This window comes from Arachis hypogaea, chromosome 14 (genome assembly GCF_003086295.3).
Source record: "Arachis hypogaea cultivar Tifrunner chromosome 14, arahy.Tifrunner.gnm2.J5K5, whole genome shotgun sequence".
Classification (NCBI taxonomy): domain Eukaryota; kingdom Viridiplantae; phylum Streptophyta; class Magnoliopsida; order Fabales; family Fabaceae; genus Arachis; species Arachis hypogaea.
This window is the reverse complement of record NC_092049.1, coordinates 7,204,890-7,276,978: the sequence shown is the minus strand read 5'-3', so window position 1 is coordinate 7,276,978 and position 72,089 is coordinate 7,204,890. Positions and strand designations below refer to the sequence as shown.

Genomic DNA, 72,089 nt, shown 5'->3' with positions numbered 1-72,089 from the left:
AAAGAGTACATAAAGAGTACATAGTATATAGAGTGTTTGGAGGATATAAAGAATTTATTGGCTGCAAGTATAGAAAAGATATGTATAAATCATAATTTATTGAGATGACTTGATGTGAAAATGAAGTAGTTTGTCATGATCCATAGTTTTTTCATGAATTGTCGGGTTGTTAACTTCATGCTAATTTATCACGTAGAAGTTGTTATCATTTGAAATGCATTAGTAGTTTTGTCATGTAACATATATTCTATATTTCTATTCCATAAAATTAGTAAAAAAAGGTCAATCAAAGCCACGTAGAATAATTAAAGAATACATAAAGAGTACATAGTATATAGAGAGTTTAGAGGATATAAAGAATTTATTGGCTGCAAGTATAGAAAAGATATGTATAAATCAAAATTTACTGAGATGAATTGAGATGTGAAAATAAAAAGTAATGTAGTAGTTTGTCATGATCCATAGTATTTTCATGAAGGAAAAGTATGAGGAGACAATAGCTTTATTGTACAATGCATACAATGGGGTTTAATTGAATTTAAAATTAAATTATGGATACAAGTATTAATTATAAAGATGTGATAATTTTGAATTTTTTGAAAAATTAGGATTCAGTTATATGAAATCCAAAACCACGAACATCTCTTTCTGAAGGGCAAGGACAGACCAAAAACGTAGCCTCTCCTGTCGACGGTGATAACGCATCTTCTCCCTGGCTCGTATCTTGTCACCGGAAGTCCGCACCAGTGAACTCCCAGCAGCGCATTCTGGTCGTCCGGCGTGATTTGACGGCACCGCATCAAGTCCACCTGCAAGAAATCCCAGTGCAACCCAGCAGCGGCTGAGCTCTGTGCCGCTGCAACACCGCCTCTGCTACTCCTCTCTTTTCATTCTTCCCCTTTCACCAACGCAGGTTCCATGCTCCCTCCTTCCCGTGTTCTTTCGTTTATTTATGTTAACTAATTTTTAATTCTGTTTTTAGTGTTTAGATTAGGCTTAGATTAATGGATTGATACTTTTTGGATTCCAAAATGTTTGATGGCTGATTTTTCTGGATTGATTGCTGCTTAAATTAAGTGAAAAATCCCTATTTACATATTGTGCACACCATATGCTCGATGAAATGCTTGAGTGAAATTTTTTATGTAATTCCTATGTTTGGCCAATATTTGTCTTAAATTTTGTTATCTTTAGGCATTTCGTCGCAGCCGGCTTGCGTCTTCCTTGCGACGTAGGCATTCGCAAGTTAGAGGGATTACAAGTGGAGTCAGGCTTGAGACGTCCATCACGCCTCGGAAGAGCATAAATGGAGTTGAATTTCATTCAACCGCTATGTGGTGTTCTATTGGCCGTCAGTAACGGAAATTCATCAAATTCACATAACAATGATCCCAACCATTGCGTAGAAGATGGTGAGGAATCCAACAAGGTAAGTAATTTATGTGGAGGCATGCATAGCGGATGGTTATTTGTTTATGATTTTTATTCATTCCACTTAGTGAAAGTAGGGGGCTCTTTTTTATGTTAAATGCTTCAGTAGATGCAACAGAAGTACTCCACATGCAACCACTTCTATGGTTTTATTAAATTCTTTTTATGATTATATGGACGAAGAATTTGCATGTGATAATTCAATGTCATGTACATTTGATATGTGCAGAATTTGCGTGTGATAATGATTCCAAAGCTCCACTGGAACCGTATTAGTGAAGTATATAATATAAAATATAGCTAATGGAGATGTGGTTATGACTCTTTGTAAAATAATTGTTAAATATTCAGAAGATATGAATTCATGGTTGACTAAATATTTATCCTGCATATTTAGATTAACTATATTTATATGATGAATAAACTAGATAGAGAATAAATTAAATGTCGCTCCGGTACATGATTAAATTAATCCGACCTTGCACGATTATTTAGTACATTACTATGCAAGTAGTTAATTGTTGTCATCTTTTTGTGTTGTTTAGCATGTGGTTCCTCTGGATGCCTCTCAAAATATGGAATTTGGTGCTCCGATTTGCCGGCATGAGCGCCAACAAGCTGGTAGCTGCATGTCTTTGTTAAGCTCATTCGGCAGCAGTTAGAATCTGTTGGAAATGGTTTCGAGTACCTTTAATATTTTTCTTCATGGATATAGGATTTCAATAGTTATTCATTTGTCAGCAATTGTAGATGAAGATGATATTTTTCAAAGACGCAAATGCCAAGTGTGATGCTTTTGTTGTTAGCAACGGGTGGCTTTATTCTCTAAAGATATAGGTATCCGGTGTGTTCGTAATTGTTGTAAGAAACTAAACTTGATTAATTTCAATGAACCAATTTAATCTAGATAAGTTCCGATGCTTTGTTGTATAAGGAGCTTGATTAATTTCATTCGGTGTGCAGCTAGTCGCTTTAGATAGTAGTTACATGTTTATCTTTACTTAGATGTGTTGGATGTTCATTTATGTATGAAATCGGACGTTTACTGTAACTGTATACGTGGATGGTTGTTTTCGGGTATTCAACCCTTGTAAACTGTAGCAGGTACTCAAAACAAATTATAGTATATTGGTTCAAGAACAGTGATAATGAAGTCAACACTTATCAGATTCAAGTAATGTCAGCTTGAAATACAAAAAAGATATCCCTGTACTAAGAAATAGTATACTGGATGTTCAGTTCACCATGTATCTAGATGGTTACTTTCATAAGAAAAATAGATGGTCATTTTCGACTCACTCGTCAGTGTCATGCTTGAATTCTTTTACACCAACAGATTCACATAAGTTCTAAAAAAAAGGGATCCGCCACAAAAATGTCATCCCAATGTGTCATAAATAAATTCCAAAGACTCTAACTAGTAAATAAGGTAAATATTCAAATCTTAAGTATGCTAAGTTTTTCTTCCTTTGAACTTTCTCCCTTTTGGCAATCCTTCTGTACGTTATTTCAACGTCCTCGTGCTCGGAGCCGTGAATGGTGATCTCACTTCCTTTTTACCCATCTGATTTATAGCTTGGACTGTAGGAGACTGTATGATTGGATCGCCGTGAATAAATACTCACTCAATAGGTTCTCTGCAATCCAAGTGAATATTCTTTTCAGTTTATAATCAAGTAAGAAAAATTAAAACAACATGAGACATAAAAATGTATTCATTCCAGCTGCTAATAAAAAATAGCAGCCCCATGTAGAGAAAGAAAATCTTCAGCAAGAATTTAATTGGATTTAGAGACCAAATCAACCAATTATAAACACAACAATGAGCAAGGTAAATAAGAATCACACAGCACAACAACATGTTATCACCAAACAACAATGGCTACAGTAAAAAATAACCACCGCAACATGAATTAAAATAACCTGCTTTTCAGCACCATATATACACTAGTTTACGTAGAAAACAGAGACTCTTTTAGCATTACCTTTTAAAAAGGTGCTGTCACTACAATCAAATCAAAATAGCAATTCCCATTATGAAAAATGACCATCCAATTGCCTGAAAAACTAACCATCCGACATGTAATTAATCTCATCATGTGTACATCGAGTTAGTAGCAAATACAAAAAAAAAAGCATACATCTAATACCAATGCAACAACGATATATGCAAGTACTAATTAATTAAGGGAAAAGAAATAAAATAAAATCCCCTCATTTCTAACACTCGACTCTCATTCTACCCTCAATTCCAGCAACAATCCAAGATGCTCTCAAAATCAATTCCAGGAGCATTTAACAATAAAAAATGATCTCATAATATATATATATATATATATATATATATATATATATATATAGTGACATAAAAAATTCAAAGACGATCACTCATGAAGATCAAACCTCACAATTTCCCTTTTGTAACCATCTATAAATGAGATAAAAAAAACTAACTCATGAAGACATAGCAGCAAATACGAAATCCAACCATCTAATCCCCTATCAAAGTGACCATCCAAGTTCTACAAATGAAATTATTAACAACCCATGAGGAGGAGCACAGCCATCAATTACAAACACACCAAACACAACCACATATCATGCACGGTCTATCAAAACAAAGTATCCCAATTTAATAAGTAATTTAATAACCTATTTGGTAGTAGTTAATATAATAAATCATTTGTTATTTTCAATAAAAAATTGAGAGATGAAACTAGCTAGACAATAGATAGAGCAAGTAAATAGAGACAAGGCAGTGAAAAATCATAGTTTTGCAACCTAACAATTAAACAACCATAAGGCAAGTATGGAAGTTGGTGGAATGAGTTAATCCGACTTCCCTTTCAGAGTCTGAAAGAAATTTACTTTATGTAAAGCTGCAGATAAAATAAGCTACCACAGCTTGTTCACCATGGGTAATCAAGGATTTAATCAACAAAATCTATCTACATTCAAACATGTAAGAGCGATTACCAATTAAAACATGAACAACTAAACCCACTTACATTGGATGGTTAGGATTCTTCCAGAGATGATGTTTATTGTGTTTCCAGTGAACTGTTGACCATCATACGGCTGTTTTCCCGGGTCGGCTGCACCGCTGCTATGGAGAGGAAAGCGCCCGCACGAGGAGAACTCTGCTGCTGCTCGGTTCGTCGGTGAGGGCTCCTTGGTTGCGTTCCTAATCGGCGGCGTCGCGCCCGGTGGCTCGATTGCAGAGACGGCCGGATGTTCAGCAGAGAGAGGCCGCCGTCCTTGATGCCAACGATGAGGAGTATTGCGTTCAGGGGTGACCTTCCTCGGTTGTAACTTGAGAGGTTCTCAGGCTTCTGCGCCGTAACGGGTGTGTGCAAAGATTGGGAGGGTTTGGGTGTTGGGGGAGGGGGAGGGGGGACGGCAAAAAATAAGGGTTGGGTAATTTGGGGAAAAAGTGAAAATATGAAAATTTGGGTGGTGTGTTAATCTAAACAGCCATAATAGGATTAAGGTTATTAATGGGTTAATTCTCTCTGTTAATATTAATCGGGCCTAATAAACGGCCCATTGTATACATTGTATACATATTTCATTGTCTCCCTAGCGGTGCTCTTTCATGAATTGTTAGTTGTTAACTTCATGCTAATTTATCACGTAGAAGTGGTTATCATTTGAAATGCGCATTAGTAGTTTTGTCATGTAACTAACATTCTATATTTCTATTCCATGAAATTAGTAAAAAGAAGGTCAACCAAAGCTACGTAGAATAGATTAAAGAGTACATAAAAATTACATATTATATAGAGAGTTTGAAGGATATAAAGAATTTACTGGCTGCAAGTATAGAAAAGATATGTATAAATCAAAATTTATTGAGATAAATTGAGATGTGAAAATGAAAAGTAATATAGTAGTGTGTCATGATTCATAGTATTTTCATGAATTGTTAGTTGTTAACTTCATGCTAATTTATCACGTAGAAGTTGTTATCATTTGAAATGCATTAGTAGTTTTGTCATGTAACTTACATTCTATATTTTTATTCCATGAAATTAGTAAAAAGAAGGTCAACCAAAACCCCGTAGAATATATTAAAGAGTACATAGTATATAGAAGCACAATGCAAGTTTTGATATATAATTAACAGACAAGGCGAGATTTGATAATTCAACCCAAAAAATAGTTGATGGCATTTTCATTTTTCAGCATGCAAATAAAAAACAATGCAGCATTGTCATTCAATACTTAAAATCAAGTAGAGGATAAATTAAGTAAACCAAACAATTCAAGTTTCAAAAATAGCATAATCATGAAATCATAGACCACCTACCCACAAGGTCCACAGCTTGAATTCACCATCTCCGGTATTGCAGCTTGCCTCACTGTCGATGAAGGCAGGCATAAATTTTTCAAATTCTTCACAGCATCCCTGCTCAAATGCTTTTGGGGATGAATCTGACCCTCAACAAAGTCACAAAGTTCCATTGGCACATATCTTGGTCCTATTACCTCCAAAAACCAGTGCAGGGATATCCTTGTTCTTGATATCAATCTGATACTTATCGTGGAAGTAGCCAACAAGGCTAAGCTGCCCGGTGGGGTTCCCCTGTGCATCCACTGCAGGGAAAGTGATTTGTCACGTGTCTTTGCCAGTTAGACGAGCAACTGTGTACTTCTGTTTGGTCTTTCGGTGGGTGACCTGAACCTTCAAACCAATTAGCAAATTTTCAACATTTTTTCTATAGGTCCCGAATTTAAGCAAATTGAAACCGGTAATCTGTTTTTCAAGGAAATCCAGCACTGACATTTGTTTCTTGAAAGACAAAACCGAAGAATCCAAGCTGACAGTCCTTGATGGGTTAGTTTGAGACTATGCTAAAACCCTCTAATAGCAATCACACCAGGCTGAAGATTCGTCTCACTAAACTTTGGGTCCATTGGGTAAAAGAAGCGCCCAACAGGAACCGTACATTTTGTTGGATTCTCCTGGGGATTGACAATGCCCTGCCTCGGATGTAATCATCCAACCTACTCATTTCAAGGATTTTTACTAGAGTCAACATCACGGTGAATCCTGTGGGTTTCTTGTTCTCTCCCTTGGATACTTCCACCAGAAGAGCTTCCGGAAAATTAACCATGCTAAAAATGCTCTTCTAACCGTCATAGGTGGTCATCCCTGGCGGCACCTACGGATGGTTAAGGAACTTGTCACGTATCAATGACAATTTAGTCTTTGATATCCTCCTCGGTGGATGGCCCAGTTGCAGCGGCGATTAGGGACTCACCTCGACATTGTAGTGCATTATCCTGCTTTTTAGGTTGAATTTCACTAGAAAATGGTTTGCCTGAAGAGTCTTGGTCCGAACAACCACCGTGCCACCGGTGTCGGGCCTCTGAACTAGTGAGATCGTTCGGGTGTAATATAATTATTACACGTGCCACTTTTATTTATTAATCAATGACACCTAATGAAGCATTAGTCACCATAAATTATCAATTCATTCCTATCAGCCTTATCACCTTCATTTCTTTGCTTTCACTATCGAATTGAACTTGGGTAAAAGAAGAAAGAAAGGCCGAGAGAGAGAATGTGAGCTTCCATGGAAACCATGAATTTTTGGCTCCAATTTTTTGAGATTTGTAACTCTAATAAAAAATATAATCCGATAAAAGTGTTCGTATCCTCCTCCTCTACATGTTGGCGTTACTTTTACCCCGTAGAAGTTGACGGTAACTAGCTCCTCTTCTCTTTGAGTTCGGATAATTGGAGTTCTAGGAGGTACAGGCAATTTCTGACGTTTTCTTCTTCAGTGACTTAGTCAGAAAGATTTTCCGAAATTTCCGTTGCTTTTATTTCAAGCAGAGGTAGGGGGTTTCGTTTTAAATTAAAAGTTTTTAATTCAAGAATGCCAAAACGTTTATTGAGTAATTGCAAATAATTTATACGTATTTTGTATGTCTAATTGATGAGAATTGGTTATATTGTGATTGTGAATGTTGATAAATTTAGTGTTGCTTGTTAAATTGAAATATGAATTGAGTTTATGAATTGAGTTTGAATCGAGACTGTGATGCTGGAATTTATGGTTGTGGAAGTGAATGGTAATTGATTTTGGTGTTAGTATGATGGTGAGTAAGTGCTGATGAAAGGCTGGTAAAAATATGTGAAAAGGTGATTTTGGTTAGTATTAAATGCTAAACGAATATTGTCGAACAGTTTTGTAAAATTTGAATGAAGAAATGAATTTCCTTTAATTTCAAAAGCAAAAGATTTGAAATGTGGCTAGTTTTATTGGAATAGAAAGTGTCTTACCTTCAAAGAAAAAACGGTTTGACTAATGAAAAGAATTTGATATTCGAAATATTTGAGAAATGATTTGGTTGGGACTCTTAGAGGGTGGTAAAGCCCAAATTTTAGAAGAAACGTTGCAGAAATTTTTATAAAACACCAAGGCTTTGTTTAAAGCGTTATTTAAAAGAAAATTTGATTTAAAAATCGTATTAATTGATTTCGACGTATAAAGAAAAGATTCTTGTTTTCAGTTTGATTTATTAAAAAAAAGTATAATATTTTAATTTCAATCTGTCGAGAAAAGATTTTGTTTTAAGTTTTGAATTGAGTTCGGTTTATTAAGAAAATGACATTTATCTTGATTAAATATTAAAGAAGTTTGGATACTTAGGAATTAATCATTTTGACGATACGAGGGATGAGCAACTAAACGTGTACCTTTTTGGAGATGCGGAGGTGTGAATAATATATGGTGATACAGAGGTGTGAATAAATATGTGGTGATGCGGATGTGTGATTGATTATTTGGTGATGCGGAGGCATGACAAAAAGAAAAAGAATGAGAAACTAGGAATGAAAGGAAAATTGAATATTGTATGTTTGAATGGGCCTTTATGCCAAAGTGCTAATGCGGAAGTGCCCACCTGACTGATAGCCTAAGGTTGCTAATGCGGGAATATCTGCCTAACTGATAGCATATTGTATGTTGAAGGGGCCTTGTGCCAAATTGCTAATGCGGAAGTGGCCCGCCTAACTGATAGCCTAATGTTGCTAATGCGTGAATGTTCGCCTAACTGATAGTCTATTTCTTACCGTGATGCCAAGATATCCTAAATGACATGGGTTCGTCCATGATGATAATTGTGCCTGACTGACACGGTAAAGAAACCATATGCGTGGTTCACTCCGAGTAACGTCGGGTTGCGGGTAGACAACCGACGCATGAGCTCATGGCCTGCATAGAAAAGGCATTCATCATATGCATTGCGTGAATTACTTAAGTCTTCCTGTATGTTGTGCTATATTTTTTGTGAATTTCTTGTATTTGATTTATGTGTGAACTATTTGTGTGTTTGTGTGGCGTGTGTGCTCATGCTTATTGGTTCCTGTATGTGTCAAGGATTAAGATAGCCGAGAACTGATTACTGTAACTCAAAAACTGAGTGACGTAACTGGGATTTGTTTAGAATAATATAATTTGAATGGAACTAACTAAAGTCTTTAAAGTTTTCAGGAATTCTAATGGTAATTATTTTAAAGTTATAAAGTAATTATTTGCAACTTATTTCCTTAATCTCACGGCATTCACTGTCCCTACTGAGAACCTGTGAGGATGAAGTTCTCACCCCCTTACAGATTTCCTTTTCAGTAACAGGTTCAGGAATCCTTGGCGCGGAGCCGCGACTGAACTATGAAGCTTTACGCATATATGTATTCATACTTTTTTTATGTTTAGTTTAATCTTAGATTTTATTTTTCCCTCGTCATTTAATGTTTGGCTTTTTAGAGGGGTAGGACTTGTAGTTGAGGATCTTTGAATAAGTTTATGTATATATTGCTATGTGAATATATATATTTTTTTGTGATTAAGAGATTTTAAGTGAAGACTTTTCGTTTTTTTAATTAAAGTTTCGGTTCGTATTCCCAAAGGCACGATATTAAATAAAGATAGTATAAAATAAAAAGGTTTAGAGGTAAGTAACGCCTAAACTTTTAGTACGATCATGAGGTGCTAAAAGTTAGGGTGTTACACTTTTAAAGCGTGGCAATAGAGGGAGATATGGCCACATTTTAGAAGCGGGACAATAGAGAAAGATATGGCCACGTTTTAGAAACGGGGCAATAGAGAAAGATATGACCACACTTTAGAAACGTGCCAATAAATGGAAATAAGGCCACACTTTAGAAACGTGGCAATAGAGGAAGATATGGCCACGCTTGAAAAGCGTGGTAACAGAGAAAGATATGGCCATATGGCCACGCTTTAAAAGCATGGTTGTTGATAACTACTATACAATATAGCCACTCTTTCAAAGCGTGGCTATAAGTTTAGTCAGTATCCTACTTATTCTTTTTAATCTTCAATGACCAATAATTTTAAATCAACTAATCCAACCTAAACTAATCCATCCTTCATAAAGTTGTCACCAAAAAAAGTGTGTGATCACATAACATGCTCTAACAAAATACCAAAAATCAAAGTCATAACAACTACCCATGAATTCCTAATACATGAATTAGAATTCCAACAACTATTACATTATCTACTTCTTCTACTTCATTAAAAAATATAAAACTTCATGTATCATCCATTGTGAGCGAAATTATTTAGACCACTGCCTTGCAAATTATAAAACACAAATGAACACCTACAACTCTTTCAGGATGTAACTTTACATTTCAATTTTGGCAGCTCAAGATGTAAGGCAATGCATGTGAGGTAGCAACTTTGAAGGTATGTGTATTGTATCATATCAAGCACTTAGACAAAAATTAATCACAATTAATTTGACCAACTTGAGTGAATCTTGTTAGTGCTGAAGAAGTGACTCATACGGTAGATCCAGGTCCTCCATAAGTTCATGAATTTCTAATACTCACTAATTTGTTTATATTATTAAGGGATCTCATGCATCCTGGTTTAGTAAGATATAAGGAAAAAAGAAAACGTTCCTTTCAATACATAAATTCATGCAATATATATCATTTTATTGGTAATTGGTTTGCATCTAAATATGTTTAATATTGAAAAGGCAAAATTGCTATACCAATTTGATTTCACAACCCAACAATTTTATATAACATATAATTGGATGACTCTTTTCTTTTATTACCATCATTTTATACAAAATTAACGCCATGTTATTACTATAAAATACAAAGAAAAATGAGTGATATAAATAATTTTCTATGGAAAACACACATATTTCTAAATCGTTCAAAATGGTAGCAATTTAAGCAACAATAGGCCTACACTTTCTTAGATTACGAACACAAGTTGAAGCCACTTTTTATTTTACAAAAACAAATGGTATTTTAACAATGCATATTCAGCCGGCAACAGTAGCATGAACTACAAACAGAAAATTTAACATGGAAAATGAAATTCTATAATTCGGAGCAACATGATAGTGACCATTATTTTTTTCTTTTTATCAGTATCTCTATGACAATAAAATGAAAAAGATAGTTACTTACATCATCTTTGTGTGGAATGTGAGTTGATTTGGAGGAGCAAGGAGTATTTCTTGGTCTACTACTTAAGGTATCCAAAGGAGAATCTTGGGAAGCTTGCGCTAATGCTGCTACCTCTTCATCACTCATTCCAAGGTTTATTTGGTGCACTAATACCTTTAATAAACCACATACACCATCCATCTTCTTCTCTAATGATGAGTCCTTAACGTTGTATTCAAATTTTATGTGGCGAATCTCCTCATCCTTTTTAAGAGAGCTTCTTGTAATCAAAGCCCCATAACAACGAACTCAACCTGGTTGGTCCTTCCCTAGCACTCCTATAAATGCATCCTCGTCATTTTCCCCTGCCCCTAAGCGCTTCTGAAGTTCAGTCTATCAAAAAGCAACAACCAATAAAATACAAAGTCGCATTAACTCAATATAAATAGAAATCACTTTAGAATTCATATTGTACATATCCAAATACAAATAGAGATAACTCACAGTTATGGTTTGTGTTTTAGCATCAATTTCTTTTCCTTTTTTACTTGTGCGAGTTGCTATAAAAACTTCAGCCCTTGATAGTTCTTCATTGTTCTCTTTCGAATAGCACTAGAGTACATAGAGAAAAGTTTACATGAAGCATACTAACTAGACAACTACACCATGAATATATAACAGAGAAATCACAAAAAAATAAGTTATATTACCAGCTGCTTATGCACTATTTCAAAATTTGTGGATCCCATTCGGTAAGGACATATTTGCTTTGACCTATTTTTAGTATTCTTAGCAGAGATAGCCTAAGTGTAAACATGAAGAAGAGATATTATCATTCTTACAAGACATGTTTTCTTGTGCTTTCAACATCATGTCACTTTTTTTTCAAAACAACTAAGTTTAGGAACATGAAGAACCAATGATAGTATGCTTGATGGTACATAGGAAGAAATAAAAGGCAATATTACCTTGATAGCCGGAAGGCTCTAATACCATATTAATTTGCGAAATTGAACCTCAGAGATCTCTAATGGTCGATTCTTTATCATTTCTTTCTTTGTGTTGTACTTCAAGAAATATTCCTTTTTTATTTTGCCCTTGTATTTTTTTCATGCACAACAAAATCTCCACATTACCCACGGCTTTGAACTTATGGAAAGAACAAACTTTTGCTATGCAACACAACACATTAGAATGTCAACGGTTAGCACAAATAATGTGACAAATAAATTAACAAAAAATTATCCATAATATCATATTTACATACATTGACATACCCCCCACATGTCCTCTTTGAGTTTCTTAGGCATACTATGCCAACTAGTATCTAGCAAAGTCACAAAACGAGGGTTTCTAACTATTGTGCCCAATAGTTGGTTGAGGTCAGATATGACCTCCTTGGTTGGACCTATAGGCTGTCTTTTAAAAAATTCTACCTCCTGTCGATCATTAAAATCTGTGGATGGAACTTTTTGCACATAGTCTTTCCATGGGTTTTCTTCTTTATTGTGCCTAAGTCCGATTAAAATAACATAATTCAATTGAGAAGTAATATAAGCTATAATTAGACAATAAGATAAATAAGAAAAGTACCTTCATTACTAGCTTGTCCTCCACTACCCGCATCATTTGCATCATCATCAAGCTCATTTTCCTCATCTTTCTCATCTTCTTCATCTTCCAAATTTATCCCATGTACCTTAAAATACATGTCAAGACTCATTCCTTTTTTATTTGAACTTGCACTCATCTCACTTGTATCTTCTCCTCATCATCAGAATTTATGTCATTTTGTTCCATTGTATCAGGTTCAGCAGTCCTTTGATTCCCAGTTTTAGAGTTCTTTTCAGCTTCAAACATTGTCTCATTTCCATTATACTCGCATTCTTGAAAAAGTGATGTTGGTTGGACCTTCCTTTTCTTCTTCGGAGTCCTAGCTTGCTCTTCAAATACATCTTCCACTATTGTGATGTGTTATTTTCTTGTTGGATCCTTTGGGTCTTGAGCTTGCAAGCTAACATTCTTATTTTCAGCCATGATATTTTCTCTCTTAATCTTGTATTGTTGTAGCAATTCAGCACTTGACTTTACTTGTGTAACCTCAAAGGAAATTTTTTTTTAGACTTTTTCCTTTCATTTTTTGGCCTAAGGTAAGTATTCGTTTTCTTTTAGTGATCCTCTCTTTCTCCATTCTGCATACACACAATAATTCCAATGAATAAAATGTAATTTAAATAATAATTAAATGAACATAATCAACTGAAGCAAGTAATTAAATAAGCAAAACAACTAAGAAAAATGAGTCATTTAGGATCTACCAAAAAAACACTACATGAAACTTTTTAAGATGTTTCAGAATCAAGGTCCTCCATGTACTCATATTCGCTTTCAAAGTCTTCCTTACAATGTTGTTTGGCAAACATGTTTGGATCCATATCTATAATGGTTGCTCGTAGATCATTCCTCACTATATTAATTTCTCCATTATTATTTGGAAGACTTGGAATTACTTCAGGTTCACATGGCTCCCTTGCATATATTATAGGAGAATCAGACTCAAGGTCATTACTTACTCTAAATAAATCTCTTGGAATTGTTTTCATAACATAGTGTTTGCACTCACATATAGGTCTTGCACATAAAAACATTTGTTTACCTGAGATGCTAGCACAAATAGTTCTTGTTGTTAGTATTTTTTATTGAAATACACATATAAAATACCAAAGTTGTCTTTTGCAACTGTATACCACTCACACCTAAACAAGATTACCTTAAATTGGTCATAATAATCTAACTCAAACATATCAACAATTCTACCACAGTAGGCTACTTTTGTTTCAATTGGATTCTTATCTTTCACACTAGAAAAACTAGGAGTCAATGCCTCTAATGTGACACCACTATTTTAAATTTTACGTCTCTTATCACGTGCCTTGTATGGAACCTATACCCATTAATAATATAACTTAAAAATCTTTTTGCAACTCTATTTGGACCCCTAGCCAACTCTTTTGCCCAACCAGGCACATCTTTTTTCATGGCGTGAATTTTAAACCATTTTGAGAATTGTTGACTATGGTATTTGGCTTTCTCCCACTTTGTTCTTCATGGATTGTTATCATTAACTGCCTCCTCATGCTCTCTGAAGAGATCAAATATTCATAGTCTTATTTGTTAGTAAGGTTAAATATTATGATTGAGATCTAACAAATGATAATGAATCAAACAAAATACCTCATGTAGACTTTGATCTTATCACAATTATTTAGGATGTATGCATGACCTTGTATTTCTGATTTTTCATCTAAAATAAATAAATCTCCCATTTTTTCACCAAGAGGACATCCTTTGCTTGGAAACAAACTAGGAGTTCGCAGCTCATCTGAAACACACTCATCATTGTTTCGAGGGATTCTATTGAATCTTGTCTGAACATCTTCATGCAAATATCTTGAGCAAAAGTTTATACACTCATTCGCCAAATATCCTTTGGCAATAGATCCTTCTGGACGACTTCTATTACGAACATACGATATTAGTGTGCACATATACCGTTCAACAGGGTACATCCAACGATATTAAACTGGACCACCTAACCTCACTTCATTTGCCAAATGAATAGGCAAGTGCACCATTATGTCAAAAAATCTAGGAGGGAAAATCCTATCCAATTAGTATAATGTCTCATCAATCTCTACTTCTAAGTTAACTACCTCATCTAGGCTAATTATCTTCTGATATATCTGGCAAAAAAAAATGAACAGAACTAGAGCGATGGCAACATGGTCAGGAAGTTGCTCTTGATTGGTACTTACAACAAATAATGCAACATGAAATGAGCATCATGGGTCTTGTAACCAGAAATTTTCTTTTCTGTTTTATGTACACATTGAGCAATATTGGAAGCGCTACTGTCTAGTAATTTTATTTTCTCTGCTGGAGTCATTGAGAAGCATTCCTTTACTTAGTTTTTTTTTTTACCATCCTTCGTATCTTTTGGTTGAAGGTTTTTCCTGATACCCATGTCTTTAAGGTCAAAACAAGCAGCTGCATGATATTTTGCCTTTCTAGGAATATCTAAAAGAGATCCAATTATGCTATCAACTATATTCTTCTCTATGTGCATGATATCAAGGTTGTGTCTAAACATGTTGTACTTCCAATATGGTAAATAAAAAAAGATTGACCATTTTTTCCAATTTGATATGCCAATCTTTGATCTCTTTTGCTTCTTCTCAAAAGAATTATCTACATCTTGCAATATATCAAATATAGTTGAACCTCTAATAACTGCGGTGGAGACCTAAGTTCAGTTTTTCCATTGAAAGATATTTTGTTATGCCTCCATGGATGATTCATGGGTAAAAACCTTCAGTGATCCATATAAACAGTCATATGACTATGTTTCAGATAGATAGAAAAAGTTTCATCATTACAACATGGACAAGCCAATTTTCCCTTTGTACTCTACCCAGATAACATATCATATGCAGGAAAGTCATTAATTATCCACAAAAGACATGCTCTCATGTTGAATGTTTTGTTTTCTTTGGAATCATATGTTTTGACACCTGACTCCCACAATCCTTTTAATTCTTCAATCAACGGTTGAAGAAAGACATCAATGTCATTTTCTGGTGATTGTGGTCCAGGAATGAGTAAAGATAGCATAAAATAATCAGGCTTCATGCTCATCCAAGGGGGTAGATTATACACCATCAGAACAACAGGCCATGTACTGTACGTACTGCTTAAAGTTCGAAATGGATTGAATTCGTCGCTTGCTAACCCAAGTCTCACATTACGAGGCTCCTTTGCAAAATCTTCATGTCGATTGTCAAATTCTTTCTAAGATTCACCATCGGCAAGATGCCTTAACGACTCGTCTTTAACATGCTCATTATGATTCCAAGACATAGCTTCGACAGTTCTTGTGCACATAAAAAGCATTTGAAGTTTGGGAATTAAAGGAAAATGCCTTAGAGTTTTTGCAGCAACTTTGCGGAGCTTTCTAGATGAGGTAGCATCATCCTCTTCTACATGATGCTCAATATAATGGGATGTTCCACAGAGATGGCAAGATGAGTCATTCTCATACCCGTGCCGATACAACATGCAGTCATTGCAACATACATCGATCTTTTGGTAGTCAAGACACAAATTCTTTACTATATTCTTGGTTTTATCAAAATAAATAGGAATATTCAAATATGGCATTCCTTCTTTCAATAATTCTAAGAGAGAAGTGAACGACTCATTACTCCAACCATGTAAAGTGCAAACATTTTAACAAGTAAAGACGGATGGTAAAGGATAATCTTGTGAATCCTTTACACCCGGGTATAGTTCTTGGCTTGCCTCATCTACCAATTTATAAAATTCCTTTGCGCATTCTTTAGGCCCCATGTTTTGTCCATCAACTTGTGTAATATCTCTAAATCTATCACATAACATCTCATCAATGTTATCATTCCATTTATATTCACCATCTATATCACTGTCAACATACATAGCAACAAGTGATTCCCTATGATTAAACCACCGCCTATAACCTTCTACAAAATCGTGGCATATTAGATGACCATATACATCATTTCTCTTTAACCAAAGTCTATTACAACACTTTGCATATGGGCATTGAATTTCTTCCCCTTGAGGAACTCCCGTTGATGAGAAAGCAAAATACAAAAATCTTTCTACACCAACTTGATATTCTTTCTCATGACGTGGAGTATCCATTCAGTCCTTGGACACATCCATCGAAAACCTATATATTTCAAATAGATAGCTAAGTTTCTAGATTGAAGTCCTTACTGTTAGTCTCACTAACTGTGAATCTAGCTTCCTAATTAACTAAGAGACAATGCTGTGCAAGCCTCCAAAATACTTTGAAGGCATTAGACATAAAATAACAAAGAAAATTAAATTTCAACAATACTTAAATAAGGTCCTAAAGTGATGAGTACCTCAGGAAAGCACTTAAGTTTCATGCATAAATAACAAATTAATATATGTATTCAAATTCGAATAAACCAATCTTAATTATTGTGTAAATCCATACCACAACAGCAGCAAAGTGGTAGCACAGTAGAAGCAGAATTAGAGAGGTGGCGGCGGCAGCGAATAGCTATTCGACAGCAGATAATTATAGTACCACAAGAGTAGCAGAATAAAAGAAGTGGCAGCAGTAGTGGATAGATAACTATCAAAAGCCTAAAAAAATAGACTTATATAGACTTAAGTAAATACTAAAATAGAGGAAATGTGCATTGATTGGGCATGCAGTGAATACCACCTTCATTCCTGGGGAGAAGTCTTCAGTGGGAATCTTCTTATTTCTCCATCCCCTGGGAACTTTCTTCTTTTTAAGAACCTCCTCCTTGGTGGATGATGCATTCCCGACACCAAACTTAGGTTTGATGTCAGGGAGAATTTTGTTGATTGTCACCAAAGGAGGTTTGAGCTGCAGATCCTGTGATGCATCATCAGAGGGTTCTTGAAGGTTTGGATCAATAAGCTCAGTCTGCATGCACCTCTCCTCTTTACTTGCTGAATACATATCTTTGAAGACATGGAAGACCAATTGCTCATCATACACTCTAAGCACTAATTCACCTACTTCTACATCAATTAGAGCTCTCCCAGTGGCTAGGAATGGCCTTCCTAGAATTATAGAGGCATTCTCATCCTCCCCCGTGTCAAGAATCACAAAATCTGCTAGAAGGAAGAACTTATCCACTTTGACTAAGATATTCTCCATTAATCCATATGCAGGCTTTAGAGATTTGTTTGTCATCTGTAATGCTATCCTTGTGGGTTGTGCCTCTTGGATTTGCAACTTCTTCATCACAGACAAAGGCATTAGATTTATGCTTGCACCCAAATCACATAAGGCTTTCTCAAGGGTGGTGCTCCCAATGGTACATGGAATTTGGAAGCTCCCTGGATCTGGCATCTTCCTTAGCAAGTTATTCTGAATTATGGCACTATATTCCTTAGCCAAGACCACTGGCTCATCCCCCTTTAAAGGCTTCTTCTTTGACAACAACTCCTTCATGAACTTGATATAGAGAGGCATTTGCTCCAAAACCTCAGCAAAAAGAATATTATTTGCAACTTTCTGAAGACTTCTAAGAACTTTGAAAACTGCTTGTCCTTGGTCTCCTTTTGAAGTCTCTGAGGATATGGCATCTTAGGCTTGTATTCATGAGCTTTAGGTGGAGCGTGTTCAACTTCCTCCTTTTTCTCCTCCGAAACTTCTTTTTCAACTGGCTCCTTAGTAACTTGTGCTTCCATACTTGCCACTTGTCCACTTATCACTTGTCCACTTGGTGTTATCGCTTCAAGCGTTTTCTTCATGTGCAATGAACCACCTATAGAATTATCTAAACACATTTTAGACATTTCACAGAGGCCTTCATAAAAGATCTCCAACTGTGTCCATTTAGAAAACATGTCAGGGGTGCATTGCCTGGTCATCAGCTTGAACCTCTCCTAGGCTTCATAGAGGGTCTCACTATCTCTCTGCATGAAGGTTTGAACATCCACCCTTAGCTTAGTCAGCTTCTGTGGTAGGAAGAATTTGGACAAAAATCCAGTGACTACCTTATCCCAAGTGTTCAGGCTCTCCTTGGGCTGAGAATCTAGCCACAACTTTGCTCTATTCCTCACAGTAAACGGAAAGAGCATGAGCTTGTAAACCTCAAGATTCACTCCATTTGTTTTCACAGTGTCACAAATCTGTAGGAAGTTAGAGATAAATTGGTTTGGATCTTCCTACAGGAGTCTATGATACTGACAATTTTGCTGCACCAGAGTGACTAACTGAGACTTCAGCTCAAAGTTGTTTGCAGCTATAGGAGGCACCACAATACTGTTCCGATAGAAATCTGGATTGGGGGCAGTGTATGAGCCAAGCACTCTTCTAGGTTGTTCATTCTCATTCAGATTTACCACATTGGCATTAACAGCACGATTAGGATCCATAGTGGACTCTGCAGCTTCCTTTTCAAAAGTCTCACTTAAATTTTCATTAGCCTTGTAAAATCTAGCTTGTTGTAAGCGTCACCACGGAGTCCTTTCAGGTTCAGGATTAAAATCTGTAAGAGGTCCATTGTCCCTGTTCCTGCTCATAAACAAACATAAAATAAGAAAGTGGAATTCTTTACATCAGAGTGCAGAGAATTTCCAATGAGGTAACCTGTGTAAAAGAAATAAAATAAAACAACCAAATAATTAAAGCAAAAGAAATTTTCAAAAATTGTAATTAAAATTAAGCTAGAAATTTTGAAATTTAAAAAAAATTAACAAGAAAATTAAAATAAAATTAACTAGGTAACACCAAACTTAATTCCAGAAATTAAGAAAAAATACTAGTTATAATTTTCGAAAATTAAGGAGCAACAATTAAATAAAATCAAAGCTAAAACGCCTAATCTAAGCAATCAAACAACTAATAGTTGTCAATCACAGTCAATCCCTAGCAACGGCGCCAAAAACTTGGTGCGAGGATTTATAACCCACAAACTAACCGGCAAGTGCACCGAGTCGTACCAAGTAGTACCTCAAGTGAATGAGGGTCGATCCCACGAGGATTGATAGATCAAGCAACAATGATTGAGTGATTGGCTTAGTCAGACAAGCTAAAAAGAGTGTTTGGTTCTCAATTGCATCAAACAGTAAATTCAGAAAATCAGAAAGCAAGCAATAAACGGGTTGTGAAATATATGGAGAAAACAGTTAAGGTTTCAGATATATTTATTTTTCGGATTAACTTTTCTTACCAACTATTTTAATCATGCAAGATTCAATTCATGACAAACTATATGTGACTAAACCCTAATTCCTTAGACCTTTTTAGTCTCCTTTAACCTTTATCAACCGCCAATTCCTTGGTCACTTGATTTCGATTAGAGGGCTAAGTTCAATTCTAGTTTATGTGCCACAGAAACCCTAATTACCCAAATATAAGAGGATTATATGTCATGTATCCCGTTAAGTCCAGATAATTGGTGATTTAGGAGAAATTATTTTCAAGTTGTTATTCAGGTAAATTGTTTTTCCAAAGTTTACAAGAACTCAATTAGAACAAGGGTCATACTTTCATTCCACCCAAATTCATAAGATAAAGAACGAAAACAATTCTTGAATTTGAAATCAATACATGAATTAAAATAGAAGAGTAATAGTATTAATCCATAGAATAAACAGAGCTCCTGACCTTAATAGTGGGGGTTTAGTTGCTCACGGTTCAGAGAAAAAATAAGGATTCTCAAAAACTGTAAAATGCAGAATGAGGTATGAGAGAGGAGAAGAGCCCGAAGAGATTATTCTTTTTCCTTTTATATCTAATCCTAATTAATGTAAAATATATTTTCTAAAACTAATTAATATCTTTTTCTAATTATAAAATAAAATAAAGTTTAATCAAAAATTAATAAATATCTTCATTACTTGCTTCATCATGCGCTGGGACCACTTGATTAATTTGGGCTGGCGCCTAACTTGGAAAATTCCAAGTTAGGCGCCACTATGGCAGCCTTGGATTGACTTGTTTTGCTTCAACTGGTGCCTAACTTGGAGAATCCCAAGTTAGACACCACCGAGACCGTACAGTCTGAGAGCAAAGTGTATACTATTATACATCGTTGGAAAGTTTTGAAAGTTAGCTTTCCAATGCCGCTAGAATCACATTGATTGGATCTCTGTAGCTCAAGTTATGTTCGTTAGAATGCAAGGAAGTCATGGTTGACAGCATCATTCACTTTCTGCTCTTTTTCTACAAAATTCCGTCAAATCCATCTGAATGCACCGAAATAAACAGAATTGCACACAACTCAAAGTAGTATTCATAGTGGCTAAAAGATATTTAAATCTTGATTAAATTTAACAATTCAAATGTAAATTCACTAGGAAAAGATAAAAAAGATGCTCACACATCAGTGACCGATAAGAGAAGGCAACGCTATGAAAGAAAAGAGGGCGATGGAGTTTGTGGCGTGTGAGGCAAAGAATAGAGAAGGGACTGCGGGTGTGTTGAGGAGACATTAGGTTAGGATTTGGAGTAAATACCCATAGTCGTCCTTGAGATTCACGCAATTACTCATAGTAATCCCTAAGATCCCGATTTTCCTATTGTAGTCCTCCAGATAGAGCTCCGAGCACTCAAACTGGTCCCTGGCCATATTTCAGGTGATGACTCATCACCGGAGCGCTGACGTGGCTGCGGATTGCCACGCTGGAGGGCTCCCAACGGCTAGCTGAGCTGGCTAATTTACAATTTGTACCCATATTGGTCCCTCGTACTATATGTAACCCTAAATCCCCAAATTATCAAATACTTCATCCCTTCATCTTGTTCATCTCTTCTTCTTCTTCTTTCATACACTTCTTCCCGTTCTCACACAGTTCCAGCTGGGGCTGCTACTCATGTCGATGATGGGTGGTGGTAGCACTGCAGGTGGAAGCTCTGTTCGTTCCCCATCTAGCTGGAACCGGAGTAGAACGCAAACAAAGAGCAGTAGATCGGTCCCGCCAGAATGGTGTGGCTATGGCTGCAGGCTGGTCCTCAAATGGTCTGGAACAGATTCGAATCCAAACAAACTGTTTTATGGCTTCCCCAACTATAATGTGGGTTAGAATAATTACTTGTGTTGTTATGATTCTCCTCCTTTGACTGTTCTTGTGTTGTTCCTCTCTGAACTTTGATCCTTTCTTGGTTACAGACAAGTGGGAAGAGATGGTGCGGGCTTTTTGTGTGGGCAGATTCTGTGAATGAGGAACAGGATGAGAAGTCAGAATCGTGTGGTGATGAAGTGAAGATGAACTTTGATTGGAGGCTTCGAAGGTTGGTAGAGGATGTCCAAATGCAAAAAGTGATTATCCAATTATTAGTGTTAGCTGTGTTTGTATTGATAGTGTTGTTGGTGATCCTGTATTGTAAATGATGAATGAGTTGGTGGTTTAGGAATTTCTGTTAGCAACAGATGTAAAAAACTGCTTCTTGATTGAATGAAAAATGATGTTAACTATGAAATTATTGTTAAGATAAATTTCATTGTTTATAAAAAAAAAAACTGCTTGTTGATGGAATGAAAAATGCTGTTAACTATGAAACTGTTGTTAAGATAAATTCCATTGTTTATCAAAAAAAATAAAAAAAACTGCTTCCACCTGAATGGTAAACCACAAAGCATAGTATATTAAGATAAATTCCATTGTTTATCAAAAAACAACAAAAGATGAAGGTACAAAGGCAGCCTAGAAACCATTATGCTGCTATCTGTAGTTTCATCAAAAGCATGGCATATCAAAAAGACCTTTGGATCATAATTCACCATCTAGTCATTGTACGATGAAAAAGATTAATTACACAAAACAGAAATTCCTAAATATGGCTGAATAAGCTTCTAGTCCAACATCCATCAGCCACTTCTGTAAATATGCCCAAGCATCCTCATTTAACTTTTTGATCTTGTCCATTCCATCTCTAAATTCTTGGTATGTTGTTGCTCTTACACATTCTCACAAAAGTTCCCGTAATTGTAAGTCCTTCCAATTCTTGTTGAAATTTTTTCATAAATGCTAGACGCAGAATATATGATGCACATCAGGTATCACCTCTTTCACTGCTGATATCAGTCCCTGCCAGATTCAGAAAACATTATACATATATAGCTTCAACAAAATGTAAACATATATAACCCTGACTTTATATTCGTGACCCATAATAGTCCCTAACGTTTATGCTTATCCCCATAAAGGTCCTTAAAATTTACAATCGATCCCTATAAAAGTCCCTAACAGATATGCAGATAATCTGACAATGATTCAGGAGCTAAACTATAAACAATGCAATTGGAGTGACAAATTTCTTCTAAAAAAGATGGTATCAAATGAATAAACTTGGTTTACCACAGGCACCATGTAAAAAGTTGGTAAGAACGTGGAGTATGTTACTATTGAAAAGCTATCATTAATTAAGTATTGAAGCCAAAAAAGAACAGAACATATAAGAAGAAACCTATACCTCAATTTGCTTTGGTCAACTAATGCAATAGCAATCTATTTCCCTGACAATATGAGAATAGAAATCTCTCTTCCACTTGATCTACATCTTGCTGTCAAACTTAACTATATAGCAATCAATGGTGTACTTCAAGACAATGTAAGCTTTGATAAATTTATTGTAGTACTAGTATATTTTAACTCATATCCAAATCACTATCAAATAAAAACTCATCTCTTAAATTCATCTTACTACAAAAACTTAAGTGCACAAAGATAAAATTAAGATAAAAGCTCATTATTTGTTCCTGAAATTTTTTGAACATCAACATTCTCTTGGAAAGATTATAACAAGTGGTCCTCAAATAGAAGTAATTAGTCTAAGAATTACTGCAGGACGGCCAAAAAAAAAATCACTCCAGGATCAAGTGAATCCCTAAAAAATTAAACTGATATTTGGAAAACTATTCATAAGCTGGGATTTTTTTGTTGGCACCTTGGGCTGGGTAGGAGTCTTTGACATTGATGGTGGCTGTGTGACTTTAGATGTAGTATGAGCTTTTGTATTGGAGTGTGACATGAACACCTCAAGAACACATTTTTGAACTATATCCCTATTTCATTTCGGTTAAATATAGCAACCCCACAAACTCCAGCCAACCTTCAAACCCTAGACACTACAATGACACCAAAACTCCCGAACCTCAGACACACAAACAACTTGATATATCAACAACCAACACTGAATCGAAAATGCAAAGTAAAAAAAAAAAAGGAGGGAGATTACCTTGAATACGATCACAAAGTCCGAATCTCTTGCTTCTGGTGATGGAGGGGAAGAACGAAAACCTCTTGCTTCTTCTTCTCTCAACTTTTTCAACCCAGGGATTAGAACCCTACGGTTACGCCATTGATGAGTATACGAAGATGGAGTCAGAGGGTGGAAGAAGAAGAGACGAGTGAAGTTTGTATTGGCGAGAAAACTGATATTCATGCTAAATAACGTCAAAACGGCGATGTTTTTGGCTATCAAGGGCACCAAACCAAAACGACGCCGTTTCGGAGCCTTCCAGCGTGGCAATCCGCGGCCACGTCAGCGCTCCGGTGATGAGTCATCACCTGAAATATGGTCAGGGACCAGTTTGAGTACTCGGAGCTCTATCTGGAGGACTGCAATAGGAAAATCGGGATCTTAGGGATTAGTATGAGTAATTGCGTGAATCTCAGGGACGACTATGGGTATTTACTCTAGGATTTGGGATGAAGTTTGGGGTTGGCACAGTTAGAGAATTTCTTCTTCTACTTTACCGGGAAAAGGAGAACACATATGAAGAATAGTGAACCTTATGGAAGAAATGATGAACAATTTTTTTTATTTTTTATTATTTTTTAGATGTGTTTTTGTTTTATTTTTTAAATTATTTAAAATTTTGGCTAATTTAAAAAAATAGTTTTTATTCAATATAAAAAAAACAGTGAAACTTTTTTATAAAATTAAATAAAAATATATTTTTTATTTTTATCACACTATAAAAATATTTTAGTAAAAATAACGATATGATATATATTTTAAAAAAAAATTAAATGCTAATATAAAAAATATAATTTACGTCGAAATTTTGTTTGTTTATATTTTTAACGTATTAATACATATAAATTTATTATCTTACCCAAATAGACACCTTTAAAAGAGTGATAGGACAAATATACCTTTGTGATCAATTAAAAACTTTATCCCGTAAACGGATTGAAGAGCCAGCAACCAACAAAATTTCCTTTTATATATACATGCAGCAGCACAAATAGATGATGGTATCATTAATTAAAAGAAGGTATAACATGAGAACTTATTGCCTTATTACGTTGTTCCTTTTCCACTTCGCCACCGTTACAACCGCCACATCGCTTATGAGTGTAATGCTTCCTTTAAATTTGAACGTGAATGATGGTTTGGTGATTGAGATGGCAAATTTCGCGGTAACAGAGCATAACAAGAGAACCAACGCGAACCTGAAGCTCGCACAAATCTTAAGTTGCAAAGCATTTCTATCCGCGATTAGCAACACCTACACCATTGAACTGTTGGCCAATGATATAGCTGAGACTAAGAAGTACACGGCTCGATTAATTGAGATCTTTACAGATTCCACCTACAAGCTACAAAGCTTTCAACTTGCACCATGAGTGTCATGCATCCATGGCATTTATCTTGGACGTCCTAATAGCTATGTCGCTGTTCTTTTTAAAATAATGACTATGGCTATTGAAGAAGGAATATTTACGTGTCATCTTGTAAGATCAAAATAAAATTGAAATTAGATCTAGTATTAAAGATGTTTTTATAATTATATTTTATAAGAATTATAATAAAGTACCATAAAAAATGAAAACATAAATATACTTTATTGGAATATACGCGATATGCAATTAACTTATATTGGTCGAGTAGTTAATTCATTTGTTTACTTAAATAAGTATTAAAAGTTAAAATTTTATTTTATGTATACAATAATTTTTAATTTTATTATTTTTTATCAACACAAATATTAAATTATCTTTAACAAATAACTTTTATTAATTTATGTATGTAAATTCTAAAAAATGTGAGTACAAATCGTATTAATTTATGTGTTTAAATTCTGATAAATATAGATATAAACTATATGATTTTTGTATACAAAACTTTTATAAATATAGGTGCTGACTAATATTATTGGCCAAAAATAATAATATTTGTTGAGGAATATATAGCATTACCCTATATATACATGATACACCTTTAAGTAATTCTAAAAAATAGGAGAAATTTTATCGCAATCAAAAAAAATCTAGCATTACCTAATTAAAAGTTAATTTATATATTTTCTTATATTTTAACTTTGTAAACGTCACTACTACTACATTTGAATCATCACATAACATGTCTATGGATATCATGTGATAGATTATCGTAGTTTGTTTACATAATTATGACTCTTAAGTAAAGTGTTTGGGCATAAATGTATGTTTTATTTTCATAATTAAGTAATGTCTAAATCCCGTAGGTTAATTGAAGAGGCAACCTTCCCTTACTATAAGTTGCAACCAGCAGCGCCACCGCACAAAACACCCCCATCACCATGAAAACTAACCGCCTAATTACTAGTATTATCCTCTCCCTCTTTTTGGTTGGTGCAGTGTCTGTCTCTGCAGCCACCGGGCGGCGGATGACTCTAATTCTTCCATTGAACTTGGATGTGGACGACCCGGCGGTGATTGAGATGGCCAAATTTGCAATCGCGGAGCATAACAAGAGATCTAATGGGAAGAACTTGAAGCTCGCTTACATCCTCAGTTGCATGGGATTCGCATACGCAATCTACTCTCTGGAGTTGTTGGCCAACGATGGAGCCATCACTAACAAGTACTTGGCTCAATTGCTTCAGACCACGCCTATGTACGAGCTACAAAGCTTTGAACTTGCACCATTTCTTTCTTGATAGTAAATTCATCTATGTAGATCTTCATCAATGAACCAATGCGCGCATGTTTATTATTGCTCATAAACATCCACAAACTCAATCCATTTTATTGATTATTAGTAAGGATTGTTATAAGAAATTTCTGCCTTTTATTTCATAAAATTTTTACTTTTTGTTATTTACTCATGTTTATTATTGCTTCTTCACTTAACATTTTGCTTTTTGGACACAATGAATGTTGCAATGAAATTAAAACAGAAAATAATAAAAAAACATTATGATTATTATAGACAAACACCTAACAATATATACTAAGTAGCTAGCTAGAATATTCTAACCAACTGAATGAAATGGGGTAGTAAAACCCACTTATTTATCGAATATATATTTGCATTGATTTTCACATATCATGCATTTAAGAATATATAGAAATAAATATGATTCTACTGGAGAAGAGCTCTGAAGGAAGTGAGGTTCCTGGAACGCCTATGGATGTCTTCCCACACAACAGCCTCATAATCCATCTTCTTGCTTTTCTCGTCCTCCACGGCCAACACAAGGCGGAAGTTGGTGCCGTCAACAACCTGCGTGTCACCCTTCACAACCTGTACAAACGTCAGGTTCGTCCCGGATTGCTTGTTGTACTCTTTAACGGCGAATTCCCCCGTCGCCACGGCACGGAGGTTTTTATGGGCGTCCTTGATGTGGGTCCAGCGCCCACCCAGGGCTACCGGCGGCCGAGAAGTGGCCAAGGCAGAGAAACAAGCCGAGAGGAAGAGGAGAGAGAGCAGGGAGAGGAGGAGGAGGTAGTTTTGTTTCATGCTAACCATTTTGTTTATTATTCTTTTTCTTAAGAATTTTGAATTTCTTTTTTTTTTTGTTTTTTGTTTTTGTTTTTTTTTTTTTATTTTGTTGGATGGTGATAATAATGGTGAGGATTTATAGTAGAATGAAGAAGGTAAGTAATGGTTAAACGTGATGTTAGTTCCTGCTTTCAATATGTGCCTACTGTTTCTGGAAAATTGAATTTTAGTGTACTAATTTACTATGTTTGGGACGGACTCAAAATTTAGTTCAACAAATCTATTTGTTGATGAATATGTCTAAATTAAATCGAGTGATCAGTTAATTAGTTAGTTTAAGTAAATGGTGACAATTAATTTATTTACTAGCTAATTAATAGACTCTTAAAAGGAGGTTAGAAAATCGCAATTGATTAATTAGCTACTGACCTGTTGAATAAAAACATACAATGGAAGACAAAAAATACATACGATTAAAATTTAATACATGCATATATTGTAAGGTATTTGTTATCCTAAAATATTATGTTTGGTTTTATGGCAAATTGTAGATATAAATTAATATAAAAATGACAAATAGAGTGTTATTTTTAAATTGGTCAAATTTATTCAAATATTAACCAAATCATATTATTTTACCGCAACATATATAACTTGATTTTATCTATTTGACAACCCAACTCATTGTAATGGGTATCTATTAAGTTTTATTGTTACGAAAGTTTCTAATCTCGATCTCTGATTTCTAGTCTCAGTTTCAGAGAAATTTTCTAATTAATTCAGGATGTGTACGTGGTTCTCAAATGACAATAATATATAAAGAAAGTAACACTAGTTAATCTTCTACCATGCAATTTAATTGGTGATTAATTCATTTACTTATCCGGTTAGTTCAAATTTTATTTTATATATTAAGCGATGAACTGATTAATGACAAATGTTACTATTTATACAAGGTGAAAACTTAGGTGAAGTTCACTTTACGTGAAATTGATATCTAAGAGTTGTTAGATGAAAATTTAGTCAAATCAGTTAAATTATCTAACAGCTCTCAGGTATCAACTTCACGTGAAGTTGACTATACCTGAGTTTCACCTTTATACAATTTTAAATAGAAAAGACAGAGAAAATTCATTAATGGTGCAACCAACTGCAATTAATTAAGGAACAAAAAGTCTAATGAGAAAAACAACAATAAAAAAGAATTAATCTAATTTCACCCAGTACTCCAACTCTATTCACAGGGGAAAAAAACACATAAATTCTTATATCTCTCTCTCATAATCGCATGCCACGTCTCTCTTTGTCAATCGCATGCCCAACTCTATTCACAGGGAAAAAAACACATAAATTCTTATATCTCTCTCTCTCGTAATCGCATGCCACGTCTCTCTTTGTCAATCGCATGCCGCACCTCTCTTTTATTGTCTTACTTTGCGTCTCTCTTTTCACCACCGCATGCTACACCCTCTCCGATAGCCGCACGCTACACCCTTCTCTCCCAAAGTCAACCACCGAGGGTCGTGCATGTCATTGTTGTTGTTGCACGCCACCGCGAATTGCAACGGAATGGTCAACGAGAAAGAAGAATGTTGTGCGCTGCCACATCCAAAAAATGCCGTGCTCTGGCCACATTATTTTTTTTGTTTTGGATAATTCTTTTTACTACTTTTAGATGTTTCTTTTTCATAAGTTTCGAATATTTTTTTTTTATATTTTGGATGTTTCTTCTTTTTAGATTTTGGATATTTTTAATAGTTTTAGATGTTTTTTCCTTAGTTTTTGGAGGTTCTTTTTTCAATATTTTTTTAATATTTCGTTTTATTATGTTTTAAAATTTTTTAAATGATTTTGGATATCTCTTTTTTGTTAGGTTTTAGATTTTTTTTTGTTGTATTTTGGATGTTTCTTTTATTAGAAATTTTTATAATGATTTTGGATGAGTTTTGGAAATTTTAAAATTGTTTGAATTTTTTAGATTTTGGATTTTTTTTTTATTAGGTTTTGGACGTTTCTCATGAATGAAAGTTTGAATTCATGTTTCCTTATTACGCCATTAGATGCGGGAGTTTGCGGCGGTTATATAGCAGCGGTTCAAAACCGTCGCTAAATGACAAGGTTGCGGCGGTTGTGCATCTGTTTGGGATGCGTGCGTAGTGACATCACTAGAATTAGCGGCTGTTTGGAGTCAAACTGCTGCTAAATGAAATACCTTTATCAATTAAAACCCACCCCTAGTGTTTTCTCTATATGTTTTCTCTGAATTGAAAATCTATATATTGGCGTGGCTCTCTTCTCTGAATCCCTTTTACTTGCACTGCAAGCTCATTCGCCGCAGTCTCATTGTGCCCTTCCTGATCATCTATCACCCTTCATTCCTCCACTGATCCACATCCATACCATTGTGTCCCAGTTCATCTCTACCTCTCCATTCTCTTGCATTCGGTGCCTCCTTAATTTTCTCTGTCCTATTATGCATTGTGAGCTCTTCAGCCCCTGACCCTCTGCCCTGTTTTCCTCTCTCTCTTGCCCTCCCTCGCAGACACCAATCCATCGTCGTCCTGTGTGATGCAGATCTCTCACTTAGCGTAGTCATGGTCTTTTGCGCAGTCACAATTGCAATCACCCTCCAATCAGTTTGCAGCTGCCATCATCCTCTTCGCAGTTCCCACCCGCTGACGATGTCATCCTTGACTTCATTTTTTGTTCCCAGAATCTTAGATATAACATTAACTCATTATCTTGTGCATTTTTGTGTTTTATGGAATATGCACACAAATTGTTTGTTAGTTTTTTTCGGTGAAAGAAGGAGGAGCTCAACTTTTTATTTTCATGGATTTTAAAAAACAGTTGTATGATTCTTCCTCTTTTAAAGTTTTAGTTCGATTATTCTGTTTTGTTATAAAACTAGTGTATGTTTAATGGTACCAATTATGCTGTGATTATGAGTTTATCAAAAGATTGATTATGCTTGATTCATCCACTATTGTGTTTGATTTGTTCTAAAAAAATTTATTAACTATGAAACTAGTTTTACTTTTGCTTTTTTTATCTATTTAATTGCTTTTTCTTTTTGGTAACTATTATCGTAATAATGTCTATTACTGTGAGCTGCGATTTACTAATTTAATGGGTTGTTATCTTATACTTAGAGTTTAATGTGAGTCTGTTATTGAAATTTATGTATAAGGAACTGGAATCATTTTATCATTCTTTGGTTGGTTTATGTTTAATTAATGCTATTTTCAATTCATAACTGCTATCTTATCTGATTAAAGGTATTTGTCTTTAGTTTGCTAATTTTGTACATCAATGTGTTTTTCTTGATTATATCCATAGGTATAGAGAACGAAATTTGTGCATTGCAATTGGAAGTTATGTTTCTAATCATAATATATTTGCTTTACTAACTGATTTGTTTTGGATGAAAATATTATGAAGGCAAAGGGCTCTTGATTTGAGAGTTTTTTCAATATAAGTTTTAAAGTATGTTAGCCCGTAACATTTAGTCATCAATTATGTATGATTGTTTATCATTTTTGTGTGCATAGACTTATTTTATTTTGAGATGCAGAGGAACATAATTCAATGATGTAAAAGAAAATAGTTTACTGCAACAGTAGAATAATAGCACTTCTTGTCAGTGAGTGAGCTGTTCTTGCATAATAAACTTGGCTATTTATAATAATTTTTTTAATAATTGACTTACGGGGAACAATTAAAATTTTTCACAAAGCTTAAATGGCTTTTTTGTCTTACAAGAGCATTCAGTAGGTATTGCACACTCCTTTGTGCAATTTATAAGAAAAAATAAACAAACATTAATTTCCTTTTATCTTTATAATTTCATTCAAAGGCTAGTTTGGCTTTTCCACATTCTCTCTTTCATTGATAAATCAATATTAGTATGGAATATCTTCTTAGACCTTCACTTTTACATGAGTCTTTGCTGTCTATCCACCTATTCACCAGGGAAGACCATTATTAGAATGATGGATTGAAGATGGATTAAAGTGGCACAATGAACTCCGTGCTATGGAAGCAGAGGTAAATAACATATGACTCAATAAAAATAGTGTTATTGTAATAGAATTCCATGCATAGCTATAATTTGAATTGTTAATAGTATAAATGTATCAGATTTAATCTCTTGTTAAAAATTTAGCACCTTTATATTATGTTTTTTATTTTATTTTTTTTTTTGAAAATTGTAGTTGAGGCTATGTCATGCTAAAGGTAACTACTTTTGTTTGCTTTATACTTTATTGATATTTTTAGTAAGGAGCTTGCTTGCTAATTTATCATGACATAAATATTTATGTGGGTGCATGAGCAAAGAGAAAACATAAAGTTTACATTCTTGTGATTTTATCATTTTTTATGGATATTTTGTTAATAATTCATGTGATGAGGAAATAGAAGTAATAATTTTTATTTTGCATTCTTTCTTCTTTTTTTTTTTTCTCATTTATGTTTGTGACTTGCTTTCCAATATATCTCTATCTATCCATCTGAGTTATGTGTGAGATATGAATGGTTGTCTATACAGGTTCTTTCAAATAAAGTTAATCAATACTTGAAAGTTTTTAATATTGCACAATAATTTCCTTTTTTTTTGGATTATATATTTCTTTGTAATTGATGTCCACTGTCCTTTTTTAGAATCATCATATTGGGTTCATACTTTCATGTTATGATACTCTTCTGTGCTATGGCCCTAGAACTGACGTCTTTCAAGTAAGGTATGTTAAAAGATGTTATTCATTATTGTTGAACTTAGTCTAATCTAATCTGGTAAATTATTCAACAGATTACTAATTGGCATTGTTTATTCAATAGATTACTACTACATGTACATTAACTATGGCAGAATGGAAGCAAATGTTAACAGCATTGTTTATTCAAATTTTACTTTTTTTTTCACTTTCCTTCCAAAATAAGGTTTAGATCTGTAGACAGGATTATTTACTTTAAAATTTGATCAAAGCATCAACTAAAAGCTTTGATGTAGCTAATAGAATTCTTTTAGCATAATAATTTTGCATTGTTCAATATTTTTTGAGTAAATAATTTTTAAATAAGTGTTTTTTTAGTTAATATTGTAGAATTATATATCTACAAGTTTAATATTATTTATTTAATATTTTTTATATTAATATCTCAAGTTTAATAAATATGATATAAAAAAAATAAATTATAGTAAAAAAAATGGTATAAACTATTGAAGTTGGTCATTTTTTAAGCTCGGATATAAAATTGCAACGGTTCAAAACCGTTGCAATTTTTTAAAAAACACACAAATTTACGGCAATTGTGTAACCGTCGTAAATTATTTTTTAAATCCGCTTACTAAAATAGCGGCAATAAACAACCGCAAAATCATCAACCTAATCAGTGAGGGTTATATCAGCGGTTCTTAAAAATCGACGCAAAATCAAATTTCCATACCCTAAACAGCAACGATTGCCAAACCGCTGGTATGTTATTTTGCAGTCGTTGCAATTCCCTAAAAAAAATCACCGCTATTCAGCGTGTCCTTTATAGTGTCTCAAAAAAAATTAAAAAATAATTGCTAGTTGACTGCAATCCTTGTTGGTTACCTAGCAAATGTTTCTAATAACATAGTAAATGTTGGTTGATTTATTCAAAAATACCAAAAAATGTTTAGTTTCACTTATTAGATAGAGGGTATAAGTATTCTCAAAGTTTAGTGCATTACATGTAGGGGTGAAAATGTGATAAGTTTTTGTTCTACCCGATCCTGCTCTACCCTACAATAATTCTATAGAATTCGTCCTGCTCTTATTTGCGGGTAATAAAAAGTTAAACCCTAATCTGTCTTTGCGGGTACCCGCCTCGCTCCTACTCGTCCATATAATGATTAAAATTTAATAAATAAAATTAAATTTCAAAATTTATACAACTATGATTATATACATAACATAAATTAAAGTAAAAATTTAAGAGATCCGCTAGAGAACTAATAGGGGTATAACCAACAACAAGCCAACAAGCATGTAATGGTCATTAATTATTAATTATTTAAATTTTTCTTTTTAAAAAAAAACTTTCAAACTAAAAAAAAACACTAAAACATAAGATAATGAATCATCCAAATTCTAAGAAAAAAATATACATAGGAAAAAGAATCATCCAAATCCTAAGAAAAAAACATACAAAACATTAAAAAAAATATCCAAAACTAATAAAAAGAATCATCCGAAATTTAGGAAAAAGAAGCATAAACAACTAATTAAAAGAATCATTCAAAACCAAATAGGAGGAGGAGAAGAAGAAGAAGAAGAGCCGTAGAGTGACCGGCGACGACATCTTAGATGGCGTTGCTTGCGCGGTGGGGACTCGCAGTGTCGCGAATGGGGGCTCGGCAGTACAGATGCGTCGGGACGGTGGGCAGCGGCGTTGACGAAAGAAGGACGGCGACGGAACGAGAAGAAGAGGCGACGGACGGAATAAACCTTCAACAAGCAAGAATGGGGGACCAACAGGCAAGACTGAGGCAGACCAAGGAGGAAACGACGTCATTGTTAGAGAGGCTTGACTGGCGGTGCACTGGAGCAGCGGCAATAAGGGCTTTGAGTGAGAGCGATACACACGTTGAATTACATTTAATGATAATGACAGTGATAAAAGGGGTAATTGCACTGAATCCTACAATTTCAAATTACGTAATTAATGCAGCAAATTCTGAATTAATGAAATAAATTAAAAATTAATAATTATTAAAATTAATAATTAAATAAAATTGTTTAAAAAGTTGGCTTATTTATGTTATCTACCTATATTTTTTCAAAACTTAAATATGATATAATATTATTAATCATTTTACTAATTATATATATATATATATATATATATATATATATATATATATATATATATATATATATATATATATATTGGGGGGTGAATAGGACGTGGGTATTACCTAAACCCAACCCGTTAAAAGCACGCTCTGAGCGGGTAAGGACGGGATGAGTACCAGATAGTGTTGTCATGTATCTAGTTGTAAAATTATCTCAAAACCTCTCTACTTTACCTATGAAGTTCCATTATGTGCGTTCTACATACCTGTATACTTTCTTCTTGTCTTTCGCATTTCTCTTGTCAAAATGACTACCTTTGCCCTGTAATATATAGTTTTATAGCGATGGAGGATAATAATAATTGAAAGAAGATTCATCCAAATTTAAAAATTAATATATAGTAATTTTCCCCTTAATTAGTCTAAAAGACAATAAAAGTGCAATACAATATATACAAATACCATTTGATGCTAAGAAAGAGGAGTGAAGGAAGTGAGACTCTTGAAATGATCCCATGTCTTCTCCCACACAACAGCCTCATAATTACTGGATCTAGATTCATCTTTGGCCTCCAACACGAAGCGGTAGTTGAATCCGGCAACAACCTGCATATCGCCCTTCACAAGTTTAACCAGCTTGAGGTTCTTCCCAGATTGCTTGTTGTACTCTGTCACCGCAAATTCTGCAAGCTCAGTTACATGTGGATAGTTATCAACGTCCTTCAAGGCCGTCCAGTGGCCGCCAAGAGAAGCAGCCATGCCGGAGAGACAAGTAGAGAGGAGGGCAACGAGGACGAAAACGAGGTAGTAGCCATTATTTCTCATGGCTGGTAACCGTTTTTGGTAGCCAAGAGATTTGAATTTGTGTTGTGTTTTGTGGTTTTTGGTAGGGCTATGCATGATGGTTGGAAATTTATTTATTGGAGAGGAAAGAGAGTAGGTAACGGTGAATGGTGAATCTTGATCTTAGTTTCTGAATTCGCTACCCTGTGATATTTAATTATTTATAGCCATTATTCATGTCTCTGTTATACATTTACCCTCCAACAATGTGGTCAATGGGAGACAAACAAAAAACATCCTCCTAAATCTACACACATCAAAATAAAAGTAGTTTGAGATTTTATTATTTTGGTAACTCATATTTAAGTACAAGTAGTAATAGTAATAATGTGACAGTTCTATATAAGAGTTTGTTATTAATCAAATAAGTTATTGTTATACAAGAAAAAATTTAAAATTCTAATATTTATTTAAATGAATCAGTGAGATAATTAACTTACTCTCTCTTTTTTTTTTTTTTGGGACTTGAAAAGTTAGTTTTTTTTTTGGCCATACATAAGTTAGTTTAAAACTCACAAATTAAATTAATTAAAAGGTGAAATCTCATATCAAATTTTTTTGGGCCGGATACAAAATTGACTGTTATCTCAAAGCATTCAGGGAGAGGGACAGTGAGGCCCAAGGAAATAAGAATAGTATTACCCACCAACAGAAAACTGTGTTAACCCAAAAGTAAAGCCGGTAAGAACTTTGCCTTTAAGGTGTAAAATTTTTTGTTTTTGGACAGAGAAGGTGTAAGATTCAAAATGTCAAAATTTTAATGACAAAAAAAAAAGTCAAAATTTTATTCTGCCAACAATTTGATTAAACCAATCACATCTCTAATAATATAATAATAATGCCTATGTAAGACTTTTAAGTCTTAACCCAACTTTTTGAAAGGGACTCCGAGCCTAAACTTCGGCCTTTTAAGAGGATCCAAAAATTGAGAACAAATCATTTTAAGAAGATTTTGAGCTCGTGACAAAAATAAAAGCATTTAGGCTCATATGCTTCTAGTACTTAAGATAATTTTTATTTGTACTTTTTCACAATAAAATTACAAACATTTGGAAAAATCCATCGAAGTATACATCGGTTCTTCGTAGTACTCCAGTACTCCAAACGTTTATGATATCTAGAGTGAATAGTGTACTTTGTCTCACTTAGATCGTGCATTATTGTGTATTTATAAAATTATTGTGTTTATAAACAGTTGTTGACAAGTTAATCTTAATACCCATTAAGTTTGTTAGAGAAATTGACGGAAAGAACTTCTCTTATTCATTTTATTTAGATTCCAAGTATATAGGTTCCAATTGAACGGATTATAACTAATCACAATCCAATCTAATATGTTAAGAATAAGCAAAACAAACCAACTTTTAATTAGTTAAATTTTTATTCTTAAATTATTTTTTAATTCTTATATTTTAAAAATAATAAATACGTCATTATCCCTTACTGTAGAGGACAACGAAATTCAGTTGGGAAAAGAACAAATGGAATCGAACCGTTCAGCAACCTAAACTAGGCAACGCCAATCTCGCTTTCTATTTTCTATTTTCTATAATTTTCCCTAAAACAAAGCAATGAATATAATTCTGATACCTCGAAATAACAATATAATACACTATTATAACATAATACTCAATAATAATAACACGAAGCTCATAAGAGTTTTTATTAATTAAAATACTAACAAAGATGACTATATGATTAATGAAGAGGAGTGAAGGAAGTGAGATTCTTGAAATGTTCCCATGGCTTCTCCCACACGACAGCCTGATAGTCCTGAGTCTTGGATCCGTCAGTTGCTTTGAGGTCAAGACGGTAATTTGTTCCAGCAACAACCTGACTCTCTCCCTTAACAACCTTCACCAGCTTCAGTTTCGCACCGGAACGCCTGTTGTACTCCGAGACTGCATAATCTGCGATCTCAGCCACGTGGTGGTTGTTCTGGAGGTCCTTGATTGGCGTCCAGCCTCCGACTAGAGCGGCGAAGGCTGAGATCGAAGCGAAGAGCAGTACGGAGAGGATGATGACGTGGTGAGGCCTCGTGATCGCCATTCTTACTTGAAGACTAAGTGTTTGTGTTATTGTGTGAACGAAGAGTGCGGTTCGGGGTGGTTGCAATTTATAGAGAGAGAGAGAGAGGATAATAAGGTAACGGTAAAGCGTGTGCCTATGCTTTAATAATTTGCCCACAAACTTCATTCATATTACGAGTCCATCATTAAGTAAATGCTTCAACTTTTTTTTGGTGACTAAGTAAATGCTTCAATTTATTATTCTTCGGAAGTACATCAGTAATAAACACAGTTTTCATATTTTCTTACTTCTTACTTATTGCTTAAGACTTCCCTTTTTTTTTTTTTTTGTCGTTTTACCAAGCTAAGTTTTGTTACGGTAATATAACTGATTCTCTGATATTTAAAGAGTTCTTATCAATTAATAATTATATTATAAAAGGAATGATAGTGACTAATAAAAGATCATTTATGCCCTGACCTTAGCTATCAAATAATCCCTAAGCATGTTATAAAATTTCTAACCTTTCGAAATATTTTCTCATTGTACTATGTATGTAATATTATAAATTAACCTCGTTAATTATATAAAAATATCAAAAAATAAAGAATACAAATAATTGTGTAATGTAACAAGGTGAAGTAACCTGAAGAATTGAAGATATGAGTAACCTACCGACATACGCATGTTTCTTAGCTGGTGTCCACTTGGCACTGGTTAAAGGCTACTGTTTGCCACTAGATTTGATGAATCGGATAAAGTACGAAACTATGTGATTTGGATAGACACGGACAACAAAACTTTTTTAATTATTTAATTAATTAATTAATTAATAATCAATGAATATTTATATTCAAAATGTTTAATGTTTATATATTATTTTGGTGTAAATAAAATGATATTAAGTTACAAAATGTAATGTCAGTCATTTTCGATTATAATTAAAATATGAAAGGACATTGGTCACAAGAGGAAGGGGACACCTGCATGGGGCCAATTCAACACGCTAAGTAAGGAATTAGGATATCATAATTTATTTCGAAATGATGGGATATGGAAGAAATAATATTGGAAATTTTGAACACTCAACAAAAAAGACACGGCGCAAATTAGGGAACCATGTGCTGGTAGCCCACAGTAACTACAGTCACAGATGAAGACACTCAGCTTCACCTACCAAACTCAACTCACAAGTTACGACTTACTAGCTCACAACCTTTCTGGAATCCACTAATGTCACCCACAATAATTATTCATTGCAATTAGCCTCGCCCGTATGCATTTAAGCTAGTCGTTTCATTTCAATTAATGCATGCCTTGTTAATATTTTTAATTTTTTATCACATGCTTTGCCTTTGTTTGAAATTTAAGAAAAATAAAAAACTTTTTCTTGTATTTTGATTTTTGGTCATATATGTATAATTATTTATCTGTCTTTTTTATTAATTTAAATATTTTTAGAGAAATATTTTGTAATATGACATTAAAATTTTATATAAAAAATTTAGTTAAATTAAAACAACAAAGTTTTCTTATGCAAAAAAGCATGTTATTAGAAATATAATTACTTGTATATACTTCGTTTTATCTGTTTAAGTTCTTAATAAAAGTATTTCTAACATGTTTTTTTGTTTTTGTATATTAATTTAAGAAAAAGTTTGAGGCTTCGATTGTTGGACTAATATTTTTTAAAAATAAAAATTTTCATTCTTTAATTGATATCATTTTTTAATTTTTTTATTGTCAAATTAGTTTTGCATAGAAAATTTTCTCTCATCATCATAAAAAATCAAATCAAATAATGATTTAATGGATATGGATAATATTTTTTAAAAGGAAAAAAAGAAGACACAAAAGGATAGTGTACTCAGTCACAAAAAAAAAGGATAGTGTACTCAGTAATGTATTGGTGGTACTCAAGCAATTTGAAGCCCAAAATAGCATGGGTTTGGGTTGTCCTTGTTACCAAATGCTAATAGGTAACTGTGGACTTTGTTGGAAAAAAAAATAGAGGACAAAAATCCCTCATACCTGAAGAGCCAAGACCAGAAAAAAAAATTGTCAACACCTTTGACCACTAAACATTTGCTTATTATGATTTAGTTCAACTGTAATTCAAAATTTAAAATCATATTTTGAATAGTAATTTATAAGCTCCATCCTTAGTCATAATAGCTCTCTGTGATCTTTATTGATGGTGAATAAGTTGTGGTTCCATTTGTTTTTATTCTTGTTTGTTGTGCTCTTTTGTAAAGATCTTAGTAGAATGATAATTTTATGTATTATTAATTAGTTGTAGTTTAATAATGATCTCTTTAATTGTGGATCGATTATTTGATCATTTTTATCAACAAACTTAGTTAGTACTTTGTGATAATATGGCTTAAAATTTTGAGTCAGTCACTTTTTTTTTATCAAAAATATTGGATATTTTATTGTAAAAAAAAAAGTAAATAATACATTTGTCTATGAGACCAGAATACAAACATAGTAGAAAAGTAAGATATTTCCAATTGAAAGTAGAATCAGACAAAAAAAACTTAGAAAGAAAAAACATAAAATAGAAAAGTGAATTAAGAAAATTGGTGGTGGTGTCTCTGGTCCTTAAAGAATTCATTAGCAAAGTATAAGATTTGGGATAGAATTTTTCTAATCGGCTTACGTTGGCCTTCAAACACCTAAAGATTTTGGTCGATCCATACTCTCCAAAGAATATTAGCTACTCTGGCTAAGTTATTCTTGAAGTCTGGTTGTTTCACTAATGTTTCCACAAGTTTTATCTACCATTGCCAAGGTTGAAACTGTGGGTTTTGGGGATCAAGCTGCTCAAAGGTGAGTAGTCCCAGGCACTTACTATTTGAGAGCAAAAAACTATTGTATTGAGTGCTGATTTCGGAGTAGTAATACAACGGAGGCACTGTTCACCAGCATGAAGAAGGTGTTCATGGAGTTTCTCTTTCATTGCCAGTCCGTTATGAAGTTGTTTCCAAACAAAAGTACGAATTTTAGGTTGGCACTTTAAACTCCAAACAGATTTTCAAATTCCTTTTTCTTTAAATCTTTTTAGAAGAAGGTCAATTGGGGGTGGAAGAAATGATATACTTTGGAGTATCCCAATTTGATAGTATATTGTTCTAAATTATTTAGAGTTCGGGTGAGGGAGTTTTCTACTTCATCTATTGAAGTTTAACCGATTTGAATTGTAATTTCTGAGTTGAAATGTTCTTGAATCAATTGTAGATTCTAATTTTCAAATGCATCTAGAAGTTGTTTCACTCAGAAGAGATCAAGATTTCTAGCTTCATTGGGAGGGAGTCTGAAAAGGGGGTTCAAACCCAACTATGGATCATCTATGAACTTTACAATCCCTGTTTTGACACTTGCTATTCAACATCTTTTTCAAGCACCTTCCTTCCTTCCAGGAGGTTTCTCCAGGTTCAGGATGGTCTATTTCCTGCTTGAGCTTTTAAGAACGAGGTAAGCATGAAGTATTTATTTTTGTATATCTTATAGAAGAGTGAATGTGATTTTGTTAGTAGTTATCAGCCTTGTTTAACTAACATTGCTAGTGTAACGACCCAATTTTCAATATGTCTAGATCATACCAAAAATTGAGCGCTACCAATTTGTCTTTCTAATTATTATCTATTATTTATCATATGAGCCTGATTCGTTGTTAAAAACGTAGTTAATTTTTGAGGTTTTTTTTTCGATAACGTTTGTCTAACGCTCGGAATCATTCACCAATCAACTCGCAAATAATAACAGATACAACAGTTATAAGCAACCACACATAAATACATCACAAGCAGTTAACAACATTCAGTGATCCAGCCTTTATTAGAGTATAGACTTTTAGTTAGAACACCTCTAGATATAGCTAGATAATAACAATATACATATATATACATACAACATCACGGGCCCTGACCTATTCAAGAAGTCCCTAAGCTGGCACCCAGGCTAGTCTAGACTCTATACTCGCCTAGTCCCTCTAGACTACTAAAGCGAGGAAAAGTACGTTCTAATTCTTCAAAACACGAGTCAGGTCGAATGTCATCAAAAGGTGGTAGGTCGTCTACTACTCCTCTGCACGATCATACGTCGTCAAAGAGCGTCTCTCTAGTATTTCATCAAGTAGCCACATAACAGGAGTCTCGTACACAGGATTTAGGTCAGAGTTCGCATACAAACGGGGTGCAGACGATGGCTGGTCTCACAGTATATACATATAAACATATAATGGAGTTCACTCTAGACTCAGAAGACTACCTAGAGCGGAATCCTTTTCGCGAACAATCGTCAGCGAACTACGGAGGGGTACTCATGCTTCCATCTGAAGGGGGAAGGGAGAGAGAAGGGGTAAGAACTGGGGAGTTCTTAGTAGGGTCGGGGTTATTAGTTAAGTTCATTAATTCTGTGTTGTTTAGCAGATAAATAGAGAAGATAGAGAAAACAGATAGCAGAACACAAACAGAAGAATACAAAAAAATAACACAAACACAAACACAAAGAATAAAATACAAACAAAGAAAGCATACATTCATGCAACAATCATAATAGAGAAAATGCACAACCAAGTATGATGCATGTCTAGCTCTAGTGCAGGTAATGAGCTCATTTGTCGGTTACATACCCGCTCCCGACATTACCCGGAGTCTTCTGACCAAGTAGGGCTTCCCTGTTGGTAATGCCCTTTACAAGAGTCCTTTGACTTGTGAGGCATACCCCTGCAAGAGTCCTTTGACTTGCATGGCAGAGCTAGTTAACTTATATCTGCTCAACACACTCACTGTAAGAGTCCTTTGACTTACATGAATATATGCTAGTTGTGTTTTCTCGATACCTCTGTAAGAGTCCTCTGACTTACAGAATAGCATTATAGCTAAGTATCCCAAGAAAGCACTCTCAGTGGTCGTACTACCATCTATCTGACTGCCTCTCTGCAGCAGATTATTACATAATCATTCTCATTATTCATCATCACTTTCACATTCTTATGCAATACCTCTTTCTTTCTCTGTTCAATCATACTATACAAATTTTACAGACTTTTCTTTGGTGTTTATCTTTTCTTTAAATTTTTATCTTTTATTTATCTTTGCCTCATTAACATGTTATTACCACTCCCTAGGTGTTTTATGAAGGTAATTATGAGATTCTGCGCTTAAAGTTGTCTTTCTAAAACTTTTACAGAAAATTGCCTTTTTCGTATTATTTTATTCTTTTTATTAAAATATTATTTTTAATTAAATATTATTATTTAATATTTTATTATTATTTATTATTTTATTATTAAATTTTCGAAAATTACCCCAATTTAACTTTTAACCTTTAAAATTTACTTTTTACCACCCGTAACTTTTAATATTTCTACTTTAACCACCCTAACTTTTAGAAATTACCAAATAACCCCCCAAACACCAAAATATTTGCTTCCTTGCCCTTTAATGGATCAAAAAGGTGTTCTTAATTGTTCTTCACCACACTCAAAGTGTTCTTCGTGTTCTTCATAAATTGTTCAGATTCTTTCTTTGTTTTCACCCGTTTTTCAATCTTTTCAGCGATGGATCTTTACCATAATTCAAAATAAAATTGTATCCACTAAAGCCCCATATTTTGCCTTGATTACAACACAAATTGAATCCCAATTTAAGGGTTAGGGTTCGTTTTTCCAGCAGCTCCAAGAACACAAACTCATAACTTGAATTTCATCAAATTTAATCAAATTTTCACCAAAATTTCAACAAGAATTACTCATATAAACAATCCATTTCAAGCATAACCAAATCATATCATAATCACACATCTCAAACACAATTAATCGAGATTATTTTCGTCAAACCCCACCTAGTTTTGCTGCTCCTAATTCGCTTATACTTTCAGGTGGTCCTTAAGCACTTTTTCCTCCTAAATCACATCAAGAACAACTTTAAATCCAAAAACCCCCCAACTAACCAAATCTCACTCAGCATGTTAGGAAGGGATTTCTCACCTTAGAGTTGCTGGAAATTAACATTTCTTGGCCCTCAAGTCAAGTTAAGCATGATTCCTAAGGAAGAACATCAAGAAAACACATGTTTAAGCATGTTTCTTTGAAAACCGAATTGAAGAGGGAGGAAGACAGCCATCTCACCTTATTTCCAGCCTTGATATGTTATATGGTTATGTAGAGGAAGAAGAGAGGATCATTTTGGTGAAATCGGAGTTTTGATTTGAGTTTTAGTTCAGAAGAAATCAAGCTTTGAAGATTAAATGTTCATGAAAGTTTCTCTCTTTTCTCTCTTATTATTTTCGGCCAAAATGAAGAAATGAGATAGCCTTGGAGGTCTTGGGGGTGTAAGGTAAGTTGTGATTGGTTGGCTTGGGGGTGGATTAAAATAATATTAAAATATCTCTGGTATATAACTACTAAAACTAGGTGTATCGGAACACTTGTAAAAATATCTCTAAAAATTATTTTCTGAGCTACTAGCATAAATGACACTAGTAACATATTTAATATGAGAATAGAACATGTATGATGAGGCCTTAGCATTGCTAAAGTCATCAGAGAGTGCTGGTGCTAAGCTGCACCAGTAAACTGTGAACCCGGTTAAACCGATTTCCTGTTTTTAACTAAAACAGACCAGGTAACCTTATAATATCATTCTAGCAGCTTCTAATACTCATATAATGATAATATTATACTATTATCTCTCTTCTCTCATGAATCAAGTCCAGTTCGTCAAACTGAGACTATTTACGAAAATCAGAATCAAAACTCCTAACCGATACGGTTCAAAAACTAGGTTCTTCACGATTGCGTTATCGAGCTTGCCTCAGAAGAGGTTCTAGCTTAAGGATGACATAATGACAATGAGGATTGAAATAATTTATGATATATAAGAGGTGTTCCCTTTACTGATCTTCAGGAGAAATCCGTGCCTTCAGAAAAGATCTTGCGTACTCGAAAATCGAGGTTATCACAGCTAGGTTGAAGGCCTTTAGATCTTTGAAATCCATGTCTCCTTCATCTTTTGGTCTACTCAAAGTATCCCAACCAATTCAATGTAATTTTAGTTTATTTTATCTCTGACCCCATAAAAAAATTATTATTATTTTCTACAATTCATCAATTAGAGATTCTAGAAGCTTAAAGCAACTTAGTGTGTAGATTGGAATGATTGTCCTTACAGATTTTATCAGTATTTCTCTCCCACTAGCCGACAAAAAAAGAACGTTTCCAGTGATTAAGCTTTTTTGCAACTTTGTCTTTGACATAAGCAAAGGTCTCTGCCTTTGATCTCATGATGGTAGAAGATAATCCTAGATATTTGTCTTGTGCACCCACATTAGAGATACCTAAATGTTGGTCAGGTCTTGTTTACTCTACTGAGGAGTGTTTTTACTGAAGAAAATTACAGATTTATTAAGGTTTATCCTCTGGCCACTGAGATCACCATAAACTCATAAAGTATTCATTAAGTTTGTACAGTTGAATTGGTTTGCTTAACAAAAAAGAAGCGAGTCATCTGCAAATAGTAAATGATTAATAGAGGGGAATCTATTGTTCAACTAAAGTCCCTGAAATAGGTTATTCTGTTCTTCTTTGTGGAACAGAAAAAAAAAAAAGACTTTCTGCATATAGTATAAATAGATAAGGGGAGAGGGGATCTCCTTGACAAAGCCCTCTAGATAGTTTAAAAAAAAACAATAGGAGAACCATCCACAACAACAGGATAAGAGATGGTAGACACACATTCTTTCATCCAATTAATCCATTTATCAGAAAAACTCAACTTTTTCATAACAAACCACACAAGGTTCCATTTCACCTTATCATAGGCTTTACTTATCTCAACCTTTAAAGCTAAATCATAATCACCATAGCTTTTAGATTTAAGAAAGTGCATGGATTCATGAGCTACCATAATGTTATCACTAATAAGCGTCCTCAGATAAAAGTGCTCTAATTGTCACTAATGATTCTATTCATGAGAGGCTGGAGTCTATGTACTAAGATTTTAGAGATAATTTTATAGAAAATCGTACTCAAGCTGATGGGTCTAATATGATTCATAAACATAGCATTTGGGATCTTAAGAATGAGACAAATTTGAGTATGATTGAAACCTTTGATAATATTGTTACATTTAAAGAAGTTTTTCACCGTTTTGCACATTTCTGACTTGATAACAACCCAATAAAATTGAAAAAATTTAGTTGTAAAGCCATCATCTCCCAGGGCAGCATCTGGATTAATGGAGAAAATAGCTTTTCTGATCTCTTCATCTGTTACTGGCTTAGTCAGATTGTGGTTAGTCTCAGCTGACACTTTTCTCCTTAAATCACCTAGCACATCGGAGGGGTCTTGAATATCCCCTGCTAAAAACAACTCCTGAAGGTATCTCTGAGCCCTCGCCCCTATGGATTCTGGTGTGGTACACCATAACCCATTCTCGTCTTCTAGCCTCCATATCTTATTTTTTCTGTTTCTGGCCTGATTCTAGGAATGAAAAATTATAGTGTTTTGATCCCTACACTGCAATTACTTCACTCTAGATTTTTTTCCAGAACCTCTCTTCTTTAAGATAGGCTTCAAATAACTCATCCCCAATCTGTAAAATTTTAGACTTCTCAACTAGCTCCGGATGCTCCTTCAAAACCGTGAGCCTGTCCTCCAATCTCATAATCAATTTCTTACTATTATTCATACCAGAAGATTACCACTTCACCAGTTTTTATCTGCATAATTTTAGTTTTTGAAACAGCTGGTACATAGGAGATCCTTCTATATAAATTGGCCAAGTCTCTCTAATTATTTTATCAACCATCTCTTTCTCACACCGTCTTTCTTGGAATTTGAACCTCCTCTTACTTTTCATTATTTCTGAATTAGTGATCAGCACGAGAGGCCTATGATCTGATCCCGAGTCCTCTAAATGAGCAACAATGGCCATTGGATATTCTTCTCTTAGTTTTTTAGAAATTAAAGTATGGTCTAACCGTTTTCTGATTGCCCTTTTTTGACAGCTGTGATTCCACCAAGTAAACTTTTCACTTGTGAAACCCATATCCATCAGATCACTCCTATTAATAAATCTCCGAAAACTCTTAATAGATTATAGAGATTTTTTTCTGCCGCCCTCCTTTTCGTTGTTTGTCAATATTGCATTGAAATCCCCCATAACTACAAATCTATCTCCTGTTTGATTGAGTATGTTGAGCAGTTTATCATATGGATTCTCTCAGATTTGATTTATACTGCTTAGGTGAACTCCCAAGACTTTTCAAGTGATCTATCTTTCTTGGTCATCTACTGAAACCCATATAAAGAAATCCTTCGTCATCTGGATCTCCAATTTCACTCTATCCATCCATCCAACAACCAACCCTCCTGCCATTCCATGCGGATGAACATGGTAACTCTTTTTGAATCCACACGTTCTCATCTGCATCTCTACGAACGAGAATATGATGTTTTGTCTCACATAGATACATCACCTCGGGAAAATTGAATCTTTGGATCCCTTGAATGTTGTGAATTGCCAGGGGTTTTTCCAAATTCCAGCAATTCCACATCATTATCTTCATATCGATGTGGGTGTCTGATTTTGGTAGCACCCTCCTCTCTTTCATCAACAGCTTCAATTTTACTACTCATCATCTTACCGTCCTGCCATTCCTCCATCTCCTCTTGTCTTCTTTTAGTACCAGCAACATTTTTATTATTCTCCTCAATAGTGTTCTTCCTTGTCAGGTATTTCAGTTTAGGTCTCTTGTTGCAACCTCTGTTTTTTTGTTGAATGCTGCCAATTTGAAAACTTCCTATTTTCTCCCGTTCTCCAGTTGCACCATGAGCAGCAGAAAATGCTTGTGTTCTATATTCTACCTATTACTGATTTTCAGCAACGGGGACTTATCTTGCTAAGGACTCACTTCTTTCTATTTCTGAGTAGGAGAGGTATGACTCCCATGATTCTCTATTACAACTAGTTGAGAGAAGCTTTTAATGAGGCTAGTTGGTGTGGGCTTTCTGATACGTGGTCAAGGGGCATTTTTGTCATCTTAGAACTAAGGGACGGAATGATAATCTTGTCATATTCAAGGATTTGAATTCTAGAAGAATTGTGCCATGTCAGTCTTGGACATCTAGAAGACCAAGAGTCCGTCTCAAAAACAGTGGTGTTGAAAGGGCAACAATTCATAAAGCCCATTAGGTTAAGGCAACACAACAAGAAGCCCAATAAAGCTTTTCAAATTCAATGGGAGGCATATTTTATTATTTAATTTTGAATTTTTAGGCCTTTATTTTAAGTTTATTTTGTTGTTAGAGTTTGTTGGAAGGTTTGATTTACTTTTGATTTGTTTAGTAGTATTTTTTAAGAATTTTAAATTTAAATCAATCTGATCTAATCTAATAAGATCAAATTTGATTTGAATTAGTTATCATATCTTTAGGATTTTAAAATTTAAATCAAATCTGATCTAATCCAATAAGATCAAATCTGATTTAAATTAGTTATTTTATCTTATCTTTTAGCTAGTTTGTTAGGAGTCTATTTAAATACCTTTGATGAGACAATTTACATAACTTTGATGAATAATATTTTCTTAGTGCTTTATGCACTTTTTTTAGTGTGATTAAGTGAGGTGAGTGATTTGCTTCGCTTGTTGCATGGAGAAGATTGAGTGATTCAATTTTCATCCCTCTGATCTACGTTGTCAAGGACAAGTTCTTTGAAGGTCTAATAGGGAATCCTTTCCAGTCACCTAGGTTGCTAAGAACAGGTATCTTAGAGGTCTAGTTGAAAAATCTTTATCTATCTTTTATGTTTTCGCTGTCTCTTTATGCCAATAAATTCCTCTTCTTGATGCCTTTTTTTCTTGTCCCCCTTCCATTAGGATTTTAATACTTCGAATGTATTAAACCCCAACATAATTCTTATCATCTGGTATGTTACAGTTGTAGGTAAATTTTTATTTATCTGCACGTTCTAGAATTTTGTTTAGTCTCATTAGTTTTCTTTTTCCTAAAGAGTTAAAAAAAACAAAAAGAGTCTTAAAAAAATGTTTGCGTACTACGATAGTGATGATGAAGGAAGTTCATATGCTAAAAAGGGTTCTCAGTTGCAAATTCCTGCCTTCAAAGGGAGGAATGATCCTGAAGCGTATTTTAAATGGGAAAGGAAGGTATAATCAATTTTTGCAAATTGCATCTTTCAGAGGAAAAATTGGCTTATAGAACCTTTTTTCCCTCTGAAATGATGCAATTTGCAAAAATTGATTCTACCTTCCTTTCCCATTTAAAATATGCTTCAAGATCATTCCTTCCTTTAAATGCAGGGATTTGCAACTGATATAAGCTTCCTTCATCATCACTATCACTATCTTAATACGCAAACATTTTTTTTGCGACTCTTTTTGTTTTGTTTTTTTTTTCGTTTTTTTTTAACTCTGTAGGCAGATAAATAAAAATTTACCTACAAGTAACTGATACCAGATGATAAGAATTATGTTTGGGGTTTAATACATTCGAAGTATTAAAATCCTAATGGAAGGGGGAAAAGAACGGCATCAAGAAGAGGAATTTATTGGCATAAAGAGACACAACGGAAATATAAAAGATAGATAAAAGTTTTTCTACTAGACCTCTAAGATACTTGTTCTTAGCAAACTAAGTCACCGGAAAGAATTTCCTACTAGACCTTCAAAGAACTTGTCCTTGACAACCTAGGGTGAAAATTGAATCCCTCAATCTTCTCCATTCAACAAGCGAAGCAAATTACTCACCTCACTTAATCACACTAAAAAAACGTGCATAAAGCACTAAGAAAATTTTATTCATCAAAGTGATGTAAATTGTCTCACCAAAGGTATTCAAATAGACCCTAACAAACTAGCTAAAAGATAAGATAGGATAACTAATTTAAATCAGATTTGATTTTATTGGATTAGATCAGATTTGATTTAAATTTTAAAATCCTAAAGATATGATAACTAATTCAAATCAAATTTGATTTTATTATATTAGATCAGATTTGATTTAAATTTAAAATCCCTAAAAATACTACTAAACAAATCAAAAGTAAATCAAACTTTTCAACAAACTCTAACAAAACAAACTTAAAATAAAGGCCTAAAAATTCGAAAATAAATAATAAAATATGCCTCCCATTGAATTTGAAAAGTTTTATTGGGTTTTTTTTGTTGTGTTGCCTTATCCCAATGGGCCTTATCCCTTTCAGCACTACTGTTTTTGAGACGAACTTTTAGGCTTAGTTTGGTAAAGCTTTTACTTTTTAAAAGTAGTTTATAAAAGCTAACTTTTAAAATATGGTTTTTTAAAAGTTATAGCATTTATGTTTGGTAAATCAAATTAAAAATTGCTTTTAATAATCACAAGCAACAACAATTACATTTGGTAAAATAGCTTTTAAAATTTAAAAATACTATAATAGACATAAATGCAAGCATTAAATTTGAAAATTAGTTAACATATGAGGTTATATTAGACTTTTAAATTTTGAAAAACACAAGCCAACTTTAAAAAGCTCTATCTTAGGTGCTTTCAAAAGTACGCCGATCTTTTAAAAGCTGCAAGCACAAGCACATGATCTTTTTTATTTACCAAATACAAAATGAGGAGTTTGAGCTTTTAAAAAGCACAAGCACCTCTTCGAAAAGCTTTACCAAACCAAGCATTAGTCTTCTAGATGTCCAAAACTGCCATGACACAATTCTTCTAAAATTCATATTCTTGAATACGACAAGATTATCATTCCGTTTCTTAGCTCTAAGATGACGAAAATGCCCGCTCACCACCACGTATTACTTTTGATTCGCTTGCTCTGTTTCAGACTCCCATCTACCCTTGGTAGGGTTGAGGTTTTCCTTTAGCTCCTCTAATTTCCTCCTTATTAAATCAGCCTTCAGATCCGGTTTTCACCTTTCCTTTTTATTTTCCTGATCCTCCAAAAGTTATAGTATTTTACTACAGTTTCTTGTTTCGTGGCACAAAAAACCACAGAAGCAACAATAAATTCCTAATCTTTCATATTTTAGAAGGATTATCGAAACTGTTCCATCAGGACTAGCTATTTTAATTGATTGTTTCAGGGTATTTGTTACATTCACGTTAACTCAAACCTTCAACAAGTCACCAAAAAAAACCTTCAACAAACGATCCTCTCTAGGTTTCATTAAAAACAAATCCGCCTCCAGCACTTTCCCTAACCGTGAACCCACCTTCTTTGTCGCTTCCTTTGTTTTACAGAATTTAAGGAACCCTATAACTGAATCTACATTGGGATATTTGAGTAATTCTGTTCAGCAATATTCATGTTCGAATTCCATCTCCTTAGATAAATGATGAACTGTTTAATTTAAATAGCTAAGAAGATCCTCATTTCACTCTAACTACATCTGATTCCTGTAAAAAGAAGAATTGAAAAATATTATCTCCATAGAATTTAATCCTAAGTCCCTCTCGGTGATTCTAGATAGCCTCGAAGACTGCCTCTATCGTCCCTGAACTAAAATTTCTGTCTACCATGATCCTCCCCATTGTGCTACGGTGACATTCTTCCATACCAAATTTGATATCTTCATCCTCCAGGAAAATTATTTTTTCTCCTAGGTCTTCAGTATGATTCTGATCTCTCATTCTCATCCTTTCAATTCTTAACATTGTAAAGACACTCAATTGAAAAACACTCGGACTATTATTATTAATTTTCATTCGTTGATTATTACCAAAAGACACTCAACTCTCACTTTATTTTGACTTTTACGCACACAAACTCTAGCAGTCACACATTATTTTGAAGTTAGCCAGTCACTTTCTATTGATTGTATTATAGATCTATTTTGTATGTTATTAAACTTTGGTGTGCCATTTGGATATAATTTATTCACTGCATTTGAATATTTGATTACAAATCAATGACAAGTATCTATCATCGTTGACTGGAAAATATAAATCGCTAATTAGACCATGTCATGGTACAAGAGAGAAAGAAACCAAATCAAACTAACACACTATACTAAGTTTTAATGAAATCATTACAATTAAAATATAACCACAGCTGCAAATATACACAATATATTATAGGAAATTGAAGATTCTTTGAACTAATTGGATTGCAATTTAACATACGGATTATTGACCTGTAAAACAAATCTTCAATTTCTTTTTTTATTGGTGAAAGAAAACAAATTACAACATAAATTGATAAAATCTTCTCTTCCAGAGAACAAAGATATAAATTAAAATCAAGAAACAAATAGAGACGGAGATCTTTCTCTCCCTTCTTTCTTTTTTCTTTTTCCTATTGATATACTACTATGTACAGGACAACAGGGAGGGTATTTCTTTTTTTTTTTTATCTTCTTTTTTTTTTTTTCCAATACTTACCTATATATATATATGATAGACACACCAAAAACTTTACAAACCAAGTTGGAATTTGGTGAAGGAATCAATCAAGTCCGTATAGGAGCTTTTACCTGTGTCACCCATTGAGTTCCATCATTTGTTCCAAAAACAACACTCCCTGCGATCGAGAGCAAGACTTACAACATGAGTATCATTTTTAACCAAATTACTAAACTTATAAATATTTAAAAAAATGAATTATTTTAAATGTAACGCACCTAGTGTGGGCATGAGAATGGACAGGACGACAATCCCGGCAACCTTAAGAGGGACACCGAGCTTAAGCATGTCCTTAATTTCAATGTGACCAGTGGCAAATCCAACAACATTTGAAGGTGTGGAAGTTGGAAGCCAGAAGGCAAATTCGGTTGCAATTGCTCCCGGAACCATAAGAAGAAGAGGGTGCACATGCATAGTCCTAGCAATGTGGTACAATAGTGGCACAATAAGTGTGGCAGTGGCATCATTGGAAGTTATGAACTCGGTGATTATGCTACTAATTAGACTGACGGCAGGTGCAATTGCCCAGAATGGTGCATCTTCCAAGAAATCTATGGCTCTTGAAAACACATCTGCTAGCCCACTAGATTGCACTCCATCTGCTAAGGCAAAACCAGCTCCTAGCAGTAATATTAGGTTCCATGGTAACTTCTTGCATTCATTCCAGCTCATTAGCTTCTCCCCTTCTTGCTTCATGTTTGGGATTATGAACAATAACACAGCTACCAAAACCTACATCCAATGCAATGTTGTATAAAATCCTTCTCATGATATATATTTTCGCATGATATTCTCGTACTCGACAATTAATTATGCATACGAGTGAACTGGTTACTCGACCAATTCAAATTGATTCTCATTTTATCTTTATTTTCTAATAAATTTTGTTATAAATATTTTGATTGGGAGAAAGTTACTAAACCGAATTTAAAGATATATGCATAAGAGATCAAAAATCAAGAAACACATACACCAAGTCCTATCTCTAGATTGATAACTTTGTTGAGCTAAAAAGAAAGTGGACAAGGTACTTACACTAACACTTCCGTCACCAACAAGGTTATTGAATAAAGATCCCCATCCAGGAATATCATCCGTGATATTTCTAGTCATCCATAGTAAGATCAGCAGCTACATTATTATATTCATCATAGATAACTCCTTGTTATTAATTATATTAATGCCTTTGTAAACAAAATTAAGGAATTGGAATTTGAATTTAGTCTCACACTCACCCCAAAAACAGACAAGACCATCTTCTCAGCAAAAGACATTGGACCTGTAATCACCCCATTACATAATCCAAATTAAAATTGCATAAGCTTCTACTTCTGTAGCTAATATTGTTATGTGTTGATTAAAAATGCAGTTAGCAGTTTCAATGGGATAGGCAGTTACCGATTTGTCCTTTACTATTCTTTCCAATCAATCGTTATTTCATGTTTAGTTTTCCAAGTAATAAACCTCGGAATTCCTTGTTCAATTGTATCACTATAGCTTGGCTAGAGTTTTGCAATATGTAAATAGGTGCGTGGAATGATGATAAATGCATCTTATAGTGACAGTGTGACACTTAAGTCTGCTAAGAAATAATTGAGGGCATATTATTGAATATGTTAAGCTGTATTAAGAGTTTAATTAATTTCAGTAGTTGAAAACATATCTAACTGTCAGATATTGAATGCGTATTTAAAAAAAGATGAAGTTTTACATCCTTGAACTCCCCCGTGGACAAAACCAAGTTAAACACAAACACGTGATCCACCTATTTTTCAACATCATTTTATTTAATTATTGATAATTGATTGATATATACACAAAAAAAAATGGGAAATGGATGTTCTCCATTTTTTTAACAATAGAGGAAGTAAAGTGTGATCTCTCACCATCAATTTTAAAAGTGAGACCAATAATAAATATAAAAGAAGGAACAATGAAAGATTAGAGATCACACTTTACATTGTCAATTTTTTTTAACAATTGAGAACATCTATTCTCGGTAACCACTTCAAAAACATGGAATGAAAATTGGGGTGCATGTACCATAAAAGGAAGAAAAAAAATAAGATGGAAAATTGTGGTCCACTAATTATTATTTGGTAAATGGCACCATCGAGGGGTGAGGCTTTAGCTTTAGGCCATAAAAAAAAAATAAAGAAAAGAAAAAACAGCAACTAAGGGTGACGCTTTTGGTCCCTATACGTGCCACATAGTTAGACACACATAATTCATGAGGATGAGAGGTAGAGTAGAAAATATTAAAAAGAAAGCGACAAATAAAAGAGTTACCTAGAGCTTCAAGGTCCCTCCTCAAGTGGGCTTTTTCCAAGTAAGCAGACAAGGCCCGGGCCGAGCCCTTTTGAACATAGAGGGAGCACATGATGCACCAGAAGGCAATGAGCAAGAGAGCGGCGACAGGGAAGCCATAGAAGAACCAGGTGCTGAAGCTAATGGGCTTGGCACCAGGCACAAGGCTCTTCCACATCCCAATCAGAATAAGGTTGACTCCCGTGCCCGTTAGCGTGCTTATCCCTCCGATGGGTGTAGCGTACACCACAGTCAACACAACTGCCCTGCTGAACTTGTTGACCGCCTCCGACTGCTCGCTGGGCGGTGGTAGCCGCTGCAGGATACCCGTGGCCACCGGCATCATCATGACCGCCGCCGCCACGTTGTGGAGCCACATGCTTACAAAGAATGTGGTGGCGCACAGACCCATGAGTAGCATTGCTGGGTTTAGCGGGTCGCCACAAAACAACAGCGTTACCTGTGGGTCCCATGTCATGTTCCCAAATCCCAATAAAAATTAATTTTTTTGATAATAAAGATGATGATCCTAATGAAAAGAAGAGAGTGATGACTCACATTCAAAGCCAATCTTCTATGAACGTTGTATCGTTCAACAGCGAGAGCAAGAATGAAACTACCCAAAACAAGGGTGATTACATCGTCCATGTAAGAGTGAGCAACACTATCCGCAGAACCGATTCCAAAGAGAGGGAACAGGAACAGCGGGCACAACGAAGTCACCGGCAGCGGCACCGCCTCCGTCACCCACCACGCGAATACCCATGCAATCACCGCCAGCATCTTCACACTACTTGCCGGAGCATCCTTCAGCTTTACCAGCAAGCATATCAGCAGGGATAGCAAGGGTCCTAGGATTATGTACAAGTTCTTCAGTGTTAGAAATGATTTCAGGGTCATCACTTGCTGGTTGCTGTTGTGTGATGCTGAATCTTGGACTGGCAGCAGTGGTGCTTTCATGCCCTTCTGCTGCTCCTCCACCGACCCCGTGTCTTCTCCGCTCATCTTGGAATATGCTGGTTTGGGATTTTCGGTTGTATGTTGTAACGGGAAAGAATCATTATAGGAGATAGGTTGTTATATACATATATAATAATTGAGTGCGTGTGGGGCTTTATTTCTTCAATTTTCACAAATCACAAGGTACCATGAAGTAGGCAAATTGGTTTTTTTCTTTCTTTTTTTTTTATATAAAATACACCTTACATGATAATTTTACAACGATTACAATATATTTAAAATTAACAAATTTAAATTGGTCTAGTAATAGTTAATTTATTAATTTGTTTAAGTAATGTTAAAAATTTAAATTCTCTCTTAAATATGCAGTCATCTATTTGATAAAAAATAAAATTTTAATTTACGAAATTGTTAATTTGTCGGATATATATATATTGGGACCTTCAAACGTTTACACAAACAAATTATATACCATCCAGTGACAATTATAACAGCTGAAATTGAATTGGATTCTTATTAATAATAGTTTAGATTGTTTTTTGTCAGTCCTGCATATGATTAGTTTCTGGGATGAGATTATAGTTACAATTTAGTTAGAATTTCTAACTTGAATTACTTGAGTGCATTGTGCGTGGATCATTTTAATTGAAGAACGCTGTAAACTGTAGCATTGAATAGTAATTTGGAGCGACTTATAATAATGTATATGTCCACCATGTGGAAGTGGTGGCAATATGATAATGAGTGGGGACAAGGGGTCCTTGATTCCAACCAATGGGGTCCAGTTATGACCGAATTATTATTGAACTTGGCACATTTATGTATTTGTACCTTTGGAAATTATTGAATGTGTTACGAGTTACGACGTAATAAAAAGAATGCTTGAAGAAATTTATGTAGGCAAACGCGCTGAGTGCAGCTGTGCTTTAAGAAGTTAAACTGTATCATGAATTTTAATTTGTGAATAATGACATTTATTTTATGAGACGAATAACAAGGACTAATACTTTTATTAAAAAATAAGTAATTAATTAGTATTGATTTAAATATAAGATGAATATAAAAAATGTATCAGCTAACATTTTTTTATTTTAATTTATTAGTTGGAAATAACAAAATGCATTAAGGTGAAACGATGTTCCTTTCCAACTACTACATGCTATTTTTGTTTTCCTACCGTCTACCGAGACAGGATAAATAATATATAAAAATAAGGATCCGGCTATATATAGTTACGAAAAGACGACCCATGAGAAGGGTAAGATAGAGTGTATCAATAGTCCTGTTTGGGGTAGAGATATTTGCGGTGCGATTTTAATCTGTTTTGAGTTAAAAATTAATTCGATTCGAATATTAATTTTATTTGTGATGTGACTTGATTTTAAAAAAAAAAAATTATCCGATCCGATCTAATTTTAAGTGATTTATATTAAATTGGATTTGTGATTTTATAAATTAAATAAATTAAATATATATAACAAGTTTTAATAATATCTTAAAAACTAATAATAATATAACAATAAAAATAAAATTATAGGTTAGTTAAAATAAATAAATAAATCACTTTTTGAATATAAAATATTTATTAAATAATAATAATACATGAATAATATAAAAATATATAACAAATTATACATGTTATAAGTATAATTATAAATATAATAATAAAATAATAATATTATAGCACATTGTGCGATTTGGATTAGATTTGATCAATTATAAAAGATAAATCCAAAATTTAATTCGATCCAACAGTTTGCAATTTGATTTGGATAGCGGTTTAATTTAAATTGGTTTGGATTTGAATCCCCTATTTGAAGGGGGTTTTTGGTTTTGGATATTTTTTTTAATGGGTATCCATTACGACCATTCTAAATGTTGATAGAAAATATTATTTTGATTCCTAATTCTAAACGTGTATATATCTACACTGTTTTAAACGTGTTGACACTATAGGATGATAAATTTGGAGAATGAATTTGTTAGTTAATTCAGGCATATTACTCTGAAGTACATATACAACGAATTTTTTAACAAAATAGTAACAATACATTGCCAACTTCTTAGCTGAACCACCTAACTTCAACAAACTCTTTTTATATGCTAACTGTGAGTTATGTTTTCTCACTAAATTTTTTTATATTAATTAACTGCCGTTTCAGTATATGAACATTATAAACTAGCAATATTATTTGTAACTCGGTGTTTGTTCTTTTAATTATTTACAAGACTTGAATATGGCTTGTGATTTAGAGTACAATATATAATATATAATTTTGAGATCTAATTCTACTGTTTGATAAGTCATATAAAAGTATTAGTAAATTGAACTATTTAACAACATAGTAAACACTAAACAGTACACTACTTATAAAATATGACTGAATTTTTTTGTTATTATATTTTTTAACAAAGTACATTTTAAATATTACTGAAACCAATTATATAATAACACTGATTAAATATGATTAGTTTATTTGTTTCCCAAAATTTGAATAATTGTTTAAAAATAAAATAATCCCTTTTATATTTAAGATGAAAACCAACTTCAAAGTGATTCACCTTACTAAAGTGAAAAGCATTCATTTGATTTTTATTTTTAGAGCATGCAATAAATTCTACACAAATAATGCACACATTGGTCCACCTTGGAGACAAAAAGATTGTGAAATTGAGTAATTGACCAAATCCATGGCTACGTACGTGGCAGTGACAGATGATGAATGTGGAATCATCATCGTTTATTCGTTTATGGTTGGAGATATCAGTTCTCTGTTTTCTTTTTTTAATGATAAACAAAGAAGGATTTCAATATCTTATTTAATCACAATTCACTTCTTTCTATTTTTTACGAGAATTATAGTATTTTAAAAATATGGATAAGTAGTATTTTCAAAATATTAAATAAATTAATCAATAAATAGATTAATGACAATTTGACTATTGACCACTTCAATTCCATATGCATTCGTTTCTCTGGGTCAATTGATCTTTTCTCCATAATCATGTCCTATATCAAATCAAGAGAAATAAATAATGGCTCGGGATAGATCCCCGGCGTTTTAGAAATAAAATGTTGCTCACATTAAAATAACATATGTAGTATACAATTCATATTTTAAAAGATATTTTAATGGTGATTGTTACACAAATGAAGATGATTATAACGATATTCTTTTTGTAAAAATGATAGTTGCATATTAATATGTACTAGTGTTTTTGTGAGTGATAATATTAAGGGAATATAATTTTTTTAAAATTACGTTAATTTTTTTTTATATTATAGATTATGATGAAAAAAATTATTTTTATAAAAAGGTTTAAGCGACAAAAATTTTTTGTCAGCTAAAAAGATTAGGATTTTTATAGGTTAAAAAATTAAATAATAAATTTTTTAGTTATTATTTTCATGTGAAAGAATTTAATTTTTTATTAATAATTAATTTTAATATTTATTATTTAAAATTTAAAAGAATATAATGTATATACTTTTATATTTGATTAGATATTAAGTTTATTATATAAATAAAAATAATTAATTTCATACTTATTATTTAAAAATAATAATATTTTTTTTATCTATATAAAAATATAATTAGATATTAGTAAAAAAAAGTATATTAATAGTTATAAAATTAATTTAAAATCAATTTTTTTAAACAATTGAATCTTGATTTTAATTATTGATGACAACATTAATATTTTTTCTAAATTATATGAAATAAATATTTTAAGAAAGAGAAATAAAAATGTATATTATAATTTTTTTATGTAAATAATATTATGGAAATATTTTTTAATGATATTTAATTATAAATTTAATATATTTTTTATAATTTTATGAATTTATTTAAATTATATTATTTTATTAATTTTATTTATTTTTAGAACAAAATAGTAGTGAGAGAAATAAAGATTAAAAGAGAAAAGAGTGAGAAAGATAAAGAAGGAGAGAGAAAATTTGTTAATTTTAGAGAAAAAAATTTATTTTAATTGTAATTAATGAATATCTCGTGACATATTTTGTTTTGTTAAATTAGTAATATAAAATATAAATTATAAGTTATATATAGAATGAGAAGGGTAGAGATCGAAATACTGAAATAGAGAAGGAGAGAGAGGTAGTTAAGAGGATGTAGGAAGAAAATTTATTAATTTTTGAGAAAAATATTTTCTCTTAATTTTAATGAGAAAGTTTCATGTGACACATTTTGATTGTTATATTAGTAATATTATATAATTGAGTTTCAATTTCAATTTTAGGTGCAATTAGAGAATGTCATGATGCGTGAGCATCTTTTTTACCTTTTCTTAATGAATTTGCATGTAAAATTATTAAATTAAATCAATATTTAGATGTTTTAAATAATCATGAATGCTACTTTAAGTTATTTTGTAATTTGATTTATTACAAATGGCATTCGAGCGAGTTTCACAGAGTTCGTTTAAAAGAAAAAGAAGAAAGTGGATGATGCTGTCAACCCTGACCACCTCACACTCCAACGAGCATAACTTGAGTTACAGAGATCCAATTGACGCGGTTCCAGTGGCATTGGAAAGCCAACCTTTAGAGCTTTCCAACAATATATAATAGTCTATAGTTTTCTTCTGGAATCACGGCACCAAACGCTACCAAGGTGGCGCCAAACTTCATCAAACCCAAGTTTGGCGCCAGGACTCATAATACGTCACATTTGATGCGGCTTTGGTGGCGCCAAACTTGATCCAACTCAAGTTTGGTGCCAGGAACTCATAAAGCTCTTATTGGATGCGGTCATAGTGGCGCCAAACTTGAAATTCTCATGTTTGACGTCAGACTCTTAACCCAGAAGAACCTCCACATGATTTTTTATGATTTTGTTGATTTTATTTGGTTTTGAGAATTTATATTTAAATGAAGAAAATATATTTTAGGTTTTAGAAAATATATTTTACATTAATTAGAATTAGATATAAAAGGAAAAGAGATATTGGCCTAGGGTTTCTTCTTCTCCTCTTTCGCACTGTTTAGAATTATACACTTTTTTTTTTGTTAGGGTTTACTTTCTCCATGAGCAACTAAACCTCCCCTGTTACGGTTAGGAGTTCTATTTATTCTATGAATTAATACTATTGTTTTCTACTTCTGATTAATGCATTGATTTACATTCAAAATTTAGTTTTGTTCTTCATCCCATGGATTAGAGTATATTGAAAAATAACTCATTTTTAACTTGAATTCTTGTTGATTCTTAGAAAAGTTACATCACTTGAATTATAAGCTTGAAACTAAATTCTCATGAACCTCTGATTATCTGAATTTAACGTGATGCGTGATATTTAATCATATTATCTTTGGGTTTTTAGGATTTTGTGTGACTTGAAACTATGTTTTGAACTTAAACCCTCTAATGAGATTAAGTGACAAAAAAATTAGCGGTTAATTGAGTTAGAGGAGAATTAAATTACCAAAAAATGGAGTCTAATAACTTAAAGTTGCTGTGAATAGAATCTTTGCAAAATCAAGGTGGTTAATGAGAATTTTTAATCCGGAAGTCTAAACATCTCTGAAACCTTAACTGTTTTCTCACATATATTTTACACCAATTATACTGTTTACTTTGTTACTTTCTAAAGTATTGTTTAATGCTTTTGGACCTCAAAACACCATTTTTTACTTGCATGACTAAATGATTCATTTTACTATTGTTGTTCAGTCCATCAATTCTCGTGAGATCGACCCTCACTCACCTGAGGTATTACTTGGTACGACTCGGTGCACTTGCCGGTTCAGTTGTGGGCATTCTAATTCCGCACCATGTCACGTACATTTTAATCGTTAAATTTGTAATTAACTATTGATAATAATATATAAGAGAGATAAAGTGAGTGAAAAAATGAGAGAGTAGATAGAGATAGTGAAATAAAAAAAAATGAGATAACTCTTTAATTTTAGAAAAAAAAATTTGATTTTTATATATACAGTAGTAACTGACTGCTAAATAATCAAGGGATAAATGTATTAAAACAATAAAAAATATTCGACATGTATACTATTTAAACTTTTACGTGTAAATTTATTTTTGAATATTCTTTAACCATAAGGATTAATCATAAGTTTATTTATTGGGACATTATACAAAGTTTTCAACTATCGAAAAGATTTTGAGATGAAATCAAATGAAAAAATATAAAATGAGAGAATACTACATCTAACTTAAAATTTTAAAATATTAAATTAATAAATTTTTTATCTTATAAATTTTTTAATATAAAACTAATTTTATACATTCTTTGTACTTATAACATTAACATTTTAAAAGAAAAAAAATTCATTTTTTAGTTTTTTCAATAGGTAAAAAATTAGTCTACCACGATATTAAATTCTATTTAAGAATTTATTATAATAAATTACACTAAATGCACAAGACAAAATTCATTCCCAAAACCAATCCAACTTGGTTAAAGGAAAAACATTCGTGCATTGAGTTGAATTGAGATATTCTAATGATAATTATTAATTAATAATTCAATTTTATGCGGCAGTGCGTATATAGGAACAAAAAAGTCTGATGAATTCTTAAATCGACCAGCAATACCAATGTTTGGTTTCATGTAGTTACAGATCAGCATGAAGAAACGTCATCGTTCGACAAATATTTGGTGCGTGGGTTAATTTGATCCCATGCATAGATAGAGTAGGATAAGGTTGTCTTCTCTTACGTGATTACTCAGCATATATATCCTTGTCTCATAAATTTGATTCCCTTCTACTTGTTTTCTTTTTGTGTATAATAAATTGGCTATAATAATGCTATATATCAATCAACCAACTGAACCAAGGTCACGATCCCTCAAGTCAAGTGGCTCAAAATAACGTATAAATGTATTTTTTATATATTATTTATATTAAAAGTAGAAAATATTAATAATAGGATATATTAAAAGTAGAAAATATTTATAAAATTTGTGCAAATAATATTTTTAATAAAATAAAAGAAAAAAAAATCGCATGCATGCTCTGTGAACAAAACATAGATTTTGGATTGAGTGGCCATGAATTATATCCAAAATACTCTTAGTCACTCACTACTCACTATTTAGTATGTACCACGGTGATACTTATCTATGACAATTAGATTTATTACTTTCCGAGTATATAATGAATTTCGTATATTGGACATTTTGGTGTATTAGACTAGATAAACTCTATAAATCCTGCTCTTTTATTTTTTTAATAATTAAATCCTACTTCGAGATGTATAAATAAAGAACGATGGTATTTGTAAATCTAGTTTTCTAAATTAGTTCCTATTTAAGAGATCTACTAGCTAGCCTATATTAATTTGAATACCTAATTAACATAAAAAATGGAACTAAAAGAAAAAGATCCACGGATCTACAATTTTACTTTATATTGACTCAACACTTTTAAATATTTTTAAATAATTGCCAATATTTTTAAATATTATTAAATAATCACTAATAAAAAAGTAATAAATTATACTAATTTTGTAGAATTATCCAAATTAAAATTTATAATGTAAATCAAAGAAATTTTATTAAAATTTGTTTTCTCATCAAGGATATCCATCATAAATGAAATGATTAATTTATTTGCTGCAGTAGATGTGACAAAATATTTTCATATCTAAGGTGGAATTTTCTTTCATTATTAAATTTTCAAAACTTTTTTTTTTTGTTGGAGAGGTGGGCTATGCCATTTTTTTGGGTCTGAAATTTGTACACAATGACGATAGGTAGTGCGGTTTGTTGGGCCTTAGAAAATGAAGCTACTTTTATTGGGTCAACACGGTAAACAAATGCGTGATGCAATATTTTTTTTTTGTTTTCGACGGTATCTCCAAACCCGATAGGTCAAGTACTAATTCGTCGCGGATTTGACTTCCATTTAAGGGTCTGTTGCTACCAATGAGTTGCTACATGTACAAGGCGGGATTTGAACCCCCACACTTACTTAAGCGGACGAGTGAACTGACCACTCGACCAACCCAAGTTGGTTAATTAATCAGTTAGTTAATCAATCAAAATTGGTTAACCTAAAATAAATTTATTACGTAGAGGGTCCAATTCAATTGGGCTTCATAGGCCCTAGAAAAAAGATGCTTTGGGGTTTCGTTGAATAAAAGCTTCAATTTTTTTAACCCAAACATGATCAGCCAAGTTTTGACGATACAATTAATTAAAACGTTGAAAGTTTTCACTTAGATATGCTATTATTTCTACTTATTAATAAAAGAAATTAGCTTTGTATCTTTCAAAGATAGTCTTCACATCATCACATGTGAAAAAGATTCAAATGCTAGTTTCATTCATGGATAGTGGTATTCTAAATTTTCATGAATAGAAATGTAGTTTACTCATTTTTCAGTCATAAGTCTATGCCTATGGAAGTAAACGCAGAGCTTTGAAATGTACATTTAATGGTTGACCAAAATGGGAAAAAGCTAATATGGAATTAGAAACTAGAGATACAAAGAGTATTTTTAACTTGTTACAGCATGGATAGATAAGGATGAATGCTTATTTAAGGGTGGATCTAATTTCCTATGTAAGGAACAAATTCTCATGGAAAAGTACAATTAATAAAGTTTGAAAAGTTGAATTTATTTGCCTATAAAAACATGAACGAGGCAAATGGATTTTACACAGTTACAAATACTTTTCTTTCTCTTTCTCTTTACAACAATAAAATTATCTTCTCTCTTTATACACTATTAATAATTTTTCTTTATCTATCTTTATGTTACTGCATATAAATATATAAAGTATTTTATCAAGTTACTTATATTAATATTAGAGTCTTCTATTTATATTTTATTTTATATTACCTCTTCCTTATTTATTTATTTAGTTATTTTATAACACGTTATCAGCACGAGACTCTGATCAAATTTTTAGGAAGACTCAGGTAACAAATTTTTCATTATGTCGAAACTCTCTCATCTTGAATTCAATGCTCTTGATATATCTGGAAACAATTATTTATCATGGATATTAGATGCTGAAATCCATCTTGATTCAATGGATCTTGGAGATACCATTAAGGCTGAAAATAATGCATTCCAGAAGGATAAAGCTAAAGCCATGATTTTTCTTCGTCGTCATCTTGACGAAAGATTGAAAAATGAATATCTTACATTAAAAGATCCTGCAGATCTTTGGAAAGACCTTGAAGAAAGGTATAATCATCAGAAAACGGTGATACTTCCTCAAGCCCGATATGAATGGACGCATTTGCGTTGACAAGATTTTAAATCTATAAATGAATATAATTCTGCAATGTTTCGAATCACCTCACGAATGAAATTGTGTGGGGAGAAAATAACTGATCATGATATGTTGGAGAAAACTTTCTCAACCTTCCATGCCTCGAATGTGCTCCTACAGCAGCAGTATCGAGAGAAAGGGTTTAAAAAATATTCTGAGTTAATTTCTTGCCTTCTTGTTGCTGAACGCAACAATGAGTTGTTATTGAAAAATCATGAAGCGCGCCCAGCTGGCGCTGCCCCATTTCCTGAAGTAAATGTGGCAAATTACCCCAGAAGAGGTAAATGGCAAGGTTTTAATAATAAGAAAAATTATGGAAGGAAAAAGAATTATGTTCAAAAGAGAGGATCTCACCAGAAGTGGGATAGAGAAAGGAATATCGGGCAGAATAAATCAACAGAGGATAAGTGTTTCCGTTGTGGTGGAAAGGGCCATTGGTCACGTACCTGTCGTACCCCAAGGCACCTAGTCGATCTTTACCAGGCATCTTTGAAAAAGGACGACAAAGGAAAGGAAACAAATTTTGTCTCAAATGATGCTGAGAACTCCACCACTCATTATGATGTATCTGATTTCTTTGAGGATCCTGAAGGAAATATTGGTCATTTGATCAATGATGGAATAGTTTAATATGTGGGACTGTGAAGTATATATGTAAATAAATAATGTAAAGAACTAATTGTTAAGTTTTATTTTCTATGTATTTAAGTTTCAAATGTGATGTACATAAATAATGAAATATTAATGTTTATGAATTTTGAAATTATTAAATGTGTCAAATTTTAAAATAAAATTTTAGTATATGACATTATTTTATGTACAGTGTTTCTTAGAAAAATAATTCTGATCAAGTATTCAATTTAACTGTGCATACTACTCATTTTATTATTATTTGCTTTTGAAGAGAATGGCAAGGATATGTAATGAAGATGTATGCCTTGCGGATAGTGCAAGTTCGCACACTATTCTCAAAAGTGATATATATTTTACCCATCTTGTGCCAAAAGAAGAATATATTAATACTATTATTGGCTCAGGCAATGTGATAAAAGGCTCCGGAAGAGCTATAATTTTGTTTCCTGGAGGAACAAAATTAATAATAAATAATGCACTGTTGTCTACCAAGTCTCGTAGAAATTTGTTGAGTTTTAAAGATATTCGCCGAAATAGATATCATGTTGAGACAATGAATGAGAAAAATCATGAGTATTTATGTATCACAACTCATGATTCAAATAAGAAAGTTATATTAGAAAAATTACCCTCACTTTCATCTGGGTTGTATTATACGAAGATTAGTGCAATTGAATCACATGCCATTGTAAACCAGAAGTTTACTAGCCCAAATGAGTTCATAACTTGGCACGACCGATTGGGTCATCCGGGAACAACCATGATGAGGAAAATTATTGAAAACTCTCATGGACATTCACTAAAGAACCAGAAGATTCTTAAAACTAGTGAATTTTGTTGTGCTGCGTGTTCTCAGGGAAAATTAATTTTAAGGCCATCACCAGTAAAGATTGGATTTGAGTCCCTTGAATTCCTAGAAAGGATTCAAGGTGATATATGTGGACCTATTCATCCACCATGTGGATCTTTTAGATATTTTATGGTCCTAATAGAAGCATCTTTGAGATGGTCACATGTGTGCTTATTATCTTCTCGCAACCTGGCGTTTGCGAGATTACTGGCTCAAATTATTCGATTAAAAGCACAATTTCCAGAAAATCCAATCAAAGTAATTCGTCTTGATAATGCTAGTGAATTTACTTCCCAAGCTTTTGATGCTTATTGTATGGCTAATGGAATAAGTGTTGAACATCCAGTAGCTTATGTTCACACACAAAATGGGTTAGCAGAATCACTTATTAAGCGCCTCCAATTAATTGCTAGACCCTTGCTTATGAGAACAAATCTCCCAACCTCGGTTTGGGGGCATGCGATTTTACATGCCGCAGCACTTATTCGTTTGAGGTCAACGAGTTATCATCAATTATCTCCTATGCAATTAGCTTTTGGCCAGCAGCCAAATATTTTCCATTTAAGAATATTTGGGTGTGCAATATATGTTCCTATTGCACCACCTAATCGCACCAAAATGGGACCCCAAAGAAAATTGGGGATATATGTTGGATATGATTCTCCCTCTATAGTTAGGTATCTTGAGATACAAACTGGTGATGTGTTTAAAGCCCGGTTTGCGGATTGTCATTTTGATGAATCAAAATTTCCAACATTAGGGGGAGAGAATAAGCTTCCTGAAAAGGAACTTAATTGGAATGCATCATCATTGATGCATTTAGATCCTCGATCAGGGCAATGTGAACTAGAAGTTCAAAAGATTATACATTTGCAAAGAATAGCAAATGAATTGCCTGATGCATTTTCCGATACAAAGAGAATTACCAAGTCGTATATACCAGCGGAAAATGCTCCAATTCGAATTGATGTCCCAGTAGGACAAGTAGCCACTGAAGCAAATTCACGCCAGAAGCGTGACAGGGCGAAAAATGCCCCAATTCGAATTGATGTCCCAGTTGGACAAATTGCCACTGAAGCAAATACACGCCAGAAGCGCGGCAGGCCTATCGGTTCCAAAGATAAAAATCCTCGAAAGAGAAAAGAGGTAAATATTTCTGTGGAAAAAGACATAGTAAAGACACCTGCAGTTGTCCAAAATTCTGATATAACTCCAGAAGACGTTCAGGTACCTGAAAATTGTAAAAATGACGAGATCTCGATAAATTATGTCTTTACAGGAGAGAAATGGGACCGAAATAAGACAATTGTCAATGAAATATTTGCATATAACGTGGCATTAGATATCATGCATGAAAGTAAGGATCTTGAGCCAAGATCAGTCGAAGAATGTCGACAAAGGAATGATTGGCCAAAATGGAAAGAAGCCATGAATGCTGAATTAGACTCACTTGCAAAACGTGAAGTCTTTGGACCTGTAGTCCGTACACCTGAAGATGTAAAACCTGTTGGATATAAGTGGGTATTTGTGAGAAAACGAAATGAGAAAAATGAAGTTGTGCGCTATAAAGCCCGACTTGTGGCACAAGGTTTTTCACAAAGGCCCGGTATAGATTATGAAGAAACGTATTCCCTTGTAGTGGATGCGATAACATTGCGTTATTTGGTCAGTTTATCTGCATATCATAAACTGTATATGCATTTAATGGATGTGGTAACAGCCTATTTATACGGCTCATTAGATCGGGATATCTATATGAAAGTCCCTGAAGGACTAAAGATATCTAAACCATCTAGTGAATATTCGCAAGGGTTATACTCAGTTAAATTGCAAAGATCTTTATATGGTCTAAAGCAATCTGGAAGAATGTGGTATAATCGTCTTACTGAGTATCTGGCCAAAAACGGATTCAAGAATGATGATATCTGCCCATGTGTTTTCATAAAGAAAACTACATCTGGGTTCATTATAATTGCTGTGTACGTTGATGATTTAAATATCATTGGGACTCCTGAAGAGATTCCAACAATTATAAAAACTTTAAAAGAAGAGTTTGAGATGAAAGATCTTGGAAGAACTAAATTTTGTCTCGGCCTGCAGATCGAGCATATAAAAAGTGGGATCTTTATTCATCAAACAACATACACAGAAAAGATCTTGAAGAGATTTTATATAGATAAGTCACATCCATTAAGTACACCAATGATCGTAAGATCTTTGGATGTGGAAAATGATCAATTCCGTCCCAAAGAAGAGAATGAAGATATCATTGGTCCTGAAGTACCATATCTTAGTGCCATTAGAGCACTAATGTATCTTGCTAATAATACACGACCCGATATATCATTTGCTGTGAATTTACTAGCAAGATATAGTTCCTCTCCAACCAGAAGACATTGGAGTGGAATCAAACAAATCTTTCGATATCTTCATGGAACGGTTGATATGGGATTGTTTTATCCCTATGGATCCAAGTCACAACTAGTTGGCTATGCAGATGTCGGATACTTGTCTGATCCACATAAAGGGAGATCTCAAACATGATACCTGTTTACATATGGTGGAACAGCTATATCATGGAGGTCCACGAAACAGACGATTGCTGCAACATCCTCTAATCATGCCAAAATACTGGCGATTCATGAAGCTAGTCGCGAGTGCTTTTGGCTGAGGAGTCTGATCCAATACATTCTGTCATCATGTGGACTGATTGATCATAAGATAGCTCCAACTATCCTGTTTGAAGATAATGCAGCATGTATTGCTCAACTTAAAGGCGGATACATCAAAGGCGATAGAACAAAGCATATTTCTCCCAAATTCTTCTTCACTCATGACCTTCAAAATCAAGGGACAATTGATGTCCAACAGATCCGTTCAAGTGACAATCTGGCAGATTTATTCACAAAGTCACTCCCGAAATCCTCCTTTGAAAGACTGGTACATGAGATTGGGATGCGCCGATTTCGAGACATTAAATAATGTCAGTAAGAGGGGGAGACTGTACTCTTTTTTCCTTGGTCAAGTTTTTTTTCCCATTGGGTTTTTCTTGACAAGGTTTTTATTGAGGCAGTCCCTATCACAAAGGATATTGTACTCTTTTTCCTTCATTAAGGTTTTTCCCACAGGGTTTTCCTTTAGTAAGGTTTTAATGAGGCAATAATCCTAAATGAGTATCCAAGGGGAGTGTTACAGCATGGATAGATAAGGATGAATGCTCATTTAAAGGTGGATCTAATTTCCTATGTAAGGAGCAAATTCTCATGGAAAAGTACAAGTAATAAAGTTTGAAAAGTTGAATTTATTTGCCTATAAAAGCATGAACGAGGCAAATGGATTTTACACCGTTACAAATACTTATCTTTCTCTTTCTCTTTACAACAATAAAATTATCTTCTCTCTTTATACACTATTAATAATTTCTCTTTATCTATCTTTATGTTACTGCATATAAATATATAAATTATTTTATCAAGTTACTTATATTAATATTAGTGTCTTCTATTTACATTTTATTTTATATTACCTCTTCCTTATTTATTTATTTAGTTATTTTATAACATAACTAAGATTAAAGTATTGTTTTTGTCTTTCCAACGTTTGTGATAAGTTTTAAAGTTGTCCCTAACGTTTTAAAATTAGCTCAATATTGTCCTGCTGTTAGGGTTCCATTAACGCCAGACAAAATTGAGACGATTTTGAAACGTTAGAGACTTAAATAAGATGAAAACGTTGGGAACAAAAACGATACATAGAAATAAATTTTAATTTTATTTTTCAATAAGATCAATTTTTTACTATACGTAATATTCAATTATTTTTTAATTACATCTAAGTAAATTATATTTAATCATATTATTTTTATTTTAATTTTTTTATAAATATCATTTAAAATTAAATATATTATATACAACATATTTTTTAAAAACTTTTATTTCAATTTTTATTTTTCATCCAACTTTATTATTATTAAATTTTTTTTTTAAATATCGAGAGATTGAAGCAATGGAAGGAAAAAGAGGGTAAACCAAGTAGCTAGCACCTAGCAGAGATAAAGCCTAGGTATGGGGTGTGGGGTTGATGCAATTAGTAATAAAAAACAAAAAAGATGAGTTGAAAAAGAAACAGTAAATGGAAAGTACCAAGAATCTGCGCAATGCATTCCACAACCTCACTCCCAAAGTGAAATGAGAGAAACACACTCAACCAATCCATGCCATTCACAGTTTCACACACAAAGTTGTAGAATATAGAATTATAGACAACTTTATAGATATAAAAATCTAAAAACACATATGAGAAATGTTGTTTGTTGTATTTATTTTGTGAGATTTTCCTTTGGTATAATTTTTTTTTTTCACAAAGTTATCTATACATTTTGTGTGTTTAATTTTTACAATTTAATTGCAAGTTTTATATACAGCAAAATATTTTTCAACATGTAAATTAATAAACCATTAAACCATGTAATTATTTAATAATTCCTCGATGAATTTTTTAGTCACTTTTACGATAAAGATTTTAATATAAATATTTAATTATATAATATTATGTTTGTAAAATTAATTATTATATTCATTTTAAATATTTAAAAAACTAAGGGATAACTATATACACATTAAATTTAAAATATATTATAATAGTAAATACAGTATGAATTGATTTACATAGAATATTTTGTTTGAATTTATCTAGTAGTAAATATAGTATGAATTGATTTACATTATAATATATTTGCCTTGTAGATAAAAGAACAAAATATTTTTCCATCAGAAATTTGCAATATGTGATATGTCTATTAAAATAAAATAATTTGAAACTAATGGGTAGATATGTATCCTTTGTTGAATGAATCACACTCGCTTTATATGTAAAGAAACCAAATTAATGCTTGCAAATTGTAGAAAAATTCCTTTTTATCTTCCGTTTTTCTTTTCTACATCTTTACAAAAAGTACTTTGAATATTTAATCTCTTTTTATTCTATGCGGCCACTATTCCCAAAACTGGAATTATAAAAACAAGAAAAATAACTTTAGTAAAACAAAAACAGAAAGAAAAGAAAAGACAAAAAAAGAATAAAAGGTGGGTAAAAGTATGGCAGCAGTCTTCTCCAGCGTTTCTTCAATTCATAGACCATCATAATTCACCACTTTTCTCTCTTTTCCGGCTAAAATTTTGCATCTATTACAAACATGAAAAAGAGAAGAAGAAATATATTGATGGAAAGAAAAAGGGGAAGAAAATAATGAAGAAGAAGTAAAAAAATTAAAAGAAGAAGAATTAGGTTAAAAAAAAAAAAACACTAGAGTAAATAATAACAAAAAGGAGAAGCAACAGCATAAATAAATAGAAGAAAAAAGTACGTGATTTCATACTCATGTTTCCATAAATAATTTTTATTTTGTTAACAAATTATTAGACTAATTTAATTAGATATGATCACTAAAAAAACTATTCATATGACAGAAATATTAAAAAATAAACTACTATTTGTATTCATAAATTTTATAACATTGATAAAAGTATTTATCAAAAACGAAAATTAACATTATACCATAAAAAATAAATTCTATGCGACAAAAGTAATCAAATCCTAATATTTTATTGATTTTTAAATAAAATTCTTAAACTATCCGTCTTTATTTTCTTTTCCAAATTTACACAACTCTCACTGCTGCCACCAACACTTATCTTATTACCACTACCTCTTCTCCCCTCTTTCTTGCCTCCACTCATTGTCACTGCCACCAGAGTACTTGCAGGAGCTAGAAGCTCGACACGTTCTACTACGTGAAGTTCGCCAAAGTCAGTGTCAGCGGATACATGATCTTCGTTCTACCAGCGACGTTTGCACTAGATTAGTCTAGCAGTAGAAGGATCATTGTGCACTACGGAACGCTGTGACTCGGCTTTAAACTCAGGCCTATAAATCGATTCGCGACGCTTTCAGAAGCATGACTTGAAACCTGTGTACCACGATCGGGTTTACGCTCTTTGACACGTTTCCACCACCACCACCACCATGATCACCAGGAATGGTAGGCTAGCTTCACGCTTTCGACGACCAAAGGTCGAGTTCTTCAAGGATAGGGAAGCAGCTCGCGATGAGTTCCGAGTCCGTGAGTGTAACTTTAAAGATTCGGTAACATGTCAATAATTTTAAATTTAAAAATTTTAGGGTAAAATTTCGCAATCCAATGGAAGAAAAAAGGGGTATGTAAGAAAGACTCAGGAAGTGGAGGAATCGCAAGTCGAAAGAATCGATTTGGACGAGAGAAACGTTAAGATCGTCGATGAAGAAGTTTCGAGAAAGGTAGATGGTTGTGAGGTTGGTGGATGTGAGGCTGGGGAAGCGGCGGAGGAGAGGGATGAAGGATCGGTGATGGTAATGGTGACAGTGACGACGAGGGTGAGGGAGGCGAGGTGTGGAGGCGGTCGGTTAGGGAGAGAAAATTTCGGAAAATAAGGGATAAGGTTTCGTAATAGAAAAGGTGACTAAAGTTTTTGGACACTAATTTTCAACATTCAAGAGTAGCACGATCCGTATAACAATAAGACTCATAATGACGGTGAGTTGTGATGGTGAAAAAAAAGGAGAGGCAGTGATAATCAAATGGTGAGAATTGTGAAAATTTGTGAAAGAAAATAAATAAAGAGATGATTTAAAAATTTTATTAAAAATTAACAAAAATTTAGAATTTAGTTATTTTTATCACACAAAACTTATCTTTTATGAGAATAACGTTAATTTTTTTTATGTGTATTTTTGTCGGCGTTAGTAAAATTCATAGATAATAATGGTAGTTTATTCAATATTAAATAT

General features: G+C 33.2%; 3 protein-coding genes, 1 long non-coding RNA gene and 1 other non-coding gene across 5 annotated transcripts; 1 reads left to right on the top strand and 4 right to left on the bottom strand.

The window, feature by feature from the left end:
• Nucleotides 1–26,789: 26,789 nt before the first annotated feature.
• Nucleotides 26,790–27,176, bottom strand: LOC112741292 (cysteine proteinase inhibitor 5). Its single transcript, XM_025790211.3, has one exon. The coding sequence runs from the start codon at nt 27,174–27,176 to the stop codon at nt 26,790–26,792; it is 387 nt and encodes a 128-aa protein (XP_025645996.1).
• Nucleotides 27,177–33,245: 6,069 nt separating this feature from the next.
• Nucleotides 33,246–35,062, bottom strand: LOC112740246 (uncharacterized). Its single transcript, XR_011871622.1, has 3 exons — nt 34,435–35,062; nt 34,239–34,294; nt 33,246–33,818 (listed from the first exon to the last, which is right to left on the bottom strand). It is a non-coding gene; the product is annotated as an uncharacterized protein (transcript).
• Nucleotides 35,063–36,513: 1,451 nt separating this feature from the next.
• On the bottom strand, nt 36,514–36,864 carry LOC112741291 (cysteine proteinase inhibitor 1). Its single transcript, XM_025790210.3, has one exon. The coding sequence runs from the start codon at nt 36,862–36,864 to the stop codon at nt 36,514–36,516; it is 351 nt and encodes a 116-aa protein (XP_025645995.1).
• A 2,503-nt stretch (nt 36,865–39,367) lies between these two features.
• On the top strand, nt 39,368–40,502 carry LOC140178802 (uncharacterized). Its single transcript, XR_011871729.1, has 2 exons — nt 39,368–39,834; nt 40,066–40,502. It is a non-coding gene; the product is annotated as an uncharacterized lncRNA (long non-coding RNA).
• Nucleotides 40,503–50,971: 10,469 nt separating this feature from the next.
• Nucleotides 50,972–55,377, bottom strand: LOC112741290 (tonoplast dicarboxylate transporter). Its single transcript, XM_025790209.3, has 6 exons — nt 54,110–55,377; nt 53,534–54,011; nt 52,480–52,523; nt 52,280–52,375; nt 51,463–51,976; nt 50,972–51,362 (listed from the first exon to the last, which is right to left on the bottom strand). Exons 1-6 carry the CDS (start codon nt 54,554–54,556, stop codon nt 51,292–51,294), a joined length of 1,650 nt encoding a protein of 549 aa, XP_025645994.1. The 5' UTR covers nt 54,557–55,377; the 3' UTR covers nt 50,972–51,291.
• Between the last annotated feature and the right edge of the window lie 16,712 nt (nt 55,378–72,089).

Coding starts and splice junctions, on each gene's coding strand:
- LOC112741292 (XM_025790211.3), bottom strand. CDS start 27,176: ATGGTTAGCATGAAACAAAACTACCTCCTCCTCCTCTCCCTGCTCTCT.
- LOC112741291 (XM_025790210.3), bottom strand. CDS start 36,864: ATGGCGATCACGAGGCCTCACCACGTCATCATCCTCTCCGTACTGCTC.
- LOC112741290 (XM_025790209.3), bottom strand. CDS start 54,556: ATGAGCGGAGAAGACACGGGGTCGGTGGAGGAGCAGCAGAAGGGCATG. Junction 52,376..52,479: donor TGGTCTTGTCTGTTTTTGGG/GTGAGTGTGAGA, acceptor ATAATAATGTAG/CTGCTGATCTTACTATGGAT. Junction 51,977..52,279: donor TTGGTGACGGAAGTGTTAGT/GTAAGTACCTTG, acceptor CATTGGATGTAG/GTTTTGGTAGCTGTGTTATT.